Source organism: Homo sapiens, chromosome 2, assembly GCF_000001405.40.
Source record: "Homo sapiens chromosome 2, GRCh38.p14 Primary Assembly".
Classification (NCBI taxonomy): domain Eukaryota; kingdom Metazoa; phylum Chordata; class Mammalia; order Primates; family Hominidae; genus Homo; species Homo sapiens.
In genome coordinates, this window is record NC_000002.12 from 5,385,958 (window position 1) to 5,458,046 (window position 72,089).

General features: G+C 39.3%; 1 long non-coding RNA gene across 2 annotated transcripts, besides 3 other annotated features; it reads right to left on the reverse strand.

Moving 5' to 3' along the window:
* Positions 15,059–15,560: an enhancer, noted in NCBI's record as "H3K4me1 hESC enhancer chr2:5541149-5541650 (GRCh37/hg19 assembly coordinates)". NCBI's record gives its function as "activates a minimal SCP1, AML or CMV promoter by ChIP-STARR-seq in primed H9 embryonic stem cells {active_cell/tissue: H9 hESC(primed)}" and the evidence as "EXISTENCE:reporter gene assay evidence [ECO:0000049][PMID:30033119]".
* LOC105373399 (uncharacterized) lies at positions 15,302–23,127 on the reverse strand. Of its 2 annotated transcripts, none has more exons than XR_922740.2 (5): positions 22,917–23,127; positions 21,728–21,826; positions 20,391–20,500; positions 18,602–18,836; positions 15,302–15,959 (listed from the first exon to the last, which is right to left on the reverse strand). It is a non-coding gene; the product is annotated as an uncharacterized LOC105373399 (long non-coding RNA). The 2 variants fall into 2 exon arrangements; XR_922739.3 differs by having other exon boundaries at positions 15,351–15,959; positions 21,728–21,871.
* Positions 23,528–26,935: an enhancer, noted in NCBI's record as "VISTA enhancer hs1496". NCBI's record gives its function as "enhancer in: neural tube[15/16] | hindbrain (rhombencephalon)[15/16] | midbrain (mesencephalon)[13/16] | forebrain[14/16]" and the evidence as "EXISTENCE:transgenic organism evidence [ECO:0001131][PMID:17130149]".
* Positions 41,106–41,281: a silencer, noted in NCBI's record as "fragment chr2:5567196-5567371 (GRCh37/hg19 assembly coordinates)". NCBI's record gives its function as "represses an EF-1alpha promoter that drives an FKBP-Casp9 reporter gene in an ReSE screen in K562 erythroleukemia cells {active_cell/tissue: K562}" and the evidence as "EXISTENCE:reporter gene assay evidence [ECO:0000049][PMID:32094911]".

A 72,089-nucleotide genomic window follows, 5' to 3' on the forward strand; every position in this document is an offset into this window, starting at 1 on the left:
ACCCAGGTATTTTAAAATCCATCAACGAAAGAGCCCAAGGTGTACGAAGACCTATGCAAAATGTGGAGGGGCACACAGGCAAATCTTAGGAGTGGAGTTCACAGACACCAAGATTTAAACTAGAACTAACAAGGAGTGTTTTCACGGCCGGATGAGGTGGCTCACACCTGTAATCCCAGCACTTTGGGAGGCCGAGGTGGGTGGATCACCTGAGGTCAGGAGTTTGCGACTAGCCTGACCAACATGGTGAAACTCCATCTCTACTAAAAATACAAAAATTAGCTAGGCATGGTGGCATGCTCCTGTAATCCCAGCTACTCAGTAGGCTGAGGCAGAAGAATCGCTTGAACCCGGGAAGTGGAGGCTGCAGTGAGCCGAGATCACACCACGGCACTCCAGCCTGGGCAACAGAAGTGAAACTCTATCTCAAAAAACAAAAACAAAAACAAACAAACAAAAAAGAGTGTTTTCACAATATACCGTGTCCCCAGATGGAATGGACCATGGCACAAAGTGATGCTTAGGCACAACAGCTGCTTATTAGGGATGCTCTCTCTGGGCAAGAACCACCCATCAGATCTGAATTCAATGGCCTTGAGCAGTCCTTTCAGCTCTGAGGTCTAGAAATACATGAAATTACTGTAAAATTACATCTTGATTAGTGGAGAGCATTAAACTAGAGCAAATTACATCAACCTGCCTTTAAGCAGCAATCATATCTAATGCTTGAAGACTGCTGTGTCTGTATTTCCTTCTGATTGTAAAAAAGTAGTTCAAAAACATCGATGAACAACAGAAAAAAGGTATTATTAAAATCTCTACAGGTCTAAGTTAAGAAGTGACATGATTAGTTATGAGCACTGACCTGGTTCACACGACTAAGGAGTTAGAGGAAGACATTTTATAATCATTAAATTCTATTATATACCAACATTAATATCTTAGTCCCTAATTGGTAAATGCTGGAAATAAATACTTCTTTTCTGACCCTCCCCCAAAAACAGAAATCGTCATTTCGTTCTCAGACTGGTAGTTCTTAACAAGAAACCAAGACTACACTACACAACAAGAATGATGGTTTTTCTGGCAATGTGAGTTTATAATAAAAGAAAGCTTAGAAAAAAAGTCAGGCCTGCATGCTTCAGAACACAAAAATCTGGTTAACGTTGGTTGACACAGAGAAATTATCTAACAAGGATTCCCTGGAGAACATTTATAATAGAACCATGGTAAGTGAGATCTTTTCAGGACCTTTTAGATACCAAATACACAAATTAAAATTATTGTAGGATTCTGTAACGCTAGGAACCTTTTTTTTTTTAAGTGCTTGAAGAAGGTTGGTTGGGAGAAAAGTATACACAATTTTTCTAACTGGGGGCTACTTCCTTAAGAGTCACCGTTCATATGGCATTTCATTATCTTAGTATATCCTGGTGTGTGTTCCAAGTTTTGATCCGATAATGACTTTGCATCAATTATCATGCAAATTCCATGAACTGAAATGTACAAAGCACAAGTAGGCCCTGCACAAAGCTGGCTGTGTCAAATGGTTTGCATAAATGCTTAGTGTCATTAGCAGGGTCTCTCCCTCTTCCTGATCCATTCCCAGAACCCCTATTCCTTTTAAATCTTCTTTTAAAGTGATCTCATCCTGATCTAATGATGCTGATTCACAGACAGGATGAGGTAATGCACTTAAGATAATGCATCATCGTGGTGGCTCACACAAGTGTAAATATTAAGTAGGGTTTCAGTACAGCATTTACTTTTACTGTAACATGAAACTGCAAACTAATATTACAGTGCAGTAGCCAGCACAATGCCACACTGATAAGGTTGTGCACAGCATGAAGAAATATAAGATATGATGTCGTTTCCTCTTCCATACTACAGGATGTCACCTAGTTTTACAGCTTTCTCGTCAAGAAAAAAAGGAAAATCACATTTTTACGTAGTAACTTAAACTTTTTTAGTTATAAAAACAATGTGTCAATCTGCATGATCCAGACAATTTTGTTGTTAGTTGTTCATCCTTATAAGCAAAAAAGGTTTGAGTTTGTGAATAAATATATATTAGAAGTACTTTTGAAACATATGACTATAGAATGAATTGTGAAACTAAACTTGGCAGTAGAAGCCAGACACTTAGAGAAGCCAAATGGTGGTCTTTACACTTGCATTAAGACTGTGTTGTGTATATTCATCTAGCAAATCTTTATTATCACTACAATTTTATGTACACATATATGTGTATATATACACACATGTGCATGTAAATACATGTGTATATATGTATAAAGACATATACATGTGTGTATTTATACTCAATGTGCCTTCTTAAAATATATAAATATGGATTGTAATGGAAAGAAGAGAAAATCCAGGCAAATGGACAAGATCATGAACTTGGACATTAAAGCTGGAAGGTGCCTGAGAAGTTACCTTGTCTAGCATCCTTGTTTCATGGGTGATGGCATTTGGACATAGGGATGATAAATGAAGGGCAGATTCATTCATCTGTTCCATGCACCTACAGATACTAGTTGTAGAGGCACCATTAGTGATATGGTGATGCATGCATATGGCGGCGTTCTTCTCTTCAAACAGCTTTCATCATAGTACAAAACACAAGTGTGTAAACTACCAATTAAACAAGAGACAAAAAGAGTAAGTGAAGTCAGTAAAGTGCCATGGGACAACAGGGAAAAGGGCAATTAACTTCAAATGGGACAGAGACAGAAGGTGGCAGTCAAGGTCAGCTGTAACTTAGAACCTGAGTGGAATGCCAATACAAGAAGGTATGAAAGAAAACACGTATAGACAGAGGTGACAACACTAACAAACAGAGAGAGAAGTGATGGAGTTGGCACATTCAATAGTTCTGATGGAGTGGGGGTCTTGTAGGCAGATAGGTAAAGTGACCCAGTCTGATAGGTGAGGACACATGGGATCGTGAAGCTCTTGCTAATGAGCATGATGAGGAAGATTTTTCGGAGCACAGCAACATAGTCTACCATGCATTTGGAAGCTACTTAATGGCCAACTGATAATTAAAACAGAGATCTCATTCCAAAGTTTTCTTTTACCCTATCATGCTAAATTAAAGCTGTGTAGATTGAAATAGATGCTATGGATACATTTTTTTTTCTTTTCCATGAATTTTTGCTTAATAAAATGGCTTTATCCATAAGACAGACAAACAAAAAGCAACATGTATCTAGCTCACTATTGTTACAAAGAGAAACAAATTGATAAGGATACGTGGTATATTATGGCACCTTCTAGTTTGCAAAGCTGGCTCATACCTTCCATTTTATTTGACCTTCACATTTTCTCTGGGAGTAAAACAAGTATTATTATCTCAATTTTGCGGGTGAACAAATTCAGCCTCAAAGACTTTTCTGGTGCATTAAATAGTAGATCTGGGACCTGTACCCAGGTTTTCTAATATCCAAGGATTAATGCCCTTGTCTTCTAAGACCCAGGGACTAATGACCAAGTTTTCTAATACCCAGAGACTAATGGCCAGGTATTCTACAGCAAGTCTGGTGATTTTATACCGCTTCTTAAAATTTATCTTTTCTTTTCTTTTTTTCTTTTTTTTTTTTTTTTTTTTGCATAAACATGCTTCTAAAAGAATACATTGAAGTTGGAAATAAAACTGTGTATTCAGAGCCAGAGTCTTTACTCTAGACCATGGATCTGAGAAGATCCTACCTCCCTGTGTAAACAGACTCATTCACTGCCTCCCCTCCCTGCACCCCTGGCAGCCCGGCATTCAGCCTGTGCTGCAATTGCTCTTTCAACAGATAAAGGCTTCTTGAGTAGTCAGATTTGGTGGCCTTTTCCCTGTTCTCATCCCCTCTGGTCTCTGAAGGAGACAAGAACCATTCATTTCCTTTTCTTGAGGCTGGTTCCCCTTCTTGGCTTCTAAGGCACCGAGTTCCCTGCTCCTGTTCCCACTTCTGACTTCTCTCCATGCCCTGTGGTTGCCCTTGGAGGTAACGCCAACTTCTGATGGGGGCCTGCCAGCAAGTTTGACCTTCCTCAGGGAAGACTCTCTCTCGTAGTGTGAAAAATCTCCCTGGCTAACTCGTCATTTCATTCATTCATTCATGCATTCATTTATTCAGTGCCTATTAATTTCCACATAAATAGCTTCTCTGCAAATTTCTGCGTTGACCGGGAATGAATACGGAAATACAACATTGTTTTTATAAGAATAGACAAAGCTTCCCTTGACAACTTCTAAAAACAAACAAACCAGAAAACAAACGAACGAAAACCTCCATGGTTATATTTGAAAGCTTCTAAAATACATTAAAATTAAGTATTTAAAAATATGTATAAAATTCTTATTTATTCTATATCATCTAAGACATCCTGTTCAAAAATGACAATGATCCTCTTACACCTCACAGTCTCTTACTCTCTTCTTCCATAGCCGTTCCCGACATTTAATATGGTATGCATTACTTCTTTGTATAATTGTGCTGTTTGTCCCCCTTTACTGGAATAAAAACTTCAGGAGGAAGGGGATTTTCATCTGTTTTAAGCATTGTTATATTAGCAGGGTATCTACAATATGCCTAGCACATTAAGTATTCTCAATAAATATTTGCTGGTTGGAAGAGGACATCAGCTTTGGGAGTATCCATCCAGTGGAATTTTCCACTCTCAAGAAGATTGATCAGTTTCATGAAATAATCTTCACTGACCTCACCTATTATTTAAGGAACCTGATGCGATAGAGGTTTATGAGAATAGATCTTGGCTTAAGCACCAGGTTGTGGTTAGGGATCTCTGTAATGTTGAGAGCAGAAATGGTACAATGGGATCTGGGAATCTCTCACATCTTCATAATCATTCTTTGAAATGATAAAAGCAAACCTAACCCAAATTGTGTTTGCTTTTCCCCTAAGTCAAATCCACATCAAGACATATTGTGATGATTTCTCACAATAAATGCCTCACAAGTCTCTACAGCTGATAAAATGTCAGGGAGTATTTCCTTCTCTTCGCCAGCTTCTGGTGTTGGGTTGGGTCTTTAATCATTCAAGGGGAACACTACGTTGACTGTTGACTGTTGTTCTATGTTGTGAAGTATTACAGTGTGTGTGTGTGTGTGTTTGCGTATGTGTGTGTGTGTTTAAAAAAGAACCTATTTGTACACAGTTTCCTGAAGGAGTAGCTGAGTTGTGGGAAATAAAAACTCCACATAACTGTACAAGGGAACTCACATGGCTTTGGAAGCAGAATAATAAAAACAAAGTACTGGAAGCTATTTCTTCAGATGGGCATGTATACATTAAGCAGAGTAGCGTTGTCTGTATAGATATAATATCTTTGTAAGAGAATTCTAAATGATCACCATTTGATGTAGGGGTACACAAACCTAGAAGTCTGATTCAATCATAGAGTTGTAGAAAAATACGATTCCTGATGAACTGTTGCTTTTTTAAAAAGCGGTCTACAAATCAGAGATGATGGTACCTTTCTCACAAGAACTCTCAGTGTTCAACAGCTGGTCTTCTGCTGTTGCTGTCCTGGTGCCAATGAACTGTCAGAAGCAGAGTGAGTGGTAGCCAAGGTCCCTGGATCAGGGAGAAGGAGAGCAGCACGGGCTGCTGGCAGCTGGCCAGCCTCGATACTCACTGGCTCACCAAAGGAAGAGCCCTGCTTGATTTATGAAGGTGTTGCTGTAACCTGATGACCTGAAGACACCAGCAAGCTTCTCCTCCACTTCAACTCCACAGTTACTGTGGAAAAGAACCCCTTAGGAGAACGGTCAGCCTTTTCTATGACATTACAGAGACGTAATGTCTGGGTCTTCCATGAGTATTAATGCATGCTTCACCTTATTGGAAAACAAGAATGAATGAGCTGACTACAGCACTGCAGGCAAGTTTAGGAAAAGCACTGACTGAGAAAGGAAGAGCATCCCCATGTAGATACAGAAAAAGTGAATAATGGTATAGAACTTTCCAAGAAGAAGCCAAAGAGATGACCGTAGCACTACTAAAAATAAAATATTGTACTCAGTAATTTTCACATAGTTCGATATATATGTTTTTCTTAAACTCCATTTCAGAGATACTATGAATTAAATCACAAATGCTCGTAATAGGAAAAAATAACATTTTAAGGAAACCATTCTCCCATGTTTTTCTTAATAGACATACCACTGTGGAAGAATTCAGGCTTCTGAATTTTGGTTAGAAAGACCCATCCTCCTATTGTCCTTGTCCCACTATCCATTGAAAACAGAAGAAAATGACAGTTCGCCTGAGGCTCTAAACTGGACCCTAACCACAATCTTCCTTTTCTCAGTTTATTTATATATTTTTATCTTTTTGCACAAAGAGGAAAAGTTTAAAGAGATAAATGGAGAAGAAATGAGAGAACTGTCAGAACGAGAATGCAGTGTTCATTCCCTTCAGTTAGAGACCGGGGCTGAGCTTCTCTCTGGGCACTATTGTGAGAGTGGCAGGGCCAAGGATCACCAGTGTCTGAACCCAGCCCTCCCCTCACCAGTTCTCTTTGAGCGACACATTAGAAATGAGAATTGTTGAAATGAATTGTCATCCAATGTTGGATGACAGTGCTTGGCTCAGAGCTAGAGTTGCAAATGAGAACTTGGTCATCTCCAACCATGAGTCTAAGGAAGCCATGGACATAGAAGAACTTAGTCCATCTTATCAATGTATTTGCAGTAAAAATCAGACAGAATAGTTCTCACCCAACTTGGTCCTCAGGCAAAATATTCAATTTTCTAGCATGTGTGCATTGAACTGGAACAGAAAGGAGGTCGTGAGGTCTGAGCTGAGTGAATAAGGCAGGAGAGCCTATTGGAGATGATGTCAAAAAGATCAGGGTAGGAGGTGATGAGATCATGCAGAATTTTATAGCTTTTTTCGTGACTGTGAGTCAGAAGCCACTGGAGGAAGAGGAGTGATGCAATCTGAGTCAGGTTTTGAAAGGATCCCTCCAGCTTCCATATTGAGACTTGACATAAGGCAGATAAGGACAGAAGTGTGGAGGCATTTAGAAGGCTATTCCAATAACCCGGGTGAGAAAAAGTGATGGCGTGGAGCACTAGTTCTATTTCCACTCTTTTATAGCTTGTCTACAGCAATTTCAGTGGCTTCCTATGTTTTGCCTTGCATAGTTTTTGCCCCTCTCTCCTTTCTTTTTCTAATAACCACTCTTTTTATCTATTCTTTTGGTTACCCTAGCCAGTCTTGATCCAAGATAGAACTTTTCCTCTTGTACTTCTTATCTATATATTCTCTGTTAATTATACGGCGCATTTGCTTACAAAAACCAGCCTCCATTCATTTCCAGTAAGTATCAATATTTGGCAGACCACATATACATATCATTACTTCCTAGAGATGAGACTTCCTCTAAAAGTTGAAATATATAAATATACAGAAATTCTAATTTGATATAGGGATTTATACATAAAGGTAGAGATATCAACCTTAAATGTTAGTCCTTTTTAATATCAAAAAAACAGTTAAAGTTCTTCTAAGTATGAAAATTGTATTTCTTGTGCTTACATACATTTCCTCCTCCAAGCCACTTAACTTATTCTGGGTCTTTCTTTATTCATTTATTCATTCACTTACTTAATACGCATATTTAGCATGGATTATGTCCCAGACACTATGCTAAATTTAAAAGATCAAAGATGAATAGATTCATCCCATGCCCTCAAGGAGTTTTCAGACAAATGAGGGAGAAGAACACACTTTAAAATTGCAAACCTTTGCAGAAGTGCAGAAATGGAGAAATGCATACGATGTGTTTGAACAGGTGTATTCAGGAGATTCCTCAGATAAAGCAGAAATGGCCTAGAGACAAAGAGGAGGGATTATGTATTATGTATTGTATGTAGCCCAAACTAGCCTATTTATTGAATGTCTTCAAACTTGTGAAAATTGACTTTAAAATTACCAGATTGTGCCTATCACAGTCTTGACAAAATACAGCCAAAATTGTTCGCTGAGGCCTTTAGATGAATTTCTTTCTATACATAGAATTTCTGAACCTCCTGAAGCTGAACATATCCTGGCTAACATTACCAAATAAGCAACATAGGTGGAAACAATGTTTTCCTTTTAATCAAAAAATATTTGCTACCTTTACCTCTTCTCAATATTACTTCTAAACCTTCGCTGTTCCTGCCAAAAGGAAAAAGAATACAAATTCGTTTACATTCCAAACAAGCTCATGACTCACTCTCAAATTGTAAACCTGATTTCTTTCAAGACCCGCCACTTCCATCAGGTAAAGAAACCAAAATCCTTCGTATTGTAACGGAGTGTAAAGTAAAACATGAGAAGGGCATATAGTTAGTCCAGGTTGCAAATGTAACTTGATACTCTGTTCTAATATCCAATAATTCACTGGAGTCCCAAGCTAATGAAATTATAGCTCTATCACTTGAAGTCAGCCACTCACTTAACATTCGAGCCAACAACAACATTCTTGGCAAAGAAAGAGTGAAGACCTTAGCTCCAGTTTCAGAGTTAATAGGACTGCCAATCCGGGAGTATCTCACTTAGTCCACCCTCTCTTTATGAAGAAGATCCAACACAGAAGCATAGGCTTTATTTTCAAAAGACCCCACCTATTGATCACTCATAAGTGAGAGTTGAACAATGAGAACACACGGACACAGGGAGGGGAACATCACACACTGGGGCCTGTTTGAGGGTCGGGGGGTAGGGTAGGGATAGTAGGTGATGGGTTGATGGGTGCAGCAAACCACTATGGCACGTGTATAACTATGTAACAAAACTGCACATTCTGCACATGTACCCCAGAACTTAAAGTATAATAAAAAAAAGACAATATATTTTTATTCTAGCTGCTGACCTCTTGTTTACAGGGTAGCCCAGCTGTCCCCAAACTCCTGAGTTTATGGATCCTGAGTAATGACAACCAACCTGTTTACACCTGACATCCCTGAAAAGAACCTTCACTGGCTCAGTGGTGGTATCTCAGTCCTTCTTCTGTCTCCTGGTTTCTGGCCCTAGAGCTGAAGGTGGCCGCAGTCTCACATGCAGTGTGACTTGATGCCAACTTCTCTGCCATCCCCTAGATCCAGTCATTGGTACTAACCTGTCTTATCTTTTGAGTGGCGTGTTGCACATTTCACCCTAATTAGGCTGCCTGAGTTAACATCCTGTCTATGGCATCCTGGGTGTCATCTCAACCTTCAGTCTTGGCCACCAATCACCAATGCATTCACCCTCCCGATACTCCCTTTCACTGTATTTAGATCAACAGTATTGCAGAGCCTGCGTTTGGATTATGTATAAGATGTCATCAAAGCTGCTTTGGTTGGTGAGGAGCTCCATAATCACCTGCTGTAGAAGCACATGTGCTAGGGTCAAAGGTGGAGGTGGAGGAAGGAGTCTCACCATCACGTTGTTTGCAACCCCATGAAATGGTTTTTCCAGCCAGCCATCTTAAGGCAGGTTCCTGGCTGCAGAGCCTGAGACAGAGATTCTTGTATAAATGACTTATTCAAGAAGTGCTCCCAGGAGAGGAGAGCAGTATTATGTACATAGGCCTCAAACTAGGCTGTTTATAAAATGCATTTAAATTTCTGAAAATTGACTTTGAAATTAACAAATTATATTTATCACAGTCTTGATAAAATCAAGCCAAAATTGTTCATGATGTCTTTAGATGAATTTCTTTCTGTACATAGAATTTCTGAACCTCCTGTAGCAGCAAAGGAACCTAACAAAGATGTAGTCTCTGATGACTTTGGATTCATTTTGACCACAGGGAGCTCTGGAGCATGAAGGAAACCAGGATTTTTCTATTTTTAGGAAGAAAGCCTGGATTTGTGCTCAGGTTTCAATCAGTGATGGTCTCTGGGGCCGGTCATTCTGTAACTTCCCAGGCCTCTCTAGGCTAGGCTGTCAGCAATCTCACCTGCTGAGATGTGGGCACATTTGGTAGAAAGAAATCTGGGTAGAGCCCCAGCAGTTCCTGTTTCACCTGCTGAGATGCGGGCACATTTGGTAGAAAGAAATCTGGGTAGAGCCCCAGCAGTTCCTGTTACACCTGCTTTCTGCTGCCCAAAATCTCTGTGGGTTTTGATTTGGGGTAAATTTACACACAATTGTCACTCCAATGTGCATAAATACATTTAACTTCTACCTTAATGTGACAACTAAGTTAGAGTCATTTTCATTTTTTCTTGGAAGCTTCATTTCATATTTGTGCAATAAATATATTTACGCTTCCCACAGTATATTAGACCTGTGCACTTTTGATTAACTGCCATTTTCAGACTGGTTTCAATCTCTGTCCTGTGGAAGAGCCACAGTCCACAGTTCTTTCATACAGATCAAGGGATATGTGAGCTCTCCTGACTTTGTGTGAGAAGAGTATGAAATCCAGAAAAAGCCAAAGGTGTTTAGAGGTCTCATCCTCATTGCAGATGTAGAAAAGCCTCACTACCAATATGATTTCTATTCCTGCACTAAGTGGCTAGTTACGTGATGAGAACTGGGTGCAGTGCTGGACACTCAGGATCTCCGGTCTGACATCGTGGGGCCATCCTTCTAAACTGACTTAGATCTCTGCTATACTTGATGCACTAATAGAAACCAGTCAGAAGTAGCCAATTGCTTCCAAATAAATGGTCAGTGCTGGTGGAGCTATTCACCAGAATCTACCTCCTCGTCTTCCTGAGCACACAGCTAGATTCCATTTCCAATCCCCTCTCTTAGTCGGGTGAGACTGGGTGGCTGAGTCCTAGGCAACAGAATGGAAGTGCTCAACGTGCCCTTCCAGGCCCAGCTAACAGAAGACACCTGCATGCATTGCTTCATTCTCTATTTCCCCTTCCAGCTGACCAAGACTGCAACACCCTGGATTCCAGACAGGCAGAAGCACCAACCTTGAACTCTTTCGTGAGTGACACATAAACTTCAATTGTGGTTTACTCAGCATCCACCTATCAGTCAGCAGACCAATAGAAGTCAACGAGCACACTAAATGAAGCCATTTTCAGGAAAGTTTGTTCGCAAAGGGACTTACTACATAGGTGTGGGCAGGATGGAGGAGACCCAGGAGGGATGGAGCAGGAACGTAACACTATCAGGGGTCGGAAGGACAGGGGCAGGAGAGCCTACTGGAAACCAAAAAGAGTTGCACGGAGCAGGCTCCTCCAAAGGGGAAGGGATGTTCTGTCAAGATGACAGCCAGCCCACAACGACCTCACAGGGAGAAGTCAGGGAATCACACCTCGTCCACATTCTTCTCTCTGATCTCCTACAGGGGCTCCTGTTGGAGCAAAGGAGGCCACAGGGCATGAGACTGATAGAACCCATGCAGACAGCCTCCTGAGTCCAAGCACAGAGCTGGACAGGGGATCTAGCAGGCAAATGGACTACATCAACAGAACACACTTTGGGATCTATTTGTTATATCAATTTAATCTGTCCTAACTAATACAGTCCCTAAGTAACGGGGTGAGGGAGCCATGTAGCACATTCTGGATGCTGAAAGGTACCAGCTCACAAGAATATTCAATGAGAGGAAGTGAATCATCTCATGGACATTTTTTATTGTTAGAAATTCTGTCTAATACTGTGTCAAATCTAATTTCTTACATCTTCCATCCACTGGGCATCTATCTTCTCTGCGAGGTTACACAGAATAAATTTAAACCCTCTGACACATTAGAGTCCTGCAAATACTTGAAAGCACTTATCATATTCCTGCCTAGCCATCTTTTTTCCCTCTCTCTGTACAAGAGTTCCAGATCCCTCAGTAACATGTCCCCCCATAGTCTCTGAACCCTTCAGTATTTTGCTTGCCTTTCCTCTGTGTGCTCACTACCTGGAGGGTGCCTCTCATCTGCTGAAGTGCCAGGAGCCAAATAAAGAACTCCAGGGTGACGCACCTATTCTACATATAGAGGACATTTACAACTATGTTTTAGTTAAGTGAAGTAAAACCTACTGGAGTTTTCAAAGTCATCATATCATAGAGTGGATCGTATGACTTTCATAACTACCATATTTTCCAGGTCAGAGGTCAACAATCTTTTTCTGTTTCCAGACAGCAATTATGTCAGGCTTTGTGGCCAGATGGTCTCTGAGGCAACTACTCAATTCTGAGTTCTACGAGAAAAGCAGCCAGGACATCATGCAAAGAAATGGGCATGGCCGACTCCCAGTAATAATTTATTTACAAAAACAGGCCCCTGAACAGATTCAACACAGGGCCCAGAGTTTTCTGACACCTGTTCTAGGTCCCTGGTTCTCAATCTTTGCTTCACACTGGAACCCCTGGGGAAGATTTACAAATCTTGATCCCAGGTCACACCTCACAACAACTCAATCATAGGGTCTGGGTAAGGGGGATGACCCCCTGCAGGTTCCTGGTGCAGCTGTTTGAGAGTCTTTGCCATTTGGCACTTCCAGGTTGCTGACTTTTTCCTCTCTAAGCCTGGGATACATAAACACAAAGAAAACCCAGGGGCTGGGCATGGTGGCTAAGGCCTATAATCCCAGCACTTTGGGAGACTGAGGCAGGAGGATTGCTTGAGACTAAGGGTTCAAGACCAGCCTAGGCAACATAGTAAGACCCCATCTCTACTAAAAATCAAAACAATTAGCCAGGTGTGGTGGTGTGCAACTATAGTTCCAGCTACTCAGAGTCTCAGGTGAGAAGATCACTGGAGCCCAGGAGATAGAGGCTTCAGTGAGGGATGATTATGCCACTCATCTCCAGCCTGGGCAATAGAACGAGACTCTCAAAAAGAAAAAGAAAAAAGAAAGAAAACACAAATAAGTCACCCTTGTATTGTTTCCTAGCTGGTCTGCCTTCTTCTCCCCACCTTTCAGAGCCTCTTTGTGTTTGTTTTCTATATAATGTTCAGGGTTTTCATTTCCCTTAGTTGGAGAAGTAGGAGAAATGCTCCATCTTCCTGCACGTGATGTCCCACTAACTCTTTTTCAACTTTAAATGCCATTGGGTTGATTTATTTCCATCTTCCACCTGAGCTCTGCAATGTTTAGGTAAGTGTAAGGCAGCGCGCCCCTTAAATAGGCAAATTACCCTTGGGAGCAGTTCAAAAAACACATTGGATGTGGTTCTTTCCACAGGAGACTAGGGAAAGAATTGAGTAAATTTGCTCAGCTCTTGCCTGGACATTTAGCTTTTCTGTGGAGCATCAGTATTAAAATTCTAAATTTATCCCACCTATGAAGGCTTTCAAGCTTGTCACATGTATGCAGTGGCGTAGAGATTTTTTTGCGATGTATGTTGTTCAGTATCATGTTGTGTAATCTAGGTGGTCTCCGAACATGGTCTCCAGGCCAGCAGCATCGCTGGAAGCTTGTTAGAAATGCAGTGCGTAGGCATCACCCAGACCTGCCGAACCAGAAACCCTGGGACGGGGCCCAGTCAGGTGTGTTTGTTAACAGCCTCCATCAGGGGATTATAATACAAGATCGAGGTTGAGAATCACTGCTCTATTCTAACACTCTAACATGTTAATATAATTTTGATTCATTTTTCTCTCTGGTTCTCAAATTTTTCTGTCCATTACAATCATGTGAGAAGTCTCCCACCAAGCATGGATGCCCAAGTCTCACCTTCTGGGACGCTGTGAGTTAATTGGTCTGGGGTGTGGCCTGGGTATCAGAGAGATTAGAAGTTCTCCAGAATGTATTAAATAATTACATTCCATTCAGAGGGTGCTTAATAAATTGGAGTGTATGCCCTAACCTCTTTATATTCCTCGCTTGAGAAGGAGTATATATTAGCATTCTCCAGATAAACGAAACCAAAACCAAAAAGAAGATATATATATATATTCCCATCATTTATATGTATGTGTATATATGTGTGTATATATACATATATACATATATACATATATACACACATATATACATACATATATACATATATAAACACATATACACATATATACATACATATATACATACATATATACATGCATATATACATATATACACATATATATATATATACATATATATATATAGTGGGAATTGGCTCACACCATTATGGACACTAAGAAGTCCCATGATCTGCTGTCTATACGCTGAAGAACCAGGCAAGCCGGTGGTATATTTAGATTTGAATTCCAAGGCCTGAGAATAGGAGGACAATGTGTGAGGGCAGGAGAAGAAGGATGTCTCAGCTCAAGAAGAAAGCAAATTTGCCCTTCCTCCACCTTTTTTTTCTATTCCTGCCCTCAGTGGATTGGATGACACAGATCCACATTGTTGAGGGCTGTTCTCCTTCACTGGTCTACTGATGTAAATGCTAATCTCTTCCAGAAATATCCTCAGAGACACAGTCAGAAATAATGTTTTTGCCAACTTTCTGGGCATCCCTCAGCCCCATCAAGTTGATGCGTAAACTTCACCATTGCAGAGCACTCCCTGTGTTATGATCAGTTAGTAAGTGAGTGCCTCTGATGGGATTTTGATTGGCCACATCTAGTAGGTCCAGGACTCTGCATTTTTGCGATAATTCTAAGTCATCTGTTGCAGAGACCTCCTTTTGAACAACGCTGACTTGAAATATTTGCCTTAATTCCAAAATATTTAAAACAGAAATGCCTCTAATAGAGAGAAAGTCATTCACTTTATGCTTTTCATAGGAGAAGTTTCTAAAGAATCTAGAGAGGCTGGGACATGGGCTGCTTTGCCACACCCTCTTGGGACGTCCCTTGAAACTTGCTGCCGAAACTGCTGGACTTGTTTTCAGGATCTGTTTACCATGGGACTCCTGGATGCAAGAAGTTTTCTGAAAATAAACCTTTAAGTCAACCTGGACACTTTCTGACTGTTCTCTTGGTAACCTCGGTTGATCCCCTGGGAGTTAGTAATTAGACCGGGGCCCGTCGTGGGGTCGGGGGGAGGGGGCAGAGATAGCATTAGGAGCTATGCCTAATGTAAATGACGAGCTAATGGGTGCAGCACACCAACATGGCACACGTATACATATGTGACAAACCTGTACGTTGTGCACATGTACCCTAGAACTTAAAGTATAATATAAATAAATAAATAATAAAAAAAGAATTAATTTGAACTTGCTTCACGTCAAGACCCACCGTCCTCTGCCAGCACTGTATTTCATTTGCCTTACCCCCACTTTCCCCAAAGCATTTCTCATGGACTACGCCTACAGCAAGATAACACTTTAAAAACATGTCTGTATATCTAAATAAATCCCAGATGAATTAAGGAGGAAAACGTTAAAAATCAAGAAACCAAAACATATAAGCCTTAGAAATAAGTCTTTAATCTTGAGGTCAGGTGGTCTGGCAAAGCTCCAGTATCAATATCTGTATAATCTGCATGTTTTTCTTTGAGACTGTCAGCTCCTCGAGAAGACTCTGCCTGCTCCTGCCAGGAACCAGTGGGGCAGAGAGGCCGGGCTGTGGGCAACCAGGGAAGGTCCCCTGTAGTCTGGGCAGGCGCCAGGCTGGGAGGCAGCACCTTGGAGCCCACCTGAGAGTGGAGCGCAGGCTTCTGCCTGTGGGGAGGACCAGTGGTCCAGACACCCAGAGACTGGAGACACCTGAAGATCTCGCTGTGTCCTAAACACACTGTTGCCCAGTCTGCTTTCTTTCTGCACCACATTCACTTCCAATTCGAGAGTGCCTGGTGCTGCCAGCTCGCAGGGCTGCAGGGATCCCACGGGGTAAGGAGATGCTCTTATGGGGTCCTCACTGCTGACTCGGGACTCCACGTTCCAGGCCGGGCGTCTTCCCGCATCTGTGTGCTTGCAGCTACTGAGGACTGTCACAGCCTGGGTCCCTCCTGGGGTCAACACTGTTGATGGGCCTTGGACATTAACAAGTCCGTTTCCATGCAGTGTTCATGGGGCTTGAAGAGGGAGCCAAAAGGAGGTGCATGCATTCCAGCCATCACTTGTACCTGGGGAAGATGATGATCTATTTTCTTATTAAATGCATTAAAATAGCATGTAATACAGCTGCTCTGTGAAACTCATCAAGAGAAAGCATTTAAAAAGGAAAAGAAAAGAAAAAAGAAAGAAAAGAAAAGAAAAGAAAAAAAGACAAGAAAAGAAAAGAAAAAAGAAAATACAAACTTCTAAGTAACCTTCAAGAAATGTGGCTACCAAAGAGAACCCACACTCAATAACCATCCAGCTCCATGCAGGGACTTGGCCAGCACTGCCAATGGGCTCACAGGGACACAGGGAAAGTCAGGGCGCATCCGCTGGCCAGGTGCCTGCGTCCCACGGAAAGACTCACCTGAACCAGAGAATAAGTGGTCTCCTCTTTCCCCTGTCCCCAGCACCCCGCAAAAAAAAAAAAAAAAAAAAAAAAAAAAAAAGCAAAAATAAAATCCTCTTGGGAAGAAAACTTCAGATTCCCTCAGTCATAACCTAGTAATTTAATACCTATCTTGGGAGAAAAGCATCCCTCTTGGCTTAAATAAAAGTATCCATGCATACACACAAGTCTAGTTTTGCCCATTTTTTCTTCTTCAGTGGGTCCAGTTTCCCCTCTCACTGCCTGTTTGTTAAAGCCTATTATTAGATCTCTCTACATCTTTTCTCTGATAAGTAAAAAGGATGTAATCCTTAGCACTTAGCTCCTATTTTCAAGTTTTGCTTCATCTCAATTTTTCCTTTCTTATCTTCCCCCGAGTTCTCTGGAGCACTTTTGAAGTTGATAATGCCTTAACTACGCTAAGATCCTTGGAATCATCTGACCGACACCGACTACTGATTATTCACCTCACCTGGACACTTATAGTTATTTTTGCTTCTTACATATTGTTCCTCTACTATATTGCTAGTGTTCCTCTTCTAGCTCTCTATGACCTTTAGACCTTCTGCACCACTTCAGCTTATGGCTGGCTTATGCCCTTTGTTTTTCTACTCTAATTGCCTTATAGCAATATCAATGGTCTTAGCTTTCTTCTCAAAGTGATATTGATTATGGCAACACTTGGATTGGTGGGAATCAAAAGTAAGTAAATATACTATGATGCAAAGTATTTTTATTGAAAATTGTATTTGTATACTTATTTTCTAGTTATTTTAGAATATATTTTATTTTTATTTAAAATATTTTGTTTAATTAGTTCATAATAAGATTGAAATTGCATTGGTTTAGCATCACCAAATCAACATTTGGTGTGGATATGTATTAGTGGGGGGACAATTCATTTCATTCTTTCTCTCTCTCTCTCTCTGTCATTGTCTTTCTTATTAAACTCAGGTTGGCATTCTACAGTGAGCTACTTGCAGAATACTGGGCTCTTAACACACCAAGATGTGCCACCTTAATGATAACCTGGCATTGCTTTATTGTAAGAAGAAAAATTACTATTGTTCTGTAAAGAAATCAGTGTGCACTCTGCTTAACAAACATGCTGCTACCTTCAAATTGCGCAGCTGTGGCATCCTGTTTGTTCTCTCTTCTTGTGAACCATAGCTCAGAGCATTTCTGTTCTGGGTCTTAGATGAGAGAAAAAAATAAAATGAACACACCCAGCACTATGACTTCAGAGAGTACCAAGGGGAGTGCGAGTCAGGCCAGGTTGGAGAACAGCTGAGCATGGTGACATCGGAATTTTATGTCACTGCTGCTTAGACATCAACCCTGAAACACGTGACTTAACAGCATGAACCACGCAGCAGCATGGTCACCGCTGAAGAGTCTTAAAAGATTGAGGGTTGTTTCTACTTCATTGAAGAAATGTTGAAAGGCAGAGGCTGTTTTTGTGTAACCCTAATAAGAATGTTAGAACTAATTTAGGCACTGATAAGTAATAGTTTAAATTCAGATAATGAAGCTCTTATATAGTACTTATTGATATAGTTAATTCAACTTTGTTTTATCTAGAATCTTGACTTATAATAGTAATACAAATTAATGACAATATGTAATCATGTTAATGAATAGGTTGACCATAATATTGATTATTCAACTTTACACCTTTGGTAGTGAATGAAAATGCTCTTAATAGTTACGTGAGGTCAGTAGGAAGAAACCAGGACCATCGCAGGAAAACAGCAACATTTGGCCACCCTTTTTGTGAAGAATTGTATTGTTAAAGAAAGCACAATTGACTGACTTGTGTTCTAAATGCCCCAGGACTGACTTGGCCACAGCAAAGGGAAACCAAATAAGCTTTCCTTTACTGTATCAGCCCATTTTCGTACTGCTATGAAGAAATACCTAAGACTGGGTAATTTACAAAGAAAAACAGGTTTAATGGACTCAGAGTTTCACATAACTGGGGAGGCCTCACAGTCTCACATAACTGGGGAGGCCTCACAGTCATGGTGGAAGGCATAGGAGCAAAGGCACCTCTTACACGGCAGCAGGCAAGAGAGTGTGTGCAGGGGAATTGGCCTTTATAAAACCATCAGATCTCATGAGACTTATTCATTATCATGAGAACAACACAGAAAAAAACCCACGCCCATTATTCAATAACCTCTCACTGGGTCCTTCCCATGACACATGGGGCTTTGGTAGCTACAATTCAAGATGAGATTTGGGTGGGGACACAGCCGAACTATATCGCTTACTTCATACCTAATATCTGTTCCTCCACTCCTGTGGTGTCGTGGAGTGAGAGGGATGCTGAGCCAAGGGGCTGCTCTGCAGTCAGGAGGGCACAGACCTGGAGGGCGGGAGGTCACTTTGCAGATGACTCAGGCTCCCATCAGGGTCTCGTGAGAAGGTGTGGCTCACAAAGTCTGAGCAAATTCCCTTACATTAGCTGGGTCTCCTCTGTAGTTGCTGGACGGTGTTCTGAGCAAATCCAATTCTACCAAGCAAAGAGCAAGTTAACGTCACGGATGAAAATTAAACAAGAATTTTTCAATTTGACAATAAGTTAATTTTGAACCTGAATGAACTACTTTTCTTCATATATATATATATATATATATATATATATATATATAAAAAACATAGAATCATGTCTATATATTATATATAGACTATATCTATATAATATATATTATATAGACTATATCTATATAATATATATTATATAGACTATATCTGTATTATATATACTATATAGTATATATAATATATAAATATTATATATATAATATAATATATAATACATATATACATATATACATGCATAATATATATAATATACACATGTATGTAATATATAATATATATAATATTTATATATATAATATATATGTGGGGTATCAATGGTAAGTATATGAACATACTGATGGGTGCATTTCCTAAACATCTGTTATAATTTATTTTGTTCCCAAAATTTCCTAGAGATTGTCTATGATTATTCAGAGTGTAACTCCACACCCTTTTTTTCTGAACAGATTTTCAGGAAATCAGGCAACATCACATGGATAGTTCACCATTATCTTATGTTCTATGTTCTTCAGTGCTGAATTTCTTTAGCTCAAGAAGTCTTTCACACAGGGGGTATGATTTCCTCATGTTACAGATAAGGCGACAGAAATGCTAAGAGCGTTGTTCAAGATTTCATAGAATTTGGTGGTGTTGCACTCATTTTCCCGCTTTCTTCTAGACCAGTGGTTTTTCACATTCTCTTCCTGAATAGAAGGGATTCTCCATACCCTGCCAGGAACTATGGGAATTCTGTGAGAGGAAGGACTGACCTGGGGGAGGAGCAGGCCACAATGCCACTTCAGCCCACATTTCCTGAAATCTGCACTAGAGACCAGATTTCTTAGAATTTTACTTGAAAATTGCTCTGCTGCTTAAAAGATATTTAAAAACAGGTGCCTTAAGCCATGTTGTTCCCACATTTTATGCACAAACACACAGACATAGGTGCATATGCATACACACAGGCTGTGCAGGAAGGAGGGCGGGAGGACGTGGCTGGAAGAACCCAGGAGCAATGCTTCTCCCACGTTCTGCATCTTCCTGGGGAACCTCATCTATTCATCGCATCCTGATGCCTCTGCTCCCCTGGCCTCCATCTGGCTCTTCCAGGGTACAATTGTACCCTGTGGCTGAAGAAATACATTCTCATGAAATAAGGAAGCAGGAGGAATAGGGCAAGTTTCCCCTCTTCTTGGCTGTAGTTCACACCTCACCACCTAAATATAGGCCCGTGCTCTCAGGTGAGTCGGGTGGAGGTATTCCCAGAACACATGTTAAATTTCCCCTTAGCAACTGCAAAAGCTTGAGAGCAGGTTAGGTCAGGAGAGATCCCAGGGTCAGAGTAGGCTGCGGTAAAGCAGAAAAAGAGAGGAGGAAATGTTTGAAGGCCGGGTTGACCTGACTTTGACCAAGTGAAGCTGTGGGCCAACTCAGCTCTCAGCCCTGTCATCTACCCCTCTCAGTCCTGGCCTGGCTTCCTGACCTGTAAGAGTCTGCATCTCGGTGAGGGTGTTGACTTCTCCTCAATGAGGCCGCATTGCTTCAGGAGCAGGTTCATTCGTTTTCAAAGCTGACACTCATACCCGAGGGATTCTGAAGGAGGGAGAAGCCTGTTTGAATTCGGATGGTTGGGTTGACCTTCCTTTTCAGGAAGGGAGCCACAGCCTCAGCAGGCTAAAGGCAGCCAAGACACAGGTCAACGGTGTTCACTCTGGTTTTTCACAGCAAAGTAGTACACTACTCTCCTAGAACACACACTTCTGAAACTGTGCTGCTTCACTTATGACAGCAAGAGGACCCAACCATCCTGGTACATGGGCACCAATAGACAGAGCCACACAGAGGGCCGGAGGGGAAGGAAAGGGTGCTGGCGCAGCTTAAGCTCTGAGGTTGCCGCCTTACGTTTCTTCCGCGGCCAACAGCCATGCAATAAGAGCCATGATGCACCAGCACATTTGGTGAAGCCGAGCTGGAAATCGCCGGCTGCTGTTTGCCTCTCCTGTGGAAGTCTCTCTGGAGTGGAAGCTTGGGGAGTGGGGCACGGACACTGGCGGCTCTGAGGGCGTTTTTGTTTCCCAGTTTCACCGCCATAGAGCCAGATACCAGCAGGACGCGGGAAGGCCAGTTTCACTTTTTTTTTTTTTTTTTTTTTTGAGACGGAGTCTCGCTCTGTCGCCCAGGCTGGAGTGCGGTGGCGCGATCTCGGCTCACTGCAAGCTCCGCCTCCCGGTTTCACGCCATTCTCCTGCCTCAGCCTCCCGAGTAGCTGGGACTACAGGCGCCCGCCACCACGCCCGGCTAATTTTGTGTATTTTTAGTAGAGACGGGGTTTCGCCGTGTTAGCCAGGATGGTCTCGATCTCCTGACCTCGTGATCCACCCGCCTCGGCCTCCCAAAGTGCTGGGATTACAGGCGTGAGCCACCGCGCCCAGCCCATTTCTCAATATCCAGTCTAAATTCCAAGAGCCCTAAGGACAGGAAAACACATTTTCATATATTCTCCTTTAAGAATTCTTCTCACCATGCCATTCCCAACCCGTATGCAATTTTAATACATGTTTAATAAATATAATTACATAAAATGAAAATTTAGCTTTACACATCCTCGGGTTCTAGTAACTTATTTAACAAGAGGGATGGTAATAGTGGTTCCATGTGTGGGAGACAGTGAAATCACACACAAAAAATAGAAATTATACAAGCATGATAAAAAAAAAACATTTTTTATCTGTAGGTCTGTTTTCATGAACATTTTCAAATGATAACCCACTAAGAAAAATTTTAGATAAACTAAAAAGAATGCTGTGAGATAATTCTTACCTTGCTAGGATCGGTTGAGGATGTAACCAAATAAGGCAGGAGTTCAGTGAAGAGACTCCTTTGACCCTAAGGGATGGTCCAACTTCCATGGTTCAACCTCTGCAATTGACAATATGCTTTCGATTTTAAACATTGGAGTAATACCTAAGTTCCAGTCAATAAATTTTGGCTTTAGAAATGTATCCTTTGAATTTGCTTCTATATTTATTGCATGTTTAATTAGTTAATATCTAGATATTTAATATATGTTGAAAACTGGAAAACTTGCAAAGAAAGTTTAAAAATAAGAAATTTTCATCAAATGTGAATAATTTTCATGTTTAGAAAAAAATTTTCTGTTGGCTAAGATAACACCTACATAATTACTTTTAAAGAAAATAAACAAAATGACTTAATTGTGACCATTTTAAATATATCTGTCCAGAGCATATTTATATATGAGTAGTTTTGAAGAATTAATTGAAAAATACATTATCTCTTATTTTATTTTTGTTCAAAAATTTAAAATATGTAATTAGAGTCAAAAATACCATTTGGATATAGGCTCTCAGTATGGCCATTTATAACACTTTTATAGGAAGAATAAAACCATCCATTAAGTGATGCTACACAGGAAAATTGAGAATTGGAGTAAAATATTTTTGGTGATTCTATATTTAAAATGTTGCTTATGCATGGACACAAAGATGCAGAATTCAAATAAATGTTGTCTTTTTATATTTGACATAAACTACTTCCTCCACCCAAACATAAGACATATTCATATAAGACAGATGCTTAGAAATATATTTAGGTGGTTGCAGATTTTATCCCTACATTTTTCATTTAGTTATTTAATTTTATGGCAAATATTACAGTTTATTTTTAATATAATATTATTGTTTTAATGACAGTTTTACATGCTTAAAATCTAGATTAAGTCTTTATGTCTATGTATACATAGATAGCTCAGAAAAGCACTCAGAAATAACAAAAACTTTTCCATTAATTCTTAAAATTTTCAATGCATACAATTCCCTAGGTGTCAAGAATAGCTCCCAAGAAGCTTTTAAATGTGTAATATTGACCTGATTTCAAGACATATAAAAAGCCACCTTCTTACTGGCCACAGGTATGGATAGCATGGCTACAGAGCTTTTCCTGTCTCCTAGACCTTACCAGAATATCCCACAGGCTGCTAGGCATTTACCTAAGAGAGTGCGATGGCTTTTTCAGAGCAGTTATAATCTACTGGGTCAAAGCATGTTCCGTTGTTACAACATTTTCACTTATTCTGCAGTCAGAGAGGTCTAGCCGATCAGGCCAGAGGCACGAATCCTCATGAAATATTTAAGAAAGGCCTTCCTCCATGCACACACGAATAAGCCTCCCAAATCACGTGGCTGAGGCAGTTTTAAATTCTGACTTTGGGAAGGAAATAAAAAATAATTTAAAAAATCACAAAATTAAGCAAATAGAAAATTTCACATGAAAGCAATCAGCAGGTAGAATGCCACCGGTGGCATTTTGAAGGTCCTGTAAAGCGTGGGGTTATGGAGTGATTAATGACCACAACGTCATCAACAACCCTGGGATGCGGTGGGGGAGAGAGGAAGGGGGCAGGTGTACTGCAAGCTTAATCATGTATCTTCATTCCTTGGTTAAGAAACACTCCTGTGGAACCTGAGAGCTCCATGAGGACCTTGATGTTCTGTTCACAAGCAGCTGCCTTTCTAAAGCATTGCATTAATTCAATAATTTCTGACAGACAGAAAGATTATTTAATAAGTCTATCTGTGTGAAAACTATTTCCAATCGGGAAGTACCCACGGCTGTTTCTCCACTGGTTTATCCTCAGCACGTTCAGGAAAAAGAGTAACCACGTGAAGTCAGGGCTTTCATCTCTGTTGAGATGCTGACCTGACATCCAACCTGCTCCTTTTGACCTTAAGTTGCTGCTATTTTGTCTCTGTAACAGGCAAAGAGATAACAAAGATACCTATTACCTATGGGGGAAGAGGAAGCTTCAACTATATCCAAGGATAGGCTCTGCATATGATTTCTGGCCTTTGAAAAAGCAGCAAACTAGATTTTTCCAAGGCAAAGATTACCACTCTAACATTGTCTGTCTGTCTTCATATAAAATGGCAATGGGAGATATTCTAGCACCAGGCTCTGGGCCTTCCAAAGCTTGCACTCCTGTCTGCCCTCCCCCACCCATCTCGTCTACCCTCACTCTGCCTTCCTTCTAGCCCAGCGTCTTAAGATAAAAGGAGGATGCCATGCAGTGTAAATGCAGTCAGTTGTCAACGTATCCGTGCACATTCTCAGTCTCTGTTCAATGTTCCATGACAACAAGGTGAGACGGCAGAGGTTATCCGAACAGCTGCCGCCTAAGCTGGAAATTCCAGGCATTGAGCACCATCTGTCTATACATTCACAAATGTATATAAGGGCCATCTATCAGGCTGGAGCACTGCAGCTGCCTCCCCGGCAGGCCTGCTTCCTTTCTCGGCGCTGAACAATAAGAGCTAGTTCTTCACTTTGTGTCACACAGAATGGCTGATTTGATTAAGTCCCCAACTCTCATTATGCTAGGTAGGAGTGTAGAATTTCAATGATAATCCATAATGCATGACCAGTTTGTCACCATGGCAACATAAATTCAAGGTTACTAGCTCAGACGCATAATTGGGTGTGCATTGAGTGCTGAGGAAGGCTGTTAAAATTCTTGTCATAGAAAAGTAGCATCCATCATACTGTCTGAAATTGCAAAGTACTCATAATCAGACAGAAAAATCCTTGGAGAAAAATGTTAATAAAATAACTATTACAGTCTAATAAAATTATTAAGTTTAACCACTTTAGTTTTTAAAGTATTTCAGTTAATAAGAATGAAATAGACACCTCATTAAACATTGGAGACTTGGATTTAACCTCCCCCATCGATATCTGCATTGAAATATGGACCTAAAGAATTTTTGGTCTGTTTGATTGATTGATCAAAACAAGCCCATATAATAAAATATATCGTTGTGCATTTTTGTTTCATTTTTGTATTTCAGATTGGATTTTTCTTAGCTGTAAGACTATTTCCTTAATAAAATGATCTGGGGAAAAACTAAATCTACTTCTTTGCTTTTAAAAGCTCAAAATTAAATTATGCATGTTATTTGCTGTACCTCCCAAAGTAGAGAGATGGAAACTAAGGTGGTGATGAAAAGATGCAACAGTAAAGAGTCGAAAGGAGATAGGAATATTTTGAATTATCAGCCCATCCAACTATGACTGGGACAAATATTTTGGTATTCATAAATAGGTGTAATGGAAATTGTATTCAGATGTATATGACTATTAAAAATCCAATACAAAAACAAATGTGTACCCTCCAAAAGGATTTAATCTTGGACCAAAATAATTATGGTAATTACTTGTTTTGGTATCTGCCTTTGCCAATGAAGTAGAACCAGGCAGAGAGTTATAAATGAGCTCTTGGCAAATGGCTTAGAATTCAGCTCCGAGTGTTATTGGAGGAGCATATCATGGCTCATGGTGGATTTTCCCCCATTTCCTTTGATTGAGTAAAACCAATGTTTCTCTGGATTTTAAGTATAAAATGCTTTGCTCTGGAGTATTATTTATTATAATTTTTCACCAAACATGACAAAATTTAGCTGTATTTCCTTTAGCTACAGGACACAGGAGTGCGTATGTTTTTAAGAGACAAGTCTGCCTTTGTTACTGAGATTCAGCTTTCATTTAATTCTGTTGGAGAAAATTAAGACTCATTGACTTAAAAGATAAGAGAATTCCTGCCAAATAAAGGCAGACTTGGCCACATGACCATGGAAATAATTTTGTGCTTTTGCATAGACCTTGTAGGAAGTGAGATTTAATTGCTTCTTCATTCTTTTCACACTTAGCCCTCTCATCCTGTCTCAACCCTGCTTTCCTCTCCAGCTACGATGCAAGATATACACAAAAGCGGTTATTTCTCATGTATCACATCTACTGTCATTACAAAATAATGAAAACAGCGGGTAAAGGTACAAATAAAATTAATTGTAGGCAGCTGACAACACTTTGTATACATTTTTACCTTATAAAATTTCTAATATTGTCCTCAGTTTTCTACAAAGCCAAATAGGATTAAATGATTTTTTACAGTGAATAACACAGATTTAGTCCTTAAGTTTAAGATCACACCTCCAGGATCTGTGCAGTTTTTAAAGTGGAACAGAAGAGAAAATCAAGAACCAAAATCAGATGACCTAATTCAGAATATAGATGTAATTTAATATTTTTTAATGTTGTGTTTAATCATACTAATGGCTGTGTCCTTTAGATTTTTTTTTAATTGAAGATATCTTGTGTGGTACAATTTTATTTGAAATATGAAAGGGCTCAGTCTGAAAGAACTTGCTTACAAAAGTCACATCTGGAAGTATATTCAGATCCAAGCGCACACATGTAACTCCAATTAACATTACACATGCTAAGGAAAATATACCCAGGCGGGCGGCAGAGGGGGAGGGGTAGAGGAACCAAAGAAAGGGGTTTGTGTCTCTGATTTAAATACAAGTGACTTTGTGGAGAACACCAGCTTGTGGTCAAATGAACTCCTATTGTGGAAGTGCACTGGCTCTCAAGACAGAATAACATTTCTGATTTGAGTTTAGTGAAGTACAGCCGTGATCAGGCACAAATGCTGAGCTGCTATACCTAGACTAAAATGAAATCGCTACAAGCTGTTTAGGGGATGAGTATGATTCCGTTTGGGAAATCTTAAAGGTAATTTAAAATTTTATTATTTGAGGAGTTTGGCTTTAGTAGACTTAAATATACGTATTTGTATTGATCACTACTGTTATGTACCAATTCAAAACTTACTGTTGGATATTTTTAATCATTCTTTATGCTATGTACACACATAAGAACCAAAAAACTGCGGTTAAGCCACAAGCATACAGATCAATACCACGAGTTTCAGGATAACCAATACTGCAGTGTTTTCCAGTATTCTTGAAAAAGAAAATGAAGGACAATCTGTAACATTTTCTCTTTATCAAATCCAAAATAATGAAGATATTACAATATGAGTAATATGTAAAATTGTAGACTTATGTCCACTGTGTCTCATTAATTTTTACATGAAACCTACACTTGTCATTTGAAAATATACTGTAGATAATTTTCATTTTTAACAAGCTACGATTTGATATTAGTCAATTATTTTAAGATTGAAATAATTATGAAATAAGCACCTGATAAATATCTACGAAAAATTATGTATCATACCTCCAAATAAATTGTGCAACAGTGAGATAGAACTTATGTGTTGAAATTGGGAAGGGATTCTAATTATCTCAGTGTTGGTTATGTAAAAGATATATATCAGCTGAAAAGAGTAAGCAAAGGAATTATTGTTTCTGCAATCAGCTTTATTTACACTTGAGTCAGGCCTTTATTTTCCTCATTACTTTCCCTCTGCATGATAATTTTTGTTTCTTAAGCACTTCATATTCTGATGCCTTTCTCTGCATTGGCTGTGCTGGGGATCACAACACCATACCCCACAATATGGCACTTCATCATTTTGAATATTTTAAGCTGAACGACATTGAGAAAACCTCAGAAGCAGGAAGGTCACTCTCTGATCTTCTCCCTCACTCCTCCCCTGAAGAAGTTCATGTGACAGGTGTCCTGCCCTGTACCCTCTATACCTGGAGAGAAACTGTCACAGAGAGGCCAAGAAAAATCTGAACAACCAGGCTTTGCCAGGTTCACTCCAGGTGATTACTATTGGATCACACCTTATTGTCCTAGATCTTACCTCTGCATGCCTCTCCATAGAAATGCACAGTTTTCTCCGATGCTTTTTGAGTCAAAAAAAATTTTTTTTTTTGAAACGGAGTCTCACTCTGTCACCCAAGCTGGAGTGCTGTGGCGCAATCTCTGCTCACTGAAAGCTCCGTCTCCCAGGTTCACACCATTCTCCTGCCTCAGCCTCCCAAGTAGCTGGGACTACAGGCGCCCGCCATCATGCCCGGCTAATTTTTTGTACATTTAGTAGAGACGGGGTTTCACCATGTTAGCCAGGATGGTCTCGATCTCCTGACCTCGTGATCCAACCGCCTCGGCCTCCCAAAGTGCTGGGATTACAGGCGTGAGCCACCATGCCCGGCCCGGAGTCAAAATATTTTTTTAGAGACAGAGTCTGAAACTCCTGCCTGAAAGCAATCCTCCTTCCTCAGCCTCACAAGTTGAGTAATCACAAGAGATTACAGGGGTGAGCCACCATGCCCAGCTCTTTCCCTGGGTCTTTGTTATGCTTTTCTATTGTTATTTTTAAGACAGCATTTTCCTCTGTTGCCCAGGCTGGAGTGCAGTGATGTGATCACAGCTCACTGCACCCTCAACCTCCTAGGTCAAGTGATTCTCCCTCCTCTCAGGAGGATTCTCAGCCTCGTGAGTAGCTGAGACCACAGTTGTATACCACCATGCCCACCTAATTTTTTTGTATTTTTTGTAGACATGGGGTCTCGCCATGTTGCCCCATGCTTGCCTTGAACACCTGGGCTCACGCAATCCTCCCGCCTTGGCCTCCCAAAATGCTGAGATTATAGGTGTGAGCCACCACAGCCAGTCTCCCTTATTTTTGCTGTGTAATCTCTGCAGCATGGTCATCAATCATGATGCATTGGGACAATGCATGGGGCAATCATGCCATGTCACCATCCACAGAGGAGCTGCTGTGATAAACCCTAAGCTGATGTTTCCCCAGGTAGCTCATAAAATACACTTATCCATCATCTTATAACATCGTAATGGACACTTGTGAAGATGAGCACCAAGCAAAAACATGATTTTCAACTCAATTTTTAAAACTCACCTATGTAACTCCAAATATAGGTGAACCTCCTACTACACCATGTTATGGAAATGTATTGAAATTGCCAATCAGTATATATCCAACAAAAGCCAATTAGATCTACGAAAACATAGCAAACTTGTGACCAAAAGGAAATGGGCAATTGAGTGAAGTGTCTATTTCATACTTTCAAGCAGTTAACATAAAATAAAATTAACATTTTAAGCCACACTGAACATAGTTTAATCTTCATTGTTAAAAGGCATTAAGTGTTTTGGAGAGCACTTGACTTACAGAACTTGTAGTCTAGAAGGGACCCTAAAAGTTCATCTGTACCAATCTCCCATATAATGCTTCAACCTACTCTTTAAAACCCTCCAAAATTGATTCTCTGATCAGTAAACAAATCTTTCTAGTGATGAACAACTTACCATTAGTATTAATCAGAGTTCTCCAAAGAGACAGGAGCAATGGGATATATATGTAGAGAGAGAGAGATGACAGGGGATTAAGGGGATTTGCTCATGCAATTATGGAGGCTGACAAGCCCCATGTCAGGTATTCTGCAAGGTGGGGACCCTGGGATGCTGGTAGAAAGGTCTCAGAAACAGAAAAAATGATGGTGTAACTCAGCAGAGACTGAAGGCATGAGAACCCTGGAGGCCTCTGGTGCAAGCCTGAGATTTCAAAGCCTGGAGAACCTGGAGTTCTGTCCAAGGGTAGGAAAAGAAGGGTCTCCCAGCTCCAGCAGATAGAGCAAGAATTCACCTTTTTTGCCTTTTCATTCTACCTGGGCCCCCAGCTGATTGGATGGTACCTATCCACATTTAGGACAGAGCTTTCCACACAGTTCACTGACGCACAGCACAATCTCTCCTGGAAACACCCTCACAGACACATCCAGAAATAGTGCTCTATTATTTTTCTAGGTTTACCTTAATCCAGACAACTTTTCACCTAAAATTAACCGTCTTAAGTCCACCCTTCGGCCGGGCACAGTGGCTCATGCCTGCAATCCCAGCACTTTGGGAGGCTGAGGTGGGAGGGCCACTTGAGCCCAGGAGTTTAAGACCAGCATGGGCAACACTGTCACTATGATGCAAAAGTATTAGCTGGGCATGGTGGAACGCCTCTTTAGTCCTAGCTACTCGAGAGACTGAAGTGGGAGGATTGCTTGAGTCCAGAAAGCCTAGGTTGCAGTGAGCTGTGATCATGCCACTGCACTCCAGCCTGGGTGACAGAGTAAGACCCCGTCTAAATAAAAAAAAAAAAAAAAAAGGCCCACCTTTTGTTGACTTGACACCCATACACTACTCTTTAAGTTATATTTAATCTCCAAATAATGACAATAACAAACTAATATTTCTGCTTAACATAATAAAACTATAGTTTTAGTTTGGGTGTACAACCAAAATGCACGAATCCCTTCCACAGAAGAGGAAGTAAAGTCTTTAGGTGATGTTCACTCTTTTCCTGATATCCCTTGACCTAAACACTATGATGTAAAATTAACAGTACTTAAATACTAATGGAAAGCCAATAATTCTTATATTATATGATAAAGATATAATACAGGAATAAAAAAAGACATTTGCTTGATCCACATATATGTACTTGCAACATATTCATAACAGAGTAGGGAGGAATACTGCTGACAATTTCTGTCCTTGTTTCTGTAATTCGTCCTGTGGTCATAGCCAGTATTTATAACCATCTTCTACTCCATTCCATATTTTCTTTGCCTTCAGAAAGCACCTCAGCTAACCATGTTTCTTTACATGGCAGGGTGACCTAGACCTTCATTTCTAAAGGGGCTGGGCCATTTGAAGTCCTGCCTGGATTGGGTTGTTGCAATTTCCATTGACCTTAATCACAGAGCATGGTAATTCTAAGAGACGCCCAAAGATATCTTCTGTATTCCAGGCATGCTCTTCTTACCTCTATTGTGGAAAAATGGTCCAATTTGCCCTTGGTAACCTGAGTTAGTCACTCCAGCCAATACTGGAACTCCTTTTTTAGTCTTTTGACTCAGAGGCATGAAGAGTCCAAAGTAACAAAGTGATAATCCTTCTGGTAGAAACATCTCTCCCTCTAGAACTGAGACCTCTGGTCCAGCAGAGGTCTCATGGAACCAGGAATAAATAAAGTCATGGAACCAGGAAGTCAGTTGGCCCCATGGATCAGTAGCGGTAATGATGAGTGGTGCCAATCTCATTTCCACTCCTTGATACCTGGGCCCATGAATCTTGGTTATCAGAGAAAAAAAAAACACCATATATTGGCTGCTGATTCAGAACATACACAGCCTTCTAGAAAACCTACACAGCCTTCTAGAAAACCTACACAGCCTAAACACTACAAAAGACTGAGAACCCTGGGAACTTGTTACCTAGCTGACACTAGAACTGTATCTTCAAAAGGCCAACCCCCCCAAAGAAATTTGTTCCAGATTGATGAGGAACATGATAAGACCAGTGGATTCCATAAACACGAACACATTGCCACACCTCTTTGCCTGTGAAGTAATATCCTTGGTCAGAAGAAATGCTGTATGGAATGTCTCAATAGTGAATAGGATGACCCATTCTGTGGATACCAGTCAGCCTATTTCCCCAGCCTTGCCTGTCATCGCCCAATGGGCTCATGAATAAAGTGCCCGTGGTGGCAGCATGGAGGTTATGCATGGGCTCAGCAATATGGACCTCCACTCATCAAGGCCAACCTGTCTGTAGCCACCACGGAGTGCCAAATCTACCAGTAGCAAAGACCAAAACTGAGCCCTGTTATGACACCATTTCCCAGGGTGATCAGCCAGTTACGTGATGGCAGGCTGATTATGCTGGACAACATCCATAATGGAAGAGGCAACATTTTGTGCTTACTAGAATGGACATTTACTCTGCATATGGATTGGCCTTTTTTGCAAGCAACAGTTTTGCCAAAACTACCACCAGTTCAGTTATAGAATTCCCAATAACCCCTCAACATCTTAATGCACTCCTTAATGCATCAGCTCAAACTCCAAAATCCAGAGTCTCATCTAAATTAGACATGGGTGAGAAAAAAGGCACTAGTCACCCTGAGGCAAATTTTCCTCCAACTGAGTCTGTGAAATTGAACAAGTTATCTGTTTTCAAAATACAATAGTAAAACAGGCGTAGGATAGACATTCCCTTTCCAAAAGGGAACAACAGGAAAGAAGAAAGGAGTAACAGTTCTCAAGTAAGCCCCAAAACCAACAGGGCAAACAGTATTACGTGTTAAGACTTCAGAATAATCTTTTTCTCCATGTGCCACCTTCTGGACACACTGGGGCAGGGATTGGGCCCCCGAAGCCTCAGGCAGCCCCACTCCCATGGTTTTGCTGGGCTCAAGCCATGCCATGGCTCTCCCAGGATAGAGTTGCACACCAGTAGCTCTATAGTTCCAGGGTCTCTACAGTGGCCTTTACCCCAGTTCTGCTGGGCATTGCCCTAACAGGGACTCTCTGCAGAAGCTAGACCCCAACAAAAGTCTCTTCCTGGGCCCCAGGGCTGTCCAAGACATCCTTTGGAACCAGGTGGAGGAGGCCATGCCCCCAAGCTTCTTCACTCTGGGCATCTCAGAGTTAGCACCATATGGACCCACCAACATTTACCGCTTGCATCTTCTGAAGCAGCAGTCTGAGTTGTGCCAGGATGGCTTGAGCCGGCTTGAGATTTATGCCTTACAGTTCTGGAGGCTGGAAAGTCCAAGATCAAGGGGCCCACATCTGGTTAGGCCCTTTGTGCTACGGCCTTCCATGGTGCAAGGCAGAAGGGCAAGAGACGGTGCATGCGCACGTGAAACAGAGAGAGAGAGAGCGGCCAAACTTGTCCTTTTACCAGAAACCCATTCTCACAATTACTAACCTACTCCCTTGATGATCTCATAAATCTACGCAAGTGGGCAGAACCCTCATGGCCTAACCACCCCAAAGGTCCCATCCTTCCACACTGTTGCACTGGGGATTAAGTTTCCAACACATGCTTCGGGAGTATACCTTCAAACCATAGCACCATTTCCCAAGAGAAGACAAGACTCAATACTAAGTTGCACTCTGTCCCCTGAACCTTTTATTAAGTGGCCCAATCTCTACCTCTAGGCACTATACATAATAAAATTCATCTCCCTCATACTTAAGTTCATCATTCTCATACTTGAGGAAAATATAATCTTCTCTTCTTGAAATAAAAATTCAGCTCCTTCAAATACTCTTCATCTGACTTGATAGTCACAAAAATGTGTTTTTAGCGGCCAGCACATTCAAAACAGCAGTCAGTGTCCAGAACTGCATATGGAGTTGCTTAGAATGTCAGATCCAATCTGTTTTAACCCTATCACACACCAAAATTGGTTCTACTACAAAATGAATACCTGATATTAGCTGTTTACTTTTTAGTCACACAGAAACAGAAGTTGTGGACCAACTAAATAAAGGTGCTTTTTGATTAACGTAATGTTAACTGTATCACATAATATATTTTTACCCTTCTATCTGCCCTCCTTGCTCACCCCACCTGTCACCTATCAACCGGACACATCATCTCTTCTTCAGCTTTCCGATGACCTTAGATGTAACTGTGGCCACTCTTCCTGATTACTGTCTGTTGAAAAAAAAGAGAGGAATTTCTAGAAATGGATTGCACTGGAAGTTTCTTCATGAGTTTATCCATCACCTCTCCTTTATAAAGTACCTGACAGCAGCTATGATTTTTTGAACAATGACTGAAGAAAAGATTACAAGAAATATTTGTAATAGTGCGGACCATTAATAAGAAGTTATCTTTATAATCAGAAAAAAAGTTGTGTTTTATTAGGTATATGACACTTTCCAGAAAGCTTTAATATGTTATCACGAATTAAAACATGGTATAGATCCTACACAGATTCTGTGAAAACAAGCTGCACCTAATTTCTATCTACAAGTAGAGTTTCTGCAATTTCTGAAAAGCCAAGCCAAGGCCGACACTTAAATTTACAGGCACTCGAACCCCTTATGCCACTTGAGGCACCAAATCATTCACTTCTTCCTTCTGTCAAGGTATTTAACACTCTACTGGAATTCTGTTCCATTTTTCTGCTTTGCTGACTCATTGAGTGTGAGGACGATGTCTGCTTTACTATGGGTTACTTAGCACCTATTGCAGAGCCTGACATATACTAGTATGCAGTAAATATTAATAAATGAATGAAAAATTATTGAAAGTTATGAGTTTTTATAGCACCACAAATCCATAATCAAAAGTGTTTCCAAAATATGTCTCTACTAATTTACCCTGTGTGTGTGTGTGTGTGTGTGTGTATGTATGTGTTTTTCCTTTATAGGGTATCCTCATAGCCTTACTGTGAGTAAGCTGACCCCTGGGGACTCCTACAATAGCACTTTCTGCAATGCTTTCTACCTCCCAATAGCACTCTGATACCACGTGAAGCTAGAATCTGCCAAGGCTGAAATGGAACCACAGAACCTTTAGCCTTTTCTGGGATCAGGTAGAGAACAGGACAGCAGGGTCACAGCAAGGCAGGATGGCTTGCCTGAGAGGGCATTCTGGAGTTCTCGAAAGTTTCCTGTCAGTGAAAGAGTAATAGCAATTCCTCTTTAGATCAAAAAGAATTGTCTAATACATCAGTGCTCATGTGCTTTACCCGAACCTCTCCTTTCTGTTGGGTAGCAGAGATGGAAAGTGTGAAGCAACGAAAATCCAGGATATCTTTCAAGTCTTCCCCAGAACCAGATCACACCAGGTGTCAACCATGGTTCAGATCCTATGCTAAGTGATGGATGAACACAGAGGTCCTGACACTCTGGGAATCCATGGTGTAAACCAGTAATTACAATATAAAGTGTCTAAATTCTACACTGGAAGTAGCAGGGAAGAAGAATTGAAGAACCAACCAATTGGACTGGGCAGGTAAAAAAGACACACTAGCAATGATGGGGATCACGTGGAGAGGGAAAGGGTGCAAGAACAAGTACAAAAATATGGAAGTGCAGAGGTCGCCTGGTTCTCAGGGTTCTTAGCAATGAGTTCATTATGATTGGAAAGCAGGGCGGTAGGCAGGGTGATGGAGAGCATGTGACTGGACTGGAAAAGATAGGTCAGAGCCGAGATTGGGAGAAGTATCAGGGCAGCAGGCTCTACAGTGGGGAGCTGGGAGTCCTGACGGAGGGCGATGGGTGCTGGGCATTTCAGGCAGGACCGAACAGTTATCCATTGTACTTCCAGCAGGGCTCCAGAGCCAAGCTCATGGATCAATCATCACATGCCTACATTAACCCATACGTGTGGGATCATCTGTCCTCTTAAGAGATGTAGCAGCAAGCTATATTTTTTTCAAAAACCCTTATGCAAACATTTTTCACCAAGTAAATTCTGATGTGTTAAAAAAAAAAAATAGTATTGATTAAGGTGGCCTCTACATTTCCTTCAAATTTCAACAGTCCCAAAGTATTGGTGACCTGCCAATAAACAGAACAGTAATGATTTCCCTGGCATGTTTCACAACAGTTTTGTCTGCCTCTCTGGTCCTCGATCATACATTTGTTTTATTATGTTGCATATTTGAATCTAAGAGCATTATTCTCACAACTGCAAATGTTGGCATTATTCTCTGTGGTCAAGAAAATGTATTTAAATAAAATATTTTCCTCTTGTTTTGCTGCTGAAATATGTACAGCTAACCTTTAGTTGTGATAAAAAGTATGTTTACTAATAGAGTCCAGAATTTGGGTTGCTCTAGTTTGTCTGTTAATTAAAGGATTTGGGGCTACCAGATATATTGTGTTAGTAGGTTTCTAAAGCATAAAAACCCCCAAAGCATGTAGTGCCTTGCAAATAATTTTACTACAAAGGGATTATGGAAATATATATATATGCTCTCTATATTCTGACACCCAGTTGTTAGTTCTCAGTTCATGGTATAGTTAGTTGGTGTAGAGTGACATTCAGATTTTTTATAGGTTATTAATAATAGCCTACAAAATTAATTACTGTACCTTGTACTAATCTAGCACCTTTCAAAGCACATTACATCCATTTTATTATCTCATTTATTCTCACAACATTTTGGTGAGATGAGGAGAAATGGATATTACTGATTAGAAACCTGAAGAGTGAGAGAGAGAGTCACATTACCAAGCTGGTCAGCATCCAAGCTGAGACTGGGGCCGGGAACAGAGGCTGAGGCCTGTAATCCCAGCACTTTGGGAGGCCGAGGTGGGTGGATCACAAGTACAAGAGATCGAGACCATCCTGGCCAACATGGTGAAACCCCGTCCCTACTAAAAATACAAAAAAAATTAGCTGGGTGTGGTGGCGCACACCTGTAGTCCCAGCTACCCAGGAGGCTGAGGCAGGAGAATCACTTGAACCCAGGAGGCAGAGGTTACAGTGAGCCAAGATTGCGCCGCTGCACTCCAGCCTGGTGATAGAGTGAGACTCTGTCTCAAAAAAAAAAAAAAAAAAGAAAAAAAGCTGAGACTGAACTTAAATGCCAGCCCTGCCAAATGTTTCTCTTCACTGAAGACAATGCTACACAAGAAAGATGAATTTATTTACACTGCTCACATTTCTGGAAACATTTTGGCCTCAGCGAGTGATTTTACAGTTCTAAGGTGGCTTTTCTGAAGAAGACCTCCTCAGTGGTCTCAGACGTGAGCCCCATATGAACCACGTATAGCAGAAATCACTCTGTTGACATACCCAAGCCTCAGTTAACCAATGAGTGCCTGCTGTCTTTTCCTACAGAAATAGAGTCATCTCTTATGGGATACCCAATGTTTAAATGTTGTAATTAGATATCAATTACTCTCAGTAGTCACTGTGTGCCTATGAAGCCTACACAGGGGGAAGCTTCCTGCAGCCCCTGATGTGTAAAGACTGGTGCTTTTCCAGTCTGTGTTCTGTGAGCTTCTGAAACTTTACCACAATGGTCAGTAATTTTTTATTCCTTTTTGTAACAATTTGTGAAGCGATTCCACTCTTAACTAGGTTTATAACGTGTATAAAAATGGTTAGTTGAAAAAGATACTTAATCGTGACTAAATAACTGAAGCATAAATGCACAAACTGTAAGGAGAAATATGCAGCTAGAAATGGAGTGTAATACTTGCATGGGTATAAACAAAGAGTTGTTGCTTCTAAGCATGGGGTCTGAGATCTGTATTTCTAGCCCACTTTGGGTTAGTTCTTTTCTATTCTCCCATTAAAAAATTCTGAGTGGTTAAGTGATTTTCTACATAATAATCTGGTTTCTATTTACTGGCAACTTCCTTGTGTGAGGGCAAGTACAAATTGCACATAATATTTAATTTTTTTCTAAGCAATTCTTACAAGAATAGATGTTAAAGTGCAGAGTCTTTATGTTTTGATGAATTTACTAGCATGCCATTTTAGATTTGCAAGCAGGTCTAGTGAATTGAGGGGTGTGATTTTCCTCCAGTTTAGTGGATATCCTAATCAGAAATGCCACTGATTTCCCAGATTTTTTTTCTTTTTCCAAAGCAGGAGAATGCATTTTATATGCTTGATATGGTTTCATTCTGTGTCCCCACCCAAATCTCATCTAAAACTGTAATCCCCACGAATTAGGGAGGGACCTAGTGGGAGGTGAATGGATCATGGGCGTAGTTTCCTCCATGCTGTTCTCATGATATCAAGGGAGTTCTCACAAGATCTGATGGTTTAAAAGTGGCACTTCCCCCTTGCTCTCTCTCTCCTGCTGCCATGTAAGACATGCCTTGCTTTCTCTTAATCTTCCTGCCATGATTGTAAGTTTCCTGAGGTCTCGCCACCCATATGAAATTGTGAGTCAATTAAACCCCTTTTCTTTATAAATTACCCAGTCTCAGGTAGTTCTTCATAGCAGTGTGAGAATGGACAAATACAATGCTGTTTGGGGGAATTAGAAAAACAAATTCCAGGTTGATGTCTCACTCAAAAGCTAAGAAGTGAACTAAAGGGCTGAATATTATCCTTTAAAATATAAGAGTAGGCTTAAATTTTTGAAAGGGTGAAACTTCTTAAACAAGAAACAAAATTCAGGACCTAGACAGAAAGAAGTTGGCCTAGTTGACTACTAAGCTAAAAAATAATAAAAAGCTTGGAGATAACAATTTGCAACATACAGAACAGATGACACTTTATATATAACATATGTAAAGAGGTTCTACATATAAGCAAATAAAAGCCAGAAAAGTTGAGCAAAGAGTACAAATGGGAAATTTATTGAAGATAAAACTTATTTTCTCATTGTACTTGCCAAAATTTAACATCTTCATGAAAAATCTATACTGGAAAGCATTTGAGAAGTAGGTGCTTTGGGGAAAGCTAATTTAAAGCAGCCTTCTTGGAGGGCAGCTTGGGGTCATTGATTGAAAAGATAAATACCTATCATTTTTGATCCAGAATTCCTTTTTTAGCACCTAACAGAAATACTTGTAGTTATATTCAAAGGAGCACATTTGTAAGGATGTCTAATACATTTATTATAAAAGCAAAAATTTGTGAACAGCTAAATTTATTGAAAGAGTAAGTGTCAAAAATACAGAATATTTTGTTTGAATTACCATTGAAAAGGTTTAGATTTAAATGTACTGACAAGAAAAAATTATCTAGGATATACATTTATGGAAATAGAAACACATTGTGAAATCTTATATAGGGTATCACCAACTTGATATTTTATACAATAAATAGAAGGAAATACTAAGGTATGAATCTATATGCATATATAGAAGCCAAAGGGTATGTTTATAAGACACACAAAATTGTTAAAAGCTAAAATCTCTGAGGAGGAAAGTAGGCTGGGCGTTGCAGGAACAGTGGCAGGAGGACAACGAGGAAATTGAAGCAACACTTTCCGTCGTTATTTTATGTATTTCTGCATTATTTTACAACTATAAGGTCAACGGTAGCATTCTGTCTTGGTAATTATGTGATTTGTTCTTTTTTTCTGTAGCCCACTGGTTCAGAATATCCACAAAATCCAGCAGGGGTAGCAAACGCTCAGACCCATAGAAACAAGCTCGCGGAAACTGAGTGGCTGAGATGGTCAGCACCGTCTTCTGACATGCGTTTTGAGAGAATCAGACACCATCCTGGACACGGAGAACAGGTTAAATCCAAGCTATGCAGATAATCCACCAACTACCTTGGCACTTGAGTAGATCTGCCTGGTTAAAGAATAAGCTGTTAGTTTTGAATGAACAGGAATATCAAGAGACCTCAACAAAAAGAACCCAAACCTCAGGAAAACCTACTTCAGGAAAACAGTGGTTTTTTTTTTTCTTTTTTCTTTTTTTTTTTTTTTTTTTGAGACGGAGTCTGGCTCTGTCACCCGGGCTGGAGTGCAGTGGCGCGATCTCGGCTCACTGCAGGCTCCGCCTCCAGGGTTCTCGCCATTCTCCTGCCTCAGCCTCCCGAGTAGCTGGGACTACAGGCGCCCGCCACCAAGCCCGGCTAATTTTTTGTATTTTTAGTAGAGATGGGGTTTCACCGTGTTAGCCAGGATGGTCTCGATCTCCTGACCTCGTGATCCACCCGCCTCGGCCTCCCAAAGTGCTGGGATTACAGGCGTGAGCCATCGTGCCCGGCCGTGGATGCTCCACTCTTACGATCTAACTGCCTCCTAAAGTCTGCACCTCCCAATACCATCACATTAGGGTGTCAACATGTGAATTTGGGGGGACATAAACTTTCACTCCATAGCATTTTTATAAATTAGATACAACCACCACAGTAATAAATTTTTAAAAAAGATACGTGCCATACAGTAAAAAGACTCAAATAAAGCAATCGTGGAACTTGAAATGAGTGTATTAAAAGGTAAAGTCTCCATGATTGCGTCAATCCTTATCTCCACAATCTAATTAAAAGCTGTTTGAAGGAGACATACCTAAAACTGAGAGGCAACAACTTCATCAAAAGTTTGATGACGGATGCAGAGAGGCACAGCCCGGCATCCTTAACTAGGAAATGGGTGGCTGAAGAAGAATCTGTGTCCGCTCAGTAAAGTGTGCATCCCTGGCTTCTCTCACACATTCAGATACATTTTCTTACCAGAACATCACAGTAACTATCATTATTCTATCGAATTTAAAGAAAATCACCTCAAAGTCAAATAGCCAGTAAATCGCATAGTGGGGGCTCAAAACCAGGTTTTCTGCCTTCTCAAATCTAGAGCATAGTCAATAGTGTCTAACAACAAAATGAATGATGCCGTTTCTATCATCTTTCTCAACATTCCACTAGACTTGGTATCACATCTGAGATATAAGATGGATTCAAAGTCACTATTCTTGCAATATCATTTAGAATGACATTGGACCACATTCTTAAAAGTTTGTAGATTTTTGGCTGGGCACGGTGGCTCACGCTTGTAATCCCAGCACTTTGGGAGGCTGAGGCAGGTGGATCACGAGGTCAGGAGATCGAGAACATCCTGGCTAACATGGTGAAACCCCGTCTCTACTAAAAATGCAAATAATTAGCTGGGCGTGGTGGCAGGCACCTGTAGTCCCAGCTACTCGGGAGGCTGAAGCAAGAGAATGGCGTGAACCAGGGAGGTGGAGCTTGCAGTGAGCCGAGATCGCACCACTGCACCCCAGCCTGGGCGACAGAGCGAGACTCCATCTCAAAAAAAAAAAAAAAAAAGTGTGTAGATTTTTAATATACAAGCCAATGTGTGTATTAATTCATTTTCACACTATTATAAAGACATACCTGAGACTGGGTAACTTATAAAGGAAAGAGGTTTAAGTGACTCACAGTTCTGCGTGGCTGGAGAGGCCTCAGGAAACTTACAATCATGGCAGAAGGGAAATCAGTCACCTTCTTCACAAGGGAGCAGGAGAGAGAAGAGAGCAGGGGAAACCACCACTTATAAAACCATCAGGCCTCATGAGAATTTACTCACTATCAGGAGAACAGCATGGGGGAAAGCGCCCCCATGATCTGATCACCTCCCACTAAGTCCCTCCCTCAACATGTTGGGATTACAATTTGACATGAGATTTGGGTTGGGACACAGAGCCAAAGCATATCAATGGGGAACACTGTGTACATTTAGGAGGGAGTTGCTTACGTATCATTTCTCTTTTTTAACAAAATTACTAAGCAGGCAAAATAGAAAAAAAAAGTGTATTCTAGCATTGTTGATATTTTCCCTTGTGAAGTAGACTGCATTTGCAAGTTACAGTTTTACATGTTTAGAAAGATTCCTTTCTAAACATAGGAAGTCATTTACTCTCAAGCGACAGACACAGTACAGGTGCCTGTTAATACAGGACAGGAACAAACCTTCCTTCCTTCATGACCAATTAAGAAATTTCTACCGGCCGGGCGCAGTGACTCACGCCTGTAATCCCAGCACTTTGGGAGGCAGAGGCGGGCGGATCATGAGGTCGGGAGATCGAGACCATCCTGGCTAACACGGTGAAACCCTGCCTCTACTAAAAATACAAAAAATTAGCCGGGCGTGGTGGTGGGCACCTGTAGTCCCAGCTACTTGGGAGGCTGAGGCAGGAGAATGGCGTGAACCCGGGAGGCGGAGCCTGCAGTGAGCCGAGATCGCGCCACTGCACTCCAGCCTGGGCAACAGAGCGAGACTCCGTCTCAAAAAAAAAAAAACCAAAAAAAAAAAAAAAAAAAAGAAATTTCTACCAACATATAGAACTCTTTAGTCAAACTAGATCCCCTGTAATGACAAAACTTACAACTACTTTCACTTGCGTTGGAAGCACAATTTCCTTAATGGTAAAAAAAATGTAGCTTCTGCCACTTTCTGTATTTAAACACAATTTCCGTTATTTTCACAGGATTTAACGTAGTCAATACAGTCAGTAACTCAACATTAAAGGCCAAGTTTTGTTTCTATTTTTTAAAATGATTTCTCACGAATAAAATAATTGATAATCTCAAAAGGAACCATAAAGTCTGATGACTGCCATATTAAAATTATAAATTCTCATCCCATTATTCTAACACATTTTGCTTCTATGCAATAGAAAACAACTAATCCAAACAATCTACGTTTTGCCAGGGGTCATGTCATCCAATGTCAAGGCAAATTGGCAGCTTATATGTTAACGGAATGTGTCACATCCTGAAGCCTATAGCCATGGAAACTGAAGATGCTGCAAAGTTCAAATGTCTTCAGTTCCCAGATTCATTTCTCCATCGTCTAGAGGAACATATCTTTGAATTTCCGTGGAAAATAGTCCTGTTGTTTTGAACTGTTTCGCATAGATATCTCCTGGTGAATGGTAAAACATTGCCAAAGAACTGTGTGTATTTAGGAATAAGCTTCTAGAAAATATGAGGGTCTCATATTAATAAACTTCCTACCTGCCTCATACAAAAATTAGTGTGCAAATGTGTTCAAATAACCTTTGCGGAGCTTTCAATAAGCAAGTATTCAAACATGAGAAGGATGTTAAAATATGTTTTCTTTCATAGGAAATGCAATAACAACTGAGTTTCAGATTCTTTAGCACTGTGAAAATTCAAGTTTATTCATTTTATCTGATGTCAGAAAAACTCAAATTGAATCACTTCAGATTTACAAATAATATAAATGTGGCAGCACAATGCTACAGCTATCCTCACTCTGTGTCTATATCTGAATCTATATTTACACCTCCGTCTATAGATGTAGATAGGAATGTGGTATATATCACACTGTGTATAAGTGACAAGTACAATTGGCATTTTTAAGCGTCATGAATCATAACTAAGTCTTCGCAGTTCCTCCCATTAAGTACTAACATCACGAAGAATTTCTACATAGAATGTATAAGTTTTATTTTACAAATTATTATTATACAGTTTAAAAACATTTTTTGTGAGATATACAGCCACAAAAGTACATAAAACAAAATATATTGTTTAACAAACCATTGTAAACACCCATATAAACACTACCCACAGCAAAAGTTAGGACACTGCCAGAACCCCTGGTCCCCCTGAACATCCCTTCTTGATGTCACCTTTCCATTCATAGAGTCACTATCCTGACTTAGATGACAGTCACTTCCTTTCTTTGCTTATATTCTCATCACTCATGCCTGTGTCGCTATTCTATTTTAGTTATGCTTAATTTTGAACTTTATTTAAATGGAAGTGTACAACACTTCATTCCTTGCTTCTTTCACTAAACAATATTTTTAATTACCCATGTTTCATAGGACGTAGTCCTTGCACTTTTTATAGTGTTCCATTGTCTGAGTATTTTGCAAGGTATTTGCCCATTAGACTGATAATGGTTATTTGGATTATTTCCAGTTTTAGCTATTCATGGACATTGCTGGAAGAAGCATTATTGTACATTTATCCGGTTGTACGTATGCTTAATTGTCCATGATCAGAAATGGAATTGCCTGTTAATAATACATGATCCAAAAGTTTTTCTGAAAGCATGGTATATTACCATCACTCTATGTGCTCAGCAATACTTGCTTTTGTCAGTTGTTGTAATTTTTGTGAGTTCAGTGAATCTGTGCTATATCCTTCTGATTTTAATTTGCTTTTTCTCAATTTCTAATACCATAAAGCATTTTATCACAGGTTTTTCGAACATGTGTATACCCCTTTGAGAGGTGACTGTTAAAGTATCTGCCCATTTTTCTTCTGAATTGCTTGTCTTTTAATAATAATAATAATGACTTGTGGAAATCTCATTAGATAAGAAATGTTTTGCCAGATAAATTAGATCCAATATCTCTAGTAAATTTGTGTATTAAACAAATATTTATGTTGCTGTATGAGTCCCCTATTAACTGGGTTTCATTTATTGAAGACTGCAATTTAACACTGATTTTCAAAGCTGTTACCATCATAAATCCTGTCAGGCGTTCATGGCTCTACTTCTGGGCTATCTACTTTTGCCTGTTTGTCTATTTGTCTGTCTTCAGGTCAGCTGACACATTGTACCTATTGCTATACCTTTTTTTGTTTTTTTTTTGTTTGTTTGTTTTTTGAGATGTAGTCTCGCTCTGTAACCCAGGCTGGAATGCAGTGGCACAGTCTCGGCTCACTGCAACCTGTGCCTCTCTGGTTCAAGCTATTCTCCTGACTCAGCCTCCGGAGTAGCTGGGAATACAGAAGCCCACCACCATGTTCAGCTAATTTTTGTATTTTTAGTAGAGACAGGATTTCACCATATTGGCCAGGTTGGTCTCAAACTCCTGACCTTGTGATCCACCTGCCTCAGCCTCCCAAAGTGCTGGGATTACAGATGTGAGCCACCGCACCCGGCCCCTAGTGCTATACCTTTTTAAAAAGCTTTGATAGTGATACATCAAGATCTCCCAGCTTGTTCTTCTTTTAAAATATGAAAACTATTTTGGTTATATTAATGTTCGTAACTGAATCATATAAAAATCATATAAGAAAGTTATAGAATCATATAAAAAACTCCTTTTGGGATTTTGTTTGCTATTGCACTGAACACATGCCTTTCAGTGTGGGGAGAACTGACACCTTTATATTATACTGTTGTGTTTTCCAATAAAGCAATATAGTGTATTTCTCCATGAGTGTTCTTTAATGTCATCAACAAAGGTGGATATTTTTACACAGATGTCTTATATTTTTTGTTAAATTTGTCTCTAGTCTTATAGATTTTTGCATCTTTATTAGAAGTATTGAAGTGGTATTTTTTAACCTTTATTTTATGTGTTATTGGTGTAGAGAAATAGAGTTTTAAAAATTGATTTAGATTGATTTATTGTCACCAACTTTGGCAAACTCTCACTAATTCTTATAGTTTTTTTTTAATAGATCTTTTTGGAGACTTTCCATCAGAGCATGTACACATAATTATAGTTTTGTTTATTCTTTTCAACTTATTTCTTCTTTTCCAATTCTTATACTTATTTTTTAAAAACTTAATACACTAGATAACTTACAATTTTTAAAATCCTGTTTAGGAACTCCGTACAATACTGAAAAGAAATACATGATAGAGCCATTCTCTCGCTAAGTTAGAACCTAAGGGAAACACTTTAACATTTTGTCATTAAGTTGTTTGTTGTTGTTTTGCTGAATTTCTTTTATCAGTATAGGAAGTTATTTTCTATTCTTAATTTAAGTGCTTTCATTAAAAATCGATTTTTAATTTTCTCAAATATTATTATGCATATATTAAAATTATTGTATTATTAATCTCCTTTAATAACCATTTTTAGTTGAAATATGCTGGTTTTCTTAAGAGCAATTATTCTTGCATTCAGGTTTAAAATCAATGAGGTCATGGTTTATATCATTTGAATCTGGCTAATATTTTGTTTCAGGTGTTTTATCTCTATGAGAGAGTAGTTTATAATTTTATCTAACTTATCTAAAAGATTAGTTAATAAAGTCAAGAAAAAATTATTTATAATTCAAATTTTATTCTGTTAAATATTTAGAAAAATCTTAGCGGCTACATTATGTGGATCTAACATTTTCTTAGTGAAGTTATCTTTTGCTTCTTTTAGAAATTTAGTTCCTTAAATTAAGGATTAATCAGATTATCTATAAAAGGGAAGGACAATTTTGGTGAGTTTTATTTTTGTGTAATATTTCATCCACTTCAAGTAAATGTTCTATTGGCTTAGAGTTGCTCATAATATTACTTTATAAACTGTTTGATATCTGCTTGGTCTATAAGGACTGATCCATTTTATCCATGAAATTGATTACCTGCACCTTCTTTCTTTGACCAGTCTCACTGTCTATCAATTTATTCATTTTGAAAAAAACACCATTTGGATTTGTTGATCTTCTCTGTGTTTGTTTTTTATTGTATTGACTTCTATTATGATTATTATGATTATGACGGCTTCTCGTCCTCTGCCAGGTGGGAACACATAAATAATATTATTACTTTTTTCTTGATTTTTAAATTTATTTTTTGCTTTAGTTTTTCAGTATCTTTTTCTTTTAATTTTGTGAGATAGGTGTTTGGTTTATTAATTTGTAGGCTTCAGTATACATTTATATAAATACATTTTTTCTTTAAGTACTGCTCTATTAATATCCCAATTATTCTGATATATAGTAATTTCACTATGATTTACTTCAAAATATTTTATTTCCATCTTAATTTCTGCTTTGGTTTGTGGGTTTCGTAGATGTGTATTTCTCGATTTCCAAACACGAGGATATTTTGTAGCATTTTTTTTGTTCTTTTTTTCCACCTTACCTGCATAGTTGTCAAAAAGCATACTCTGTGTAACTTTTACCCTTTGGAATGTGTTGAGAGTTATTTTATGGACAAGAGTATGTTCAAACTTAGAAAAATGTTCCAAGTATGCTTGCAAAAAGTATATATTCTGCAACTGAGTTCAACTCTTTTCTTTCTTCATTGCTCCCTTCCTCTTATCCTCTCACTCTTTTATCCTTCCTTTCTCTTCCTTCTTTCTTTCTTTTTTATTTTCTTTCTCTTTCTTTCTCACTTCCTCTCTCTTTTTCTTCATTAGGTGAGCTTTGCTAATCTCTTTCTTTAAATTTATCTATCCTTAATGAGTTTTTATCTTCTGGCTCTTTTAATTATTGAGGGTGGTATTGCAGAATTTCCCACAATAACTGTGGGTTATTCCATTTTCTCTTATAATTGTGTAAATTTTATCTTTTCATATTTAAGGCCATAAATTGCCTGAAATCTATAAATTGTTACATCTTCCTAGTAAATTGAACCTTTTGTCATCTGAATCTTTCATTATTACCTCTTTATCTCTAGTAATGCTTTGCCTTAACGTCAATTGTTTCTGGTAATAACATAGTTACACAGATTTCGTTTGGTTGGTATTTCCTTTATATCTCTTCTATTTTGTCCTTTTTTTAACCTTATGCTTAAGATATGTTTCTCATAATTGACATACAGTTGGAATTTTTTAATTCTGCCAGTTAATTTTTGCTTTTGACTGAAGCCTTTAGTTCTTAGTTCTTTTAACTGAAACATTGCGTTCATTAGTCTATATATGTATATGTATTTATTATATGTTAGATATGGTTTATATCATGAAAGGACAAAAGTAATAAGATATTCTGAATTGAGCATTAATACAAATTAGTTTTGTATAGAATTTTCATAATATTCATTCACTATTGACTTCCTGTTTGGTTAGTCTACAAAGACAAATTGAGATGAACTGAAGAATATGGAATCTCTACTGAGAAATTGCTGTTAATATGAGTTGATTTAGGTGTGTATATCTGCTTATGAAAACCACCTCCACAGAACTGAAAATATCAGTGTTTTAACCTACTCAGGTTTTTACATTTATGAGATAATAAAGAAATAAAGTTGAATCAACATATCCAATAATGTGGAAACTAAATTATATTAAAAACAGTAAATATTTTCATCAAAACATCAACAATTAAATAGCATGGTTATAAAGAAGGCAAGAATAACTGTTTCTAGTGATGTATAGCATTGAGTAAAATTTCAAAACTGAATACAACATACATTTAAAATTATTTCTACCAAACATTTCATTGCTCTGTAGCAAAGGGGGACTGTTTTGAGAATGGGAAATAATTCAGCACAGATTTCATATCTTTATGTCAACATCACAAGTGTGCAGTTTATATATATATATATGTGTGTGTGTGTATATATGTATATATATGTGTGTGTATATATGTGTGTGTGTATATATATAGAGAGAGAGAGAGGAGGGAGAGAGAAAGAGAAAGAGAGGGAGGGAGTCTCGCTCTGTCACTCAGGCTGGAGTGCAGTGGGACAATCTTGGCTCACTGCAACCTCCGCCTACCAGGCTCAAGCAATCCTCCCACCTCGGCCTCCTGAGTAGCTGGGACCACAGGCACACCTCACCACGCCCAGCTAATCTTTTTGTATTTTTGGTATAAACGGAATTCTGCTGTGTTGCCCAGGCTGGTCTTAAACTTCTGAGCTCAGGCAGTCTACCCGTCTTGGCCTCCCAAAGTGTTGGGATTACAGGCATGAGCCACTGTGCTGGTCTCACAATTGACTATTGACAATTTTACTAAAGGCTTCCAAGTTGTTCAATGACCCAGCATTTAGAATTCATGCTTAGATTAATATCCACTCCAGCTGCAAAAATATAAAAGAAAAACAAACTCTTTTAAGTTTTGTAAAGTAAGTTCTAGAAGCTGGTAGAGATTGAGAAGTTTCACTCTTTGTGTGATCAATTTTCACATTGAAAATATATTAAGATACAGTAATAGTAATGATGTAGGTAAAGTACGCAGCATGCCCTAAAATTTTCATAAACATTGTTCGAGTCTTTATCAAAATGAATATGGCATAATCTGAGATGAACAGCAGACAAGAGAATGCCAGGTTGCCTTCTCATTTTGTTTCATGCTGGTTATGGCATTTCTTCTCTTCTTGAGGCAGCCAACCTCTATTCACAGAGTTACTTTTCTGTACTGACATCACCATGGGAGTTTTATAAACAGCTTCATTATGCCACAGGGAAGCTAAGTGGATGTGATATTGGATACTCCCCAATTGATAAATACTACAGATAACTCAATACACAACGTTCTTTTATGACCTGTTGCAGACCGGTATTTCAGGCTCTGTGTTAATGCTTCCTTCCCACCTGAAGTTTAACCAAACCACAAAAGGAAAAGAATTTTTTTGAAAAGCCCAAGATATACCCCCTTAGAAAATATAAACAAGGCTTAACATTTCAATGTCAATTTTCAATTCAATATTTTCTCATATTCTAAGTGGATGTGTTTAGTTGTATTTTCTAAATATTACACAAGATTAATACAACACATTTGTCTAAGCAGCATTCAGCTCACCCTTTTAAAGCCTCAAAAAGCATGCATATGTTTTAGGGTGAGAAATAATGGCACACAATTTTTTTTTACATAAATTACATAAATTAAACAATATTATTACAAAAGTTTTATATTTTTAACCAAGTAAGTATAGCTTAATTTAGGGGAAAGTGGTAAGATTAGGTTGACTTTATGCTGCCTTCAGCTGAATTTTTGTGGGTGTTAATCAATGTGAATTTTTATTTTGGTCAATACCTGTAAGAAGAGACCTTCTAAAGGCATATTCTCACTCAGAATTTTTGAGATGCCATTTTCAAATTTAAAAATTATACTTATTTGAAAGAGTGTGTGTGTGTGTGTGTGTGTGCGCGCGCACACGCACCCATGCACACACACGGGCCTGCCTGCACACGTGCACACTCATGTATGTTTAAATTCTCTCAATCCCCCCCAAAGAAGTTGGAAACATTTGCGATATAATACAAATGCCAGATCCACATCTAAAAATATACGTTGAATTTAAAGATAATAAATAAAAGCTCCAAGAAGAATTCAAGCCAGATTTGTTTAATTTTATGCCACATAAATATTGAAAATATAATAGCACTCTCTCCTTCCTAGTCGTGTGTAACATAATCTGGTCTAGTGTTTCAAATTCTTTCTCTAGAAGCACTAATCAGTTACCTATGCTTTGAGCCAGGCATTATAAAAAGCAACCAAAGTGCTTTGCAGACTTTTCATTATTATCACATATCTCTCATTTTGCCAAGAATATTGTAATCATTTGGATTAAATGTTTGATGATGCTGTCACTAGCAAATTTAACTCTAATGAGTTTAATAAAAACAAACAAAAATAAATAACTCCTGCGGTAGGACCTGACCCACATCTCAAACCGGGTTAACAGGACAAAGACTTCCCTCGGCTCTCAGCTCTGCTGCCTTGGGGCCAAACCTATTCTAGGCATCACTTGCTTGTAAGGCAGCTGTAGCAGTTCTAGTGTGCTGGTCCTCTCTGTGCACCTGTGGGACAACAGTTCATTTTGTAGGGAGCACAGATTCAATTCAGGTGCTGAATGCCCTTGGCCCTGATGGGCTTGATTTGCATCACATGTTTCTGTCTGAACCTTATGCTTGATTACAGAACCAAAATGGCTAATTAGCCGGTCTAGATCAAATGCTATGTCTTCACAACTTTATATTTATATTTATTGAACATAATAGAGAGGTAGTTTCCCCCAAGACACTGCAATGCAGGTATTTGAAGGGGAAATGGTTGATGCTGTAAGGCAAAAATAACAGCCACTGATTACATTTCGCCCCTTTTTGCAGCTACTTCTTCGCATCCACATGTCTATAAGAATGTCCGTGCCCTCCTGAAACATACCACTTCCTAAATTCATCAGGATAATCCACCCGGCTCAAGGTCAAGGTTAAGGATCTCTCATCCACATGCAGTTCTTTCAGTCAGACCTGATCTAGCTCCTCATGGTTGGGTGGTCTACAGACAAGTGATAAGTTAAACCATTCCCCATGCGCCCAATATGCAAAAACAGAGACAATGAGACTTGTTTTGGAGGCAGGGGAAGCAACTTCCCTTTGAAGATGCTCCCTGGTGAATGTCCCGTAACTGAAAGGACAGTGAGGTTTCTCTAGCTGGCTGTGAAGTTTCTTAATCAGTTATCCTGACTGCCCTGGTTTTATTCTTAGGAGAATCACCTTTGTCTGTGGTTCTCCAGGACCACGTGGGAGGTCACTTTGGGAGCCACTTTGAAAGAAGTAAAAAGAAACAGGTGGAGTCAATTGTAATACATTTTTAATTTTACCTACTACATCCAAAATGTTATCATTTCATCATGTAAACAATATAAAAGTTACCAATGAGCTATTCTACATTCTTATTTTTCTATTAAGTGTTTGAAATCTGGTGTGTGTTTTTCAATTACAGTATATCTCAATTTGGGCTAACTCATTTCAAGTGCTCAATAGTGACACCTGGCTAGTGAGTACCCTATTGGGCAGTACAAATATAGATAAAGAAGAGCTATAAAGAATTTTAAGAAAAAACATGTGGTAGGATTCAATTTTAGCTACATTTTCCTGGTGGCTGTGGGGAGCATGGATTTGAGCTTGGCACACATCTTACTGGATTATCGAAATGAATACAGTGATATAAGTTTGAAAATCCTTTAGCAGGTAGAGATGGGTGGCTAAAATCAGTTGATAATTTTTAACTACAACCTTTAAGAGTGGAGGGTCTCTTCCTTTGCAACATTTTCCTTTTTACTTGCTAAGATGTATTGCACCAAAAAATGTGACTTTTTTCTTAATTCCTTTGTTCTATGGCTAAGCCCGTAGTGGAAAGGACCCCAAGAATGAATCCGTGCAATGAGGAATTGAACCATCTCAGTCTAGAGCCAGCCGGCAGAGTTTGGTGTGCAGAAGCATTGCAGTGTATGGACAAGGCCACAGGCAGTAGGAGCTGCCTCCAAAGCAGATACTGAGAATGCTGCTCAGTGCTTACGGGGCAGTGGCTGGTTCAAGCCTCACCTCGCCACTTTGCCTCTACTAGTGCTGAGGAATCCTTTTGCCTTGAAGACTTTTCCATTTCAAAATTTCTTGGAGCATTCTAGGTCTAACACTTAGTAACTGTGTGACATTAGACGGGTTAGTTATTCTCTCTTATACTTAGTTTCCAAATCTGTAATACGATATAGTAATGTTGGCTATATGCCAACCTTGCAGGGGTTGTTAGGAGTAATAAATTAGGCATATAAATTTCTGAGTATGTTGCCTGGCATATAGTAGGTGCTCACTATTATTATTAGTAGTAGTATTAATAGTATTAGTAGTAGTAACAGAAAATATAAGGAATTAGAAATGTGTGTAGAATTTTTTCAGAAGATAATCTCTGACTGAAAAATAATCTATATGCAATTCAAAGCTCAACATTTATTGGGAGAGGAGAAGAAATAGAGAAGTTCAAACATGTAAATGATAGTACATAAGGCAAAAAGAATAGTAGTGAATGTTGTTTTATAGTATCAAGTCATGCATGAAAATGTCACCAAGTTAGTGACCTGGTTTTATAAAGAAATTAGAAGTCATACAAATGAAAATACAAAACATAACACGATACAGAAAATTACAAACCTAGTATTACTTCCCCTCCAACCAGATGACACCATCTTGCTTTCCCCATTCTCTGCCAGACTCCTCAGACACCCTCCCTTCCTTGTAAACATCTTTATGACATCACCACCCCATAAAAGCCTGCATGTCACTTATTTACTGATGGTAAAATAGCCCGTCACAACACAGCGTGATGTCATACGGATCAAAGAAACACACTCTGGCCCTTTCTTTAAATAGGCATGATGTTTGTGAAAAAAACATACATATCTTTCTTGTACTTGCTACTGAGAAAGCTGTTGTGAATGTTGGCATGCTGGCAGATTTTAAGAAACACCTTTCACACTCTTGCACAACATCTACTGAGGCAGACATGCATCCACGACACTGGCTGTTTGCTACAGGCACTGTGTGACTGCTTGTCAGGCTTCCAGTGAGGCGTCTGCATCCTGGCTCTAACTATAATTTTAAAAATTAAGTTAAGATGACCACTCTAAAAATATGGATGTTTTAAAACATGAAGTGATGGGAAGACTTACTTAAGCATTGTGTTGGGGCAGAAAGCCCCTGATGAGGGCTTCTGGTCTTCCTGCCAGGTGGGAACACATCAGCAGACTCTTAGAGAAATGCCCCCAGTCCTGTCTCCCTGAGTATAGTTATAAATATTAAATATTAAGGCGCTGTATGGTCAGGAATGGATGACTTGAGTAATAGAATTGTGCTCTCTCTCTTTCTCTCTCTCTCCTTGTCTCTCTCACTCCCTGTCCTCTTTTTTAACACTGCCTGCAATAACTTCTTCCTTCTTCCCCAATGAGATCTGAAGGTAACAGATGTAAAGTCTTACACATTCTCGTTACAATGTCTCAACGCGGCATGTCATCGCACTGCGGCATAAAAGCCAGCCACGCAGTGTGACACGTGGTGTCCCCACGGGTAGTACTGTTTCCGTGGTTCCCTCTCTCTGAATGTAGGGGATCTGTGAATTAGGTGCACAGGCTGAAAGGGCTTCCAAAACAAATGGGAAGTTTCATCATTTTAGTGAAAATGGTTTGCTTTGAGTCCATCCTGCAGTCCCGTAGATACACATTGGTTGATTCTTTCCTTGGGATTTTTCTAAGCCAGTACTCTGGAGTTTGCATGAACAGCAGGCAAGACAATACACAACATTAAACATCAGTGTTTCAAAGATAGGAATATTGAAAAACACTCTCATTTTTAAGGAGAATTTTCTGAGGTGCATAATGACCTAAATTCTAGTATAAAAATACATAAGATCGGCCGGGCATGGTGGCTCACGCCTGTAATCCCAGCACTTTGGGAGGCCAAGGTGGGCGGATCACGAGGTCAAGAGATCGAGACCATCCTGGCTAACACAGTGAAACCCCATCGCTACTAAAAATACACAAAATTATCAGGGCATGGTGGTGGGAACCTGTAGTCCCAGCTACTCGGGAGGCTGAGGCAGGAAAATGGCATGGACCCAGGAGGCAGAGCTTGCAGTGAGCCGAGATCACCCCACTGCACTCCAGCCTGGGCGACAGAGCAAGACTCCATCTCAAAAAAAAAAAAAAAAAAAAAACACATAAGATTTTCACATTTACTTACCATGACTTTTAAGATAAGGAGCATAAACAGCATAGACACAAAAAAATGTGTGTCTACTACGGAAATACATTGCATAAGATGAATCTAATTAACCTATATCTGGATTCACAGTAGAAAGATCAGGTGCTTTGGAATGAGAAAAACGACATAAGACTTTTGGCAATTTACTTAAACTCTCTTGGTCTCTGCATCTGTAAAATGGAGTTATTATGTTCAATCTTCCAAGACTGTGGAAATGAGTGATGGATAAGAAGATAGATCTAGGCTTCCTAAGGTGCGGTGTAGTACACACAGCTTTAATAGAGCTGATGATTGGCGTGGCATACAGATGAACTTTCTCAATTTTACACATGTAGCTAGTGGTGCATGCATTTCTACACCTCACGTTCATGACAAGTGGTACTGGGTTCCCCATTTTGTTTCAGTGTGATAAGATTACTTTTTGCATTTGCTCATGTAAATGAGAAAAAGTGAGTCTATCACATGACAGTACGGAGGTGCACAGATAAAGCAAACACCCATGTGTGGCCATGTGTATTGCACTGAAATTTGATAAATATGGATACTTGTGATACACATAACTCAGGCCCTAATGCCAGGCATATGGCAACTGGCTTTATCATTATTATAATTGTTACTGAGGAAATACTCACAGTCTGCCTTTAATGGTTGACATGCTGCAAGGTTCATCCCTCTCACAACTGCCATGTGAGGACAGGGCTGAGAGCCACGCTGCTGTCTGCCCCAGTCCAGGGGTCCCATGAGTAGCCAGCAGCCTCCTGCTCTCAAATCCTTTCTGTCCTAGGTCACAATTTCTCCCTGAGATCAGAGAAGACACACAGTTTGAAAGAGAATTTACTGTGCCAATGAAGCAGAGTATTTGTCATACTGTGGAGGAAGGAAGGAGGTTAGGAAGAGTATGCCACAATGTTAAACCTTGAGCTGTTGACAGACTGGGCTTCAAAATCCTAGTTTGGATTGTTTCTTTCATTTTGTACCTGTGAGGCGAGATTTTACATCCCTAAGCCTCAATTTTCTTTTCTGCAGTCTCAGGCTGAAGGCACTCATCTTATGCGGTTATTACAAGAATTAAATGAAAAGGTGCACATAGGGTGCTTAAAATGTGGTAGAGTCAGCTCAATACATGATGATTAAAATCAGGCTGTTTAACATCTTAATGGGTAACTCTCATTGACAATTCAAATATATGAACCAAACTGTAAATCACAGCTCCAAAAAGGAGTGACTGTCTGAGTGTAGACTTGGCCTCTGGTGGCACATGGCTTAGCTTGATTGCATGTGCATGCATGATATGCACATACTATGTGAGTGCACAACACATGGACATAATAGCTGTATACAGTGCACATACCAAGTATGTAGACTTCATGTGTATGCATGATATGCATAGGCAGTCAATGCATGCACACCCGCCTGATGTCTTTCAAGACCTGGTAAATCACCTTGCTGAAGAAGCCCTCATATTGCACATCAGGACCCAAGATGTGGAAAAGCCAAGTGATTTCCCAGGGTGCTATTACTAGCTGACGTTTGACTATAGTCTAATTTCATCTAAATACTTCCACTGTTCTGGCCTCAAGCTTGCAGAATATTATAGTCTGCAAGTTAAAAAAATGTTAGTTACAGATTTATTAAACTCATGAAGTCCATTTTTTTGCAGCTGTTCATCCATAAATACTTTTTTTTTAAGCTTAGAGTGCCAGAGAAAAAGAGTTCAGAGACCACACTGGAGAGCTGGACAGCCTCAGATCAAAGATGACTTTGTAAGCTATATGAAGGGATTTGGCTTCATCTCGAGGACTGGAGAAGCCTCTGAAAGGTTTTATATAAGGGGTAATGTAATGAACTTTGTGTTTTGAGAGGGCCCACCTGGTTGGAGAGAGAAGGCTTGATTAGAATGGAGCAAGACTGAGGCAGAGGGCTAGTTAGGAGCTGCTTTCTATATTCCAGATGACCGGTGATGGTGAATTAGGGAAGTGCCGTAGAGAAGGAGAGAACCAGACAGATCAGAAATACCTTTGCAAACAGAATCAACAGGGCCTGGTGGTTAAGTCAATGTGGGATTAGAGATGGCGGGAGGATGCCTCTACCAGGTTTAAGCATCCCGACAGCACTGATGTACCGAATCCTCTCAAAAATCCACCAAGGTGGGCAACATGGCCCCCATTTTTAGTGGGTGGTTAGGATTCCATTTAGGTGTAGAAGAGCCATTCTGTGGCTCCAGCTTAAATAAATCTAGATGTAGAAACACTTTATACTTGTTCCATTTCATTCAGTTTAATTCATGTCAACATTAATGCACAACAGAGAGAGAAATCCTGAGATGAGAAGACATCACTTATTTTTCACGGAGTTAATGATCTGATACAGACAACGTCACACTTGCGACTCTCAGAAGCTTAATGTCTTAGAGCAGCCATAAACAGTTTCTCCAAACATTCTTCAACTGTCTGTAAAAGCAATTTCAGATCTACATGTGACAATATGCTTCTAGAAACTGGTATGAAATCATGATAATAATAAGAAAATTTAAGAAAATTCCTCAAAATATAAAGCTAGAGTCTAAATTTTCTCTATTCTTTTTATTCACAAATACACATGCAAAATACATATGAAGTTTTTACCTCTGCATTTTCAAAAATAACCCACCATGCTGTGTACGTTAAGAAACTGCAACATAGATATCTCTGTGAGTTCCAAGTCCTAAAACAATTACTTCTTCATTTCCTTTAGGTGACCTAAATTAATTAACTAGCACTTAAAATGTAAGTGGAGCTATCAACAAGCCAATAACTAAACAAATGATCAAGTGAATGCCAAGTAAGCTTAACTGACAGAAAAAAAAAGCCCTTATAAGTAGAAACAACTTTAGCAATTTTTATGTACTTTGTATTATGAAATAAATTCATATTTACTCACCAAGACCCACCATTTTCCTTAATAAACCCCAATATGAGGAGCTGGGGTAGATGTGTATTTGCAGGTTTTACCAATCTCATTTTGTTATATTGTACTTTTGAGCCTAAATAGGTCTTGCTTGTACTCCAAACCCACTTACATGGTACCAAAGTCAACTTAATGGTTCATTGTATTGTACTGACACTCCAGTGTCATTGCTAAGCACCTGTTTTAATTCAAAAGAAGAAGGGATCCTGTATTACACTCACCGTTCTGAAGAGTGGAATGACATTCAGCAACTATTGAAATAAATCAAAATATCATTTTCACTGTACTTCAACAATACAATGCATTACTGATCTTCTGTCGGTGTTATATACATAATAGCGCATCCTTATAGTTAGCCACAGAGCGATCGCTCTTCAGAGTCACACTTCACACTGCCATGCACTTTTAGCCTCAAACATAAATACCTTACTTTAAATATGATATCATTCAAGTACTTCATTTGAATGTAGAGAAATTGGATAAATAGGAGTGAAGGACATCACTAGGACAACTTCATACTTTTCCAAATGGGCGTTCACTTTATCCTTTTTTTTTTTTTTTTTTTTTTTTTTTTGGTTGAGAAGGAGTCTCACTCTGTTGTCGAGGCTGGAGTGCAGTGGCGCGATCTCAGCTCACTGCAAGCTCCGCCTCCCGGATTCACGCCATTCTCCTGCCTCAGCCTCCCAAGTAACTGGGAGTGCAGGTGCCCGCCACCATGCCCAGCTATTTTTTTTTTAATTTTTAGTAGTGACGGGGTTTCACTGTGTTAGACAGGATGGTCTCGATCTCCTGACCTCATGATCCACCCGCCTCGGCCTCCCAAAGTAATGGAATTACAGGCGTGAGCCATCTCGCCCGGCCTACTTTATCCTTTTTATGTTGACTTTGTCAACAAATGCGCTCCTGCCATTAGGCCCCAGGCTATACAACCTAGGCAAACCTACCCATCCTGTTTGGAAATATCTCAGTTCCCTGATATTGTTGGCGTGGTTTTGTTTCAGTAATGATGAAAGTCCCTTAACCCTCAGCTAGTTCTGCCAGGAGGAAGATAGTTGTAATCACAACCAAACATGAAAAACCCCATGGTAGAATTCCTTAGCAGGCTTCATTACCTTCTGTCTTATTTTGACTTAAAACTTAAGGAGATGCACTTTTTCAGCTTGCAATACTTTTGCCCTGGCCTTTTCAGGCTTATGGTTGGCATTGGAAAATCAGGCGTCTTTTGTCAGAGAGACCGAATTCTTACAGGAATTCTTAGAGTCTGTGTTAGGTTACATGCTTATTTACTATGCTCACTTTTCATCATCATATTTTCTTTCTGCCTTTTTTGTTTGGTTCAAAGTAAAATTATCATGACTTACTCACTATTCGATACCCTTAAAGTCTATATTAAGAACAAGAAGATAACGTCTGGAAATCATCTGAACACCTCTAAAGAAAATTACTGTCTGAATTGTCCTTAATACTATTTTCAGGAGTACTTCCTGGAATGAAAAGTGATCTTTCTGAACATAATCTTTATGGATTTTCATAACAATCCTTTAATAAAAGAGATTTTTTTCTTGCATCCAATCAATATCTGCACATACTAGCAAATCCAAATACAGTTTATACTGCTTTTCTCCCTAACTTCAGTGTCATAATTGTTAACTTATATCAACATTTAAAGTCCAGAAAATAACAGAGATCTTATTATGCTTAATGACTCAGAAGTCAAGACAACTCTAAAGGACCAATAAAATCTGTTTGGATGATATAGGCAGGTAGGGAGACAGAGAGACTAGAGGGATGGATAATTAGATAGGTAGACTGATGGATTGATTGATTGATGGGGATAGAGTAGGGATGGTGGTATACATGTGGATGAGGGTGAGCAGTACAATAGAGATATAGAGACAGTGTACGTAAGTTAACTGAAACACAGAAGAGAGCCTATTGAAGCCTTCATAAGACATTAATACCTAGACAGAAATAGGTCTCGAGTTTTTAAAATTATTACAAGATAATAAAAATAGATGGAAAAACTAAATTCTAGTGTGTAGGGAAGCACAATTGGGTGATAAAACTGTAAAGAAAAGTAAGGAGGTGATGTCCATAAAAGTCGGGAAAGGGCCTTAGTCGTGCGGGCCCTGAGGGGGCGGCCTCTGACCTCAGTGGGTGTTATGAGGGCCTTGGCATTCATTATGTTGTACTTACACTTTTGTGCATTTCTGTGTTTGTGTTATATTTAACATAAAATAATTTTTTTCAAAAACGTGTTACAAGAAGAATCCCACACTGGCACGGAGACCCTCCAGTGAGCGCGGGGCATGGTCTTGCCACTTGCACTGAGCCCTGGCTCGCCTGGAGCTAGCGGAACCCACTCAAGCAGAGACAGAGGCCTGCTCCGCTCGCGTGAGAACTCACGGCACCCACCGCAAGAGAGAAACTCAAGGGGGGACAATGACCGCAGGACCAAGGCGCAGGAAGGGCATCTGAACGACCTCGGGGCTGTAAAGACCATTATCGTTAGGCAACCAGGCAATGGAAAACATCACCCATAGGGCCCTAGGAGACCATAGCTAATCAGATGCCTAAAGCATCACCCATAGGGCTCTAGGAGATCATAGCTAATCAGATGCCTTTGCTGGTTGCTCATTGTGCACAAACCGAATTACTACATGGTGTAAAGTTGGTAGAATCAGGGACGCTCCTGAAGGAGGTGATAATATTTTGAAGAAAAATGTTCAGCCAGGAGAGCAATATATGGAATCATGAGCCTCTATTAACCAAGACAGAATAACATAGGTCAAAGTTTTAAGAAACGTAAATATTGAAGGACGCAGTAAAAAAAGATTGGCATGGAATGCACTTCATTTCTGGCTGTGAGAATTGTGTGTGTGTGTATGTGTGTGTGTGTTTGTGTGTGCATGTGTGTGTATGTGTGTGCGTGTATGTGTACATGTGTGTATGTGTGCGTGTGTGTGCGTGTGTGTGTATGCATGTATGTGTATGTGTGTATGTGTGTAGTCTCTGTGTTTGTGGTGTGTGGGTATAGTCTCTGTGTGTGTGGCTTTTGTGTGTAGTCCGTGTGTCTGTGTGTCTGTGTGGTGTGTGTGTGTGTGTAGTCTCTGTGTGTGTGGTGTGTGTGTGTGTAGCCTCTGTAGTCTCTGTGTGTGTGTGTGGTGTGTGTGTGTAATCTCTGTGTGTGTGTGGGGTGTATGTGTATGGAAAGAGGCAGCAGGAAGGAAGGATGGGGACGAGAATCTGGAATGGGCTCTGGAGGGTCTGCGCTTCCTTGACAGAGGAATGTGATGAAGGGCATTTGAGGACAAATATTTAGGACCATGAGCACAGGACAGCAGAGAGGGAAGCAGCTACAGAATCCAGGACGGCAACTGGAAGCCTATTCCCAGGGAATGTTCCAGTGTGAAAGAGGGGGCCTGACCATGGCTGTAAAAAATTACTAAGGAAATGGTGAGAAATAACTGGAATCAAAGACATTTTTAAGAAAATAGTTAAATTACTTTGTTACACTGACTGATACTAATGAATGGGGATGATGGGGTTACATTTTATAAAGAATGTCCAAGGAAATGAAAGGGCCTCCTTTGAAATCACTTCCTGCAAAGCAAAGTACTTGAAGAGCACAGCATTTTGGTACCTGCTAACAATTGACTCTTTAATTGTTATTGGCTTGGTAAGAGTTTTCATTGGTCAGGACCCTCTCTACTAAAAATACAAAAATTAGCCAGGCATGGTGGTGCACGCCTGTAATCCCAGCTACTTGGGAGGCTGAGGCAGGAGAATTGCTTGAACCCGGGAGGTGGATGTTGCAGTGAGCTGAGATCATACCACTGCACTCCAGCCGGGGCCACAGAGCAAGGCTCTGTCTAGAAAAAAAAAAAAAAAAAGAGTTTTCATCATTCAATTTTTTGTTTAATGGTTAGGTAAAGTTTACCAAACCATGATATTGTTTAATATTTCAAACTCTGATGATCAAATAGAGGTAGATTTCTATAAGAAACAAGTAAGAAAAGATACAACATTTCTATACATTTTATTGTTCTGTTTTGGCGATATGAAGTAATTTGCTAGAATCACTTTGTAATTAGCAAAAGTTATGAATGTGAAAACTGACAAATGTAAGGAGAAGAAAAAAAAAATCCATTCCTTGTATATCTACATGCAGGATCCCAACTGCATTCAATGTGCCAGGGAAAAGGGAAAGTGGACAGATACTGGGTTTCTGCCAAAGAAGTAAATGGAATCTCCAAATTCCATTATTTCCATGGCCAGTTTGACTTCCGTTCATAATATATTAGTTAATGCAAATAATGACTTAGCTAGCCCTGGTTGGAATGAGTGTGGCATTAATGATCAGACTTTGAATGTCAAAACTGTCAGCCTCTCCAGCTCCATCGCAGATGCTTGGCATTTTAAGTACAACTTCTGAAAGATCTTGGGTTGCTCAAATTCTTCAATTTTAGGGACACCAATTCCCACCTCTCTCCTATTTCAGTATGTGGCTTGTTTCTCAATAATCCCTATAAAGAAAATACCCAGGGACACATTTTCCTGACTTCCTCCTCTGGCTTTCCAGCTGGAATCCTGAATCTAATTGTAAGTCTATTAAAATGTATATAAATGACTGAAACCATAGCTTGCCTCTCCAGAGATCAGCCACTTTGCTCTGCTGTGGAACAGTGCCACAGCAGCAGGCTGTGTGGACTGAATGCTTAGATGAATCATTATTTATTTTTAGACCTGGTTTCTACATATTTCATGATTAAAAATATATACATATATCAGTGTACCAAGTCTTCCAATTTTATTTCAGATAAAAGTTCTTGGATTTCAAACTCATATATTTCCAGCCACATGGGAGACTAGTCAAGCTACTTCCATTTGTAAAATGAGAGTCATGTAGTGACAGCTTTGTCAAAACAGATTAGGGCATTAATATAAAGGGGCATTTTAAAATACAGTGATTCAGGCAGAAGTACTAATTTACAGAACCTTCCTGTTTCCCGGACAATAGAAATATAACTGTTCACATATTGCTTTGTCCAAGATGAATTGTTTCTCAATTTTTTTCTAGACTCTTCATTAATATCAATTTTCTTCTACTTGTTGAAAATAATATTTTCTTATCCAGTTTCAGAGCCTCTAGACAAAGACTTTTGAAGGTCTTAATGAAGAAAAACAATTATTTCCTTTTCAAAAGAAATGAAAGGCACAATTTTCCTTTTATAACTGTTACTGCTCAAAACAAGAGAAGATTTGATAAGTTTCAGTTTACAGGTGCATGCCTAGAAAGAGAGTAACCACATTAGCTTAGAAGGACAAGGGCAGCCCTCTCAGCAGGGGTGACACGGGAAACCTAGGTGACATCGTGAGTTGCCTCAAACCAAATGCTCAGCTGATGAACTGGCATGATTGACTTTGGCATACCAGATTATCATAGTCTCAATACAAAGAATCATTTTGGTCTAAACCATCAGAGACACATTCTTATTTGTGGAATGTATTTCAAATTTTCAGCCTGCCATTTAATGCTTTCAGAGGTTATCTTTAACCAACCTTTCCTATATTACTTTCCCAAATCTCGTTACAGACTCTACTACATTCAGGTTTTCTTCTGATTAGGCTGTATAGATCTCTACAACTACAGGTGGAGACATGCTGATACACTCCCCTTCTGATTGCTAATTTCTAATCAGATTTCCAGATGCATTTCATACTTTCCTAAAAGTATGCAACATGCCATTTATAAGTATCTTGTGACATTAATCACTGGAACTTAGTTATTTATATAGGTACCTTACTTTACCAATAGATTACAAACTCATTAAAACCTCAGATTTACAATTTGATCTTCATTATAAACTATATGCACAGACCCTTGCACATAGTAGATGCCAAATCACTATTTTCTTTATGCTAATGCCTCATCTTAAAGTGTCCTTTTATATCCTCATTCCATCTCTGCAATTTGAAATCAACCCATTCTTCAATACTATCTCCTCTGTGGATCCCTTTATTGACTGACTCTCCAAACCTGAAAGTAACCTGGAAATTTGATCAAGGACATCGAAGGCAGTCATATCTCAGAATTACTATGTTTGGGATTAGGGATCCTTTAGGTCACTACAGTAGTTGAAGTGAAAGCAAGATTTCAAGGAAAATCAAATAGGAGACGAAAACAGAAAGTGTAGACTAATTCACAAAACAGAAAGAAGAAAGGCAACACAGCATGTTGAATTGGATTGATGAGTTAAGGAAAGATTTTATTAGATCATATTTACAGAAGGAGTAATGACGCATACTGAAGAGGCAGACTAGAAGAGAGATTGATCAATCAAAATATTCTTGAACGTTCAAATGAGCTTTGCATTTTAAATCCTTCCTGAAAGCTAACAATGTATGAATATTGAATAACTAATATGTAAGAGGTGGTTGTGCAGCTAGTCCTGTAAACACAGTTGTGAATCATGCTGTATGAGATGCCCAGCATCGCAGTCCCAACTTACACTACAGCAACAGCAGGCTGAAAGGCTTGATTCAACTCCCATTGACCCAGACACTTCCCTGGTTATTAGACAGCTTCTGGGCATCCATGAATAGCTGGTACAAATACTGACAGAGGGAACCAATCTCCAGATGGAGGTCTCCTTAGAGAATCTCTCACTCCGGTTCAGGTGAGCCTTGGAGTCGTTTAGGAATTACAAAACATCACAGGAGAGTTCCACGTACAAGTCAGAACATTATACCGAACCAAATGGCTCAAAAACAGAAGCTCAAAAATAGAAGGCAGCCCTTTTTCCATCTTTTGATCATCCAGAGATGAGATTGATTAGGTGACATAACAGAAGAATGAGATGTTCCCAATGAGGTTACTTATCAAACTCTATAATGAAACAATGTTGAACCTGGGAACAGTCTACTGAGTAATAAGGCTGAAACATCAATAACTATAATTAAACATTTTAGTATCTATAATTTCTAAGGACGAGTATAGCCAAAGGGATAAAAAAATTGTTTCAAAAAGTAAGTTTCCCACCAGTGTTCAGTGAATCTGTATGGAACATTGACTTCACTAAGTCCACTTTATTTTCCGCTTACTGAGAATGCTGGATTTCAAGGGAGGTTGTCCCACCCTCTTTTGAAAACACATTCTTCCATGTGACTGGCCTCTGGCTAGGGGCACACTGGAAAGCGATAGCGGTGGCTGCTTAGAACATTTTCTGACTCTTCAGCTTCATTTCTTCTGCTGTGCTAATCTTGGATTCCACATGATTCGATTGCGAGCTACACGATGAAGGAAGTGTGGCTGACCTAACAACACATGAGTGAGAAATAAGCTTTTATTGTGTTTATCCACTGAAATCTCAAGTTTATTTGTCACTGCAACATTGCTGGCCCAGCCTAACTTATACAACATCTTTTTCTTCTATTGCTCAGTTATTGTTGCTGTCCTGGTAGCAATATCAGTATTTATATGGTATTATAATCAATATATAATCTTATACAACTTTATATTATACAACTTTATATATTGATTATTATATATATAATCTTATACAACTTTATATAAATCTTATACAACTTTATATATATATACAACTTTATATATACAACTATATATACAACTTTATATATATATCAACTTTATATATTGATTATTATGTACAATAATCAATATATAAACTTATACAACATCTTTTTCATCTATTGCTCAGTTATTGTTGCTGTCCTGGTAGCAATATCGATATTGATATGGTATTATAATCAATATATAATCTTATACAACTTCATATTATACAACTTTATATATTGATTATTATATATATAATCTTATACAACTTTATATAAATCTTATACAACTTTATATATATACAACTTTATATATACAACTATATATATACAACTTTATATATATATCAACTTTAAATATTGATTATTATATACAATAATCAATATATAAACTTATACAACATCTTTTTCTTCTATTGCTCAGTTATTGTTGCTGTCCTGGTAGCAATATCAATATTGATATGGTATTATAATCAATATTATATAATCAATATCTAATCAATGATTATAATCAGTGAGGACAGCAGCTTTAATGTTCCAGGTGACAGCCAGTATTATGCATGAGCATATAGCTTTGAGAAGGAGTTACTAAGTGGGCTCTTTTGGATGTAATCATAACATTAATCACATTTTCTCTAAATATAATAAAGAAATGTGGTCCTGAAATAAGAAAAGGGAACAAGAGAAGCTGACCCTTGGTTAATACTGATAATAGATATTGACACTCTACAGAACATTTTCAGAAAGGTAGCATGGTCCATAAAAAATATTCAAATATTCAAAATATTCAAAGCTATTGACTTTCCAGCTTTGCACATGGCTTCCCATCTCCTCCAAGGAGCTCCTCATTGGGACTTTGACAACCTCAGGCAAGGTCAGTAAGAGACAAAACAAGCATAACATCCATTCTCAAAAAGTTTGTAGTCTAATGGAGGACACAGACATTTAAGTAAATGTTTATAATAGAAGGGTGTCTTAGTCTTCTTTCAGGCTGGTATAACAAAATACCATAAACTGGGTGGCTTATCAATAATAGGCATTTATTTCTCACAGTTCTGGAAGCCAAGAAGTTCAAGGTCATGGCACCAGTGAATTCGGTGTCTGGTCAGGGCCCCGCTCCTGGGTCGTAAAAGGCACCTTCTCACTGTGTCCTCATAGGGTAGAAGGGCCAGGACCGCCCTTTGGGGCCTCTTTTATATGGACACTAGTTCCATTCAGGTGGACTTCATCCTCATGACCTCATCACTTCCCAAAGGTCCCACCTCCTAGTACCATAACTTTGGTGATTGGGATTTTAACATAGGAATTTGGGGGAGAATACAAACACACAGCTCATAGCAAAGGCAAACTGGGCTCTAGCAGAGAGATGGATAAAACAGCATGAGATCAGGTAGGAGAGAACAAGGAATGTTTCAGAGGAAGAAATACTTAGACTGAGGCTTCAAGGCTGTGGAAGATTTACCAGAGCTAAAACATGATCCAATAATTGTTTTAGGCAGAAGCTCCAGCATCTTCAGAGGCTCATGGGAAGCCAACTTGAAGCAGGAGACTTGAGCACTACATTCTAGGCTCTGTTTTTGTAGGTTTCCTGAGAGCCTGTGTCAAAGCAAAGCAGAAGCATACATCTCAATCTCTCTAACTCATGCCCTTACCTGTGATGGGAACCAATCGTACAACCATAGTCCTCCTCATCTCTGAAGAAATCTAAGGGCAGGCAGCCACCTTCCCTACCCTATCGCATCTTGGGCCAACTCCAGGGTATTTAAATTACTCAATCTAAAAACGAAACTCTATGAGCATTCATTATTCTAAAGAGCTGACGATATTTTTAAGACGCCTACTCAGCCACACATTTAGCAATACAGTAATGTAAAGAATAAAGCAAGCGGTTAGTGAAAACAGAGAAAAGGAGTAATATTTCAACATAAGTAAACTTTTGAAATGAATATCTTGGGGTTGAGAGGATTGTCCCAATTCAAGGGCTTTACGTGAAGCCAGTGCCTGAAAGCGATCTGCCAGTAGTGCACCTAATGGTGTAAAAAGTAGTCTTGAAATACAGCTTCTCTAAAAAATTTAGAGGCATGCAATAAACAGAACCCTGGGATTGAAACAAGAAGAACTTGATGTATTTATGATTGTAAAGCTTTAACCTCTTGGGGCCTATTCTCCTTCTTTATAAATTGAAAGAAATATTATCCCACATTTTATCACACAGAGTTTTAAAAATTAAATGAGATAAAGGAAAGGAAGGCCTGCAAAAGTTGAATATGTGTAAAATAGTGTTTGATGGGTAAATAGGGGGCAAAAAGGTAAAACCACCATTAAAACAACAAATTGGTTCCCAAACCTGTCTTTTGTCTCTTCAGTGAAGTTATTTGAGTAAAACAAACAAATTAAAACAAAACCAAAAATGAAAATCAAACACACACACACACACACACACACAAACATTGAACTGGGAATTAAAAACCCTGGATTTTCAAGATAAGCTCTTTATAGTTGTGTACCCTAATTCGTTTAATGGGACTATCACCACTGCGTCTATCCACAGCATACAGTTGTTAAGGGAACCAAATGATACAATAGGCAGGAAAGTTTTACAAATATAATGTAATGTACTCAATGGCATTTTTGGAAAATGCTCCAGTGTGTATGAACGCGTGAATGAAAAACCAACCAACAACGTTAGTGATTAATGTAGCAATCCATTTGCTGTAATGTATTCTCTTATCAGACCACAGGTGCCATTCTGTTTTTGGAGTAAGAACAAGTGATACTATCTTTCTTCTATTGGCGATGCATTTTCTACGTTCCAATTCTGAATAAGCATTTTCAATTTTTCACCTTTTCTACTTTTCATCCTCCCCAATCTCTCTCCCACATAAAACAATAATGACAAATAGGAATGTGTGGACCATTCCAGAGCAGCGTGTGGCCCAGAGTAGGCCTCCAGTGTCTTTGGAACAATTCGATGAAACTTAAATCTTGGGACTCATTGGATGTAACTATTAGATGTCACTTTTTACTTTTGTTCCAAGTTTCTGATGTTATTGCTATCCCAGAATGAAAATATAAAGCCCTTATAATTGAAAATCATTTGCATTAAAGGTGTTCATTTGGAGTAGGGCATTTCAGTTCTATTTAAATTACAGATCATTCAACTATAAACAACTGCAGTTGTATCATTCAAGAGGAGATACCAATCAATTTTTAAGACCAGAAGCAGCTCTCTTTCATAACCTCTGCCCCCACCTTTTTTTCTCAAATTCTAAAGCATATCACACGGAGCACTGGCAAACCGCTTCTCAGAAGAGCATGCATCTTGTTACTTACTTTGCAACAGTTTCTTTCCTCTGGCTCTTAAAAAATGTTTATATTTTTAAATCAGGCAAATATTTATATTAATCTGTAAAGCATTTACTTGTCATCTTTTCTGCAGCGAAATTAAAGCGTCTATATAGATCTTTTCATACCCTCAAAAAGTCATTGAGTTATTAGCTGGAACATTTTGTTAAGCTGATATCTTAAACACCTTATTTATACTGTTTTTTAGCTGATTTGTAACAGAGCAGTATGGTGTTTAAAGAAAGAATACACATAGAGGGCAGGGTTTTGCTTTGTTTTGTTTGGGGGGTCCAGGGTTTGGAGCGGGGGTGACCTCCCTTTTGCTCCTCCCGTGCCTGGCAGGAGGACAAGGAGGTGATGTTTTGAAGTGGCTGCACAGGCCAGGTGGACACACTCACAGAGGTGCCCTTCGCTTTGCCTGCTCTGAGACTGCCATCCACCTCTCCCTCCCACACCGTCCACCTCACACCCGTGAGCAGAAAGCTCCAAGCACGAGTCCTGCTGCTCGCTGCAGACGCTTAGCCGCTCCCGCGCTAACTCAAGGCTTCCTTGGGTTTCTGGCTTCCTCTCTTCTTCGTGGAGATCCACTATTCATATTCACATTTGACACTCAGCGATTTTCTGTTCCTGCCTTTCCTAGACCTGGCAATTATTAGCTACATCCTGTCTTTAGGGAGCAGGCCTGTGACTGCTGACAGTGAATTAGAAAAGCGCATCCATCAGCCTCTGGGGCTCACTCGATTTTACAAAACTACCACTCGATCTTCACGAAGGCTCCTGTGAGGCAATGCATCAGGGACAGAAACAGCCCCTCAACCCCTTGCGACTTTTTTCCCTTGCATGACATGAGTCAGACCACTACCAGCAGTGAGTAACAGGCTACAGCTCGTTTACAACAGCAAACGTGATTGAGCATTACTCTGAAGCAGCTTCTGAAACTCAGTTTCCCATGTACAAATTTTGGAATTCCCAAGTTCATCGGCTGTAACAAAGGTGCCAGTGTGAACCAGGAATGTCTTGACTCAAAGGGAAGCCACAGGCCGCCCACAAATGTTTTTTTTTCCAGGGGATGCAGAGCTGAGGCTGGGTTTTAACGCCTGTGCAAGTAATGAAGCTCCTGTCAGAGCTGGCTTTGAGCAGAATGCTATCAAATTTCAGGGAGCGATAGATTTAACCTAACCAAGCATAAGTGGTTCCAAACCACTTCTCCTGTGGGCATTTGCACAAGTTGGGTACACCACCTCGAGGTGATGCTAGTACTCAGATTGATGGCAGAGAAGGGCCAAGTTTCCATAAGAAAAGTTTGGTTACTTGAATCAGTTCCAGAGGTCAGCTATGCTGGAAACCACAGAACTGAAGAACTTGAGAAACCGTAGGGTTATTTGAGGTTTCATACACGAAAGATAAAGATCTTAATATTATTTAGGATTAGAACATAAAAAATAATGTTTTTATTTTTCCCAAGCCCATTAAAACAATCGTTGTGAACATTTAAGGCTTTGGGATTAACTTTTGACAGGCCACATCCTTTTCGCTGAGCTAAGTTTTAGTAAAGGTACTGAGCACTAGTAATTATATTTTAAAGATGATCAGTTCACAATCAAAACTTGTAATTAAAACTAACTTTTATAATAGTGTCTCCCATTGACAAACATTCTTAAGAGTAGTAAGTGCTGGTGAAGATGTGTTGAAAATGGTCCCCTCAGGTACTCCTGGTAGAAGCGAAAATTGTCACAAAATTCCTTCTGATAGCATGTTGAAAATATGTTTTAAGAGGCTAAAAGGTATTTTATATCATGCTAATTCAAGGAATCAATCTTGAAGAAATAATGCAAAAGAGACGGCTCATAGTTTCATGCACAAAGATGTTCATGTAGCAAATAACAAAAGTCTAACTTAATTTTTAGAAGTAGAAAATAGGCTAAATGTGTTATTGTACATCCACATGACACAACTGCATGTAATCATTAAAAGTAGGATTCAAAATTGTTCACTCAATATACAAATGATCAATGAAAATATTACAGACTGATAGAGAAAAACATGGAAATTTAGTATGTGCTAAATGTAGTATTTTCTATCAGAAAGGAAAGAAAGATGATCTATATTGATAGAATCTGCTACATATATGAAAACAGTAAAGTATTCTCATAGTTTTTCAAGATGGATTGTACACACACATACGTTTAAATGTGTATATATACATACACACACACACATATACACCTGCTCATTAATTAGAAAACATATTTTAATAAACTTTATTGGGAGTGGTGGTGATAGCCTTTTAAAGCAAGCAGTAATACCTAACTTTCATAAAGCAATAGATCAGCAATTTGTGTACATAAAATTTAAAACTGTATAGCATATATATACATACAGATAAGTGTAGAGAATTGTCTCTGTATGTTAAGAGATATTATTAATAAAGTTAAAAATGACATACTGGGAGACAATATACTTTAACACAGAGACAATGTTTTTGAGATAAATTAAAGACAAAAACACAATATAAGTAATAAAAACAGTTCCTACACACCAATAAGATATATATAAACAATCAAATAAAAAAAACCTGCAAGAAACACAGGCAAAGGCAATACATATGAGAAATACAAACAGCTTATAAACACACAAGAAAGAAAAAAGGACTCAATGACACTTATAGTAAATAGTCATTTTTTTAAGTTACAGATATTTTTTCTATTACATAGCATAAAGTAAAATGATTGCTGATATACATTTATAGGTATATAACAGGTATTTTCATACATAGTCTGAGGAAGTCTAAACTGGCACATTTTTTTAAAAATATTGTGTTAATTCCTTTTAAATTAAACTGAAATTTAAAAACCTCAATACTCTTTGACTGTAAATCTCCATTTGTAAAAACATATTCTCCTAAAGGTTTCTGAAAGCATGCAAAAAGATATTTGTTCAAGCATATTTATTATAGTGTTATTTATTTATTTCTTCATTTATTTTTAGAGACAGGGTTTTACTCTGTCACCCAGGCTGGAGTGCAGTGATACGTTCATAGTTTACTGTAACCTCAAACTCCTGGGCTCAAGCAATCCTCCCACTTCAGCCTCCTGAGCAGCTGGGATGACAGGTGTGCACAACCATGTCTGGCTCATACTTATTTTGAATTTTTTTTTGTAGAGATAGAGTCTTGCTGTGTTGCATAGGCTGGTCTCCAACTCCTGGCCTCAAGCAGTCCTCCCACCTCAACCTCCTAAAGTGCTGGATTACAGGTGTGAGCTGCTGTGCCAAGCCCTACGGTGTTATTTCTAAGTAAATGCCAATAAACCAAAAGGCCTAAAAATAACAGATAGGTTAAATAAACAATGATATATGTCAGAATAGCTTATTCTGTGCAGAAATTGAGAGAAGAATTTGTTATGGCAATGCTAGCTGCATAACAAATAAACCCTGTCACCGCAGAGGGTCAACACATGGATGTCTCTCTCCCATGACTGCCCGGGGTGTCCAGCTGTGCTGGGTGGAAGTCTTTGCTCAGGATGACCAAGGCTTCTCCCATCTTGCGGGTCCTTCATCCTTGAGGGTCTCAGCGCCTTTGCATTCGGCAGTGGAAGTGGAAGAAGCATGAAAGCACATATCAGGCTGACTGTGCTAGGCCAGGAGGCCCGGCCTCACTTCCACTGTCATCCAGTGGCCAACACCAGCCAGGACGGCCGGAAACTCAGTCTCGTGTCCAGGTCTAATGAGCAGTGAGGTGTCTCTGCCACAGTCTGCAAACTCCCCTGTCCTCTGTACTCCGTGAGAATGGGAAGAAAAGTGCAGCCCTCTCCTCCAGTCTCCGGTAAGCATTGCCCTGCTTATGTCCTGAGGGCTTCCTTGTCCCGGGGAACCATTTCTTTGGGTTTCAGAAGGTTTCCGGAAACACACTGCTGGAGGTATTAGGTTGCATAAGCCTAGGATTTTCACGGGAGCCCAAGGGAGCAGGTAGACGAATCCCTAACCGAGATTGAACTTTAAAGCAAGCCAGGTGGGTGGCAGACAAATCAAATTTATTGTAAAAACAATTCCAAGTAGAAAGAAACACTTCTGTTTCTGAAATTTTATGAAAGATGCCACTGAATTTAACAGTGCAATAGGGAACAGAGACTTAAGTTCATATCAGCTTGGGGTAAAAATCTGAAAGAAATATGCCAGAAGGAAGCCAGGCAGCAACCAGCGTGTAGGCACTCCATTGCCTGACGAACCAAACAGGGGTGAGGGGAGAGAGAGACAAAATTCTCCCCCCTAAAAAAGTAGCATGTGGCATTCTCCAAATAAAAAATATCCCTGAAAACCCCCCAAATAAAATGTATCACCTTTGGTAGAAATGTTTGCTGGACTTTCTTTCTTGTTTTGGGATTTTCTTTCCTCCTAGTCATCTGAGCATGGCAGGAGATGCTGGGCACACATGAAATACTGTTTAATGTTTGGTTTCTATATGGCTTACAGAGCAGCAGATTAGGCTCAGAAGAAGTGATCAATGGTCTACAGCCAGAGACCTGCAGAGGCAGCAGGTGACCCTCAGTGTGGACTTAGAGCACATGAAGATGTCACAATGAGATTCTCAGAGACCTGGAAAATGGGGAGAGAATAGGCCACACACAGTCATGGAGGGGGCACCTCACTCCATTGTCCTACAGGTGTTTACGTGAATGATGAACCTAAAATTGGATATATTTGAGACGCATAGGATCTATACTTACATTTATTTGATCCTGATATGCATGTCTTACCATTTTTACATTGAGATGCATCTTACAAAGCATCTTATATTAGATAAGTTGGTGCCTGTGTCTTTTCCTTTTATTTTTTCCAAAAAAAGTGTCATTATAATGATAATGCATCTTATAATCTATGAAATCTTAGCTGAGAAAACTTGATGTGAAATATATTCAGAGAAAAAGACTGGAAAATAATGCACACCAATATTAATCCTGGTTATCTGCGGGTAAGGGGATTATGAGCAATTTTATGTTTTTCTTTTCCTGTTTAAATTTCATAAAATTTCAATAAGGCTAGGAAAAACTAATAAATGTTATTCAAAGTCTGGGGAGTATTCAAAACAAAGGATCTGGCTATTGAAC